Below are 72,089 nucleotides of genomic sequence, written 5' to 3' on the forward strand. Positions count from 1 at the left end.
TGCTGCGGAGGTGGGAGACTGCCTTTTGATCACTGGTGTGATCGCTCTGCTGCGGAGAGGGGAGACTGCCTTTTGATCACTGGTGGGATCGCTCTGCTGCGGAGGGGGGATACTGCCTTTTGATCACTGGTGGGATCGCTCTGCTGCTGAGAGGGGAGACGGCCTTTTGATCACTGGTGGGATTGCTCTGCTGCGGAGAGGGGAGACTGCCTTTTGATCACTGTGGGATCACTGCTACAGGGAGGGGAGACTGCCTTGTGATCACTGGTGGAATCACTCTGTAATGGTGAGGGGAGACGGCCTTTTAATCCCTGGTGGGTCACTGTGCTATGGAGAGGGGAGACTGCATTTTGATCACTGGTGGGATCGCTCTGCTACAGAGAGGGGAGACTGCCTTTTGATCACTGGTGGGATCGCTCTGCTACCGCGAGCGGAGACTGCCTTCTGATCAATGGTGGGATCACTCAGCTATGGAGTGTGGAGACTGCTTTTTGAAAACCAGTAGGATTACTCTGCTATGGAAAGGGGAGACTGCTTTCTGATCACTGGTGGGATCACTCTGCTGTGGAGAGGGGAGACTGCCTTTTGATCACTGGTGGGATAACTCTGCTACCGAGAGGGTAGATTTTCCTTTTGATCACTGGTGGGATCACTGCTACCGAGAGGGGAGACTGCCTTTTGATCACTGGTGGGATCACTCTGCTACCGAGAGGGTAGATTTCCTTTTGATCACTGGTGGGATCACTGCTACCGAGAGGGGAGACTGCCTTTTGATCACTGGTGGGATCACTCTGCTACCGAGAGGGGAGACTGCCTTTTGATCACAGGTAGGAGCACTCTGTAATGGTGAGGGGAGACAGCCTTTTGATTACTGGTGGGATCGCTCTGCTAAAGAGAGGGGAGATGGCCTTTTGATCACTGGTGGGATCGCTCTGCTACAGAGGGGAGACTTCCTTTTGATCTCTGGTGGGATCACTGTGATACAGAGATGGGAGACTGCCTTCTGATCAATAGTGGGATCACTCTGCTGCGGAGAGGGGAGACTGCCTTCTGATCACTGGTGGGATCACTCTGCTACAGAGAGGGGAGACTGCCTTTTGATCACTGGTGGGATCGCTCTGCTGCGGAGAGGGGAGACGGCCTTTTGATCACTGGTGGGATCACTCTGCTACCGGAGAGGGGAGACTGCCTTCTGATCACTGGTGGGAGCACTCTGTAATGGTGAGGGGAGACAGCCTTTTGATCACTGGTGGGATCACTCTGCTACCGAGAGGGTAGATTTTCCTTTTGATCACTGGTGGGATCACTGCTACAGAGAGGGGAGACTGCCTTTTGATCACTGGTGGGATCACTCTGCTACCGAGAGGGGAGACGGCCTTTTGATCACTGTGGGATCACTCTGCTACAGAGAGGGGAGACTGCCTTTTGATCACAGGTGGGAGCACTCTGTAATGGTGAGGGGAGACAGCCTTTTGATTACTGTGGGATCACTGCTACCGAGAGGGGAGACTGCCTTTTGATCACTGGTGGGATCACTCTGCTACCGAGAGGGGAGACGGCCTTTTGATCACTGTGGGATCACTCTGCTACAGAGATGGGAGACTGCCTTTTGATCACTGGTGGGATCACTCTGCTACAGAGAGGGGAGACTGCCTTTTGATCACTGTGGGATCAATCTGCAACCGAGAGGGGAGACTGCCTTCTGATCACTGGTGGGATCAATCTGCTACAGAGAGGGGAGACTGCCTTCTGATCATTGGTAGGATCACTCTGCTACAGAGAGGGGAGACTGCCTTTTGATCACTGGTGGGATCACTCTGCTACAGAGAGGGGAGACTGCCTTTAGATCACTGGTGGGATCACTCTGCTACAGAGAGGGGAGACTGCCTTTTGATCACTGGTGGGATCACTCTGCTACCGGAGAGGGGAGACTGCCTTTTGATCACTGTGGGATCACTCTGCTACCGAGAGGGGAGACTGCCTTTTGATCACTGGTGGGATCACTCTGCTACCGAGAGGGGAGACGGCCTTTTGATCACTGTGGGATCACTCTGCTACAGAGAGGGGAGACTGCCTTTTGATCACTGGTGGGATCACTCTGCTACAGAGAGGGGAGACTGCCTTTTGATCACTGTGGGATCACTGCTACCGAGAGGGGAGACTGCCTTTTGATCACTGGTGGGATCACTCTGCTACCGAGAGGGGAGACTGCCTTTTGATCACTGTGGGATCACTGCTACAGAGAGGGGAGACTGCCTTTTGATTACTGGTGGGATCACCCTGCTACAGAGAGGGGAGACTGCCTTTTGATCACTGTGGGATCACTGCTACCGAGAGGAGAGACTGCCTTTTGATTACTGGTGGGATCACTCTGCTACAGACAACGAAGACAACCTTTTGACAGTGGGTGGGATCACTCTGCTCTGGTGAGGGGAGACTGCCTTTTGATCACTGGTGGGATCGCTCTGCTGCGGAGGGGGGAGACTGCCTTTTGATCACTGGTGGGATCGCTCTGCTGCGGAGGGGGGAGACTGCCTTTTGATCACTGGTGGGATCGCTCTGCTGCTGAGAGGGGAGACGGCCTTTTGATCACTGGTGGGATTGCTCTGCTGCGGAGAGGGGAGACTGCCTTTTGATCACTGTGGGATCCCTGCTACAGAGAGGGGAGACTGCCTTGTGATCACTGGTGGAATCACTCTGTAATGGTGAGGGGAGACGGCCTTTTAATCCCTGGTGGGTCACTGTGCTATGGAGAGGGGAGACTGCATTTTGATCACTGGTGGGATCGCTCTGCTACAGAGAGGGGAGACTGCCTTTTGATCACTGGTGGGATCGCTCTGCTACAGAGAGGGGAGACTGCCTTTTGATAACTGGTGGGATCGCTCTGCTACAGAGAGGGGAGACTGCCTTTTGATCACTGGGGGGATCGCTCTGCTACCGCGAGCGGAGACTGCCTTCTGATCAATGGTGGGATCACTCAGCTATGGAGTGTGGAGACTGCTTTTTGAAAACCAGTAGGATTACTCTGCTATGTTAAGGGGAGACTGCTTTCTGATCACTGGTGGGATCACTCTGCTGTGGAGAGGGGAGACTGCCTTTTGATCACTGGTGGGATCACTCTGCTACCGAGAGGGTAGATTTTCCTTTTGATCACTGGTGGGATCACTGCTACCGAGAGGGGAGACTGCCTTTTGATCACTGGTGGGATCACTCTGCTACAGAGAGGGGAGACTGCCTTTTGATCACTGGTGGGATCACACTGCTGCGGAGAGGGGAGACTGCCTTCTGATCACTGGTGGGATCGCTCTGCTACGGAGAGGGGAGACTGCCTTTTGATCACTGGTGGGATCGCTCTGCTGCGGAGAGGGGAGACGGCCTTTTGATCACTGGTGGGATCACTCTGCTACCGAAGAGGGGAGACTGCCTTCTGATCACTGGTGGGAGCACTCTGTAATGGTGAGGGGAGACAGCCTTTTGATTACTGGTGGGATCGCTCTGCTACAGAGAGGGGAGACTGCCTTTTGATCACTGTGGGATCACTCTGCAACCGAGAGGGGAGACTGCCTTCTGATCACTGGTGGGATCACTCTGCTACAGAGAGGGGAGACTGCCTTCTGATCACTGGTGGGATCACTCTGCTACCGAGAGGGGAGACTGCCTTTTGATCACTGGTGGGATCACTCTGCTACCGAGAGGGGAGACTGCCTTTTGATCACTGGTGGGATCACTCTGCTACCGAGAGGGGAGACTGTCTTTTGATCACTTGTGGGATCACTCTGCTACAGAGAGGGGAGACTGCCTTTTGATAACTGGTGGGATCGCTCTGCTACAGAGAGGGGAGACTGCCTTTTGATCACTGGGGGGATCGCTCTGCTGCGGAGAGGGGAGACTGCCTTCTGATCACTGGTGGGATCACTCTGCTACGGAGAGGGGAGACTGCCTTTTGATCACTGGTGGGATCGCTCTGCTGCGGAGAGGGGAGACGGCCTTTTGATCACTGGTGGGATCACTCTGCTACCGAAGAGGGGAGACTGCGTTCTGATCACTGGTGGGAGCACTCTGTAATGGTGAGGGGAGACAGCCTTTTGATTACTGGTGGGATCGCTCTGCTACAGAGAGGGGAGACTGCCTTTTGATCACTGTGGGATCACTCTGCAACCGAGAGGGGAGACTGCCTTCTGATCACTGGTGGGATCACTCTGCTACAGAGAGGGGAGACTGCCTTTTGATCACTGGTGGGATCACTCTGCTACCGAGAGGGGAGACTGCCTTTTGATCACTGGTGGGATCGCTCTGCTACAGAGAGGGGAGACTGCCTTTTGATCACTGGTGGGATCGCTCTGCTACAGAGAGGGGAGACTGCCTTTTGATAACTGGTGGGATCGCTCTGCTACAGAGAGGGGAGACTGCCTTCTGATCACTGGTGGGAGCACTCTGTAATGGTGAGGGGAGACAGCCTTTTGATTACTGGTGGGATCGCTCTGCTGCTGAGAGGGGAGACGGCCTTTTGATCACTGGTGGGATTGCTCTGCTGCGGAGAGGGGAGACTGCCTTTTGATCACTGTGGGATCCCTGCTACAGAGAGGGGAGACTGCCTTGTGATCACTGGTGGAATCACTCTGTAATGGTGAGGGGAGACGGCCTTTTAATCCCTGGTGGGTCACTGTGCTATGGAGAGGGGAGACTGCATTTTGATCACTGGTGGGATCGCTCTGCTACAGAGAGGGGAGACTGCCTTTTGATCACTGGTGGGATCGCTCTGCTACAGAGAGGGGAGACTGCCTTTTGATCACTGGTGGGATCGCTCTGCTACCGCGAGCGGAGACTGCCTTCTGATCAATGGTGGGATCACTCAGCTATGGAGTGTGGAGACTGCTTTTTGAAAACCAGTAGGATTACTCTGCTATGTTAAGGGGAGACTGCTTTCTGATCACTGGTGGGATCACTCTGCTGTGGAGAGGGGAGACTGCCTTTTGATCACTGGTGGGATCACTCTGCTACCGAGAGGGTAGATTTTCCTTTTGATCACTGGTGGGATCACTGCTACCGAGAGGGGAGACTGCCTTTTGATCACTGGTGGGATCACTCTGCTACCGAGAGGGTAGATTTCCTTTTGATCACTGGTGGGATCACTGCTACCGAGAGGGGAGACTGCCTTTTGATCACTGGTGGGATCACTCTGCTACCGAGAGGGGAGACTGCCTTTTGATCACAGGTAGGAGCACTCTGTAATGGTGAGGGGAGACAGCCTTTTGATTACTGGTGGGATCGCTCTGCTAAAGAGAGGGGAGATGGCCTTTTGATCACTGGTGGGATCGCTCTGCTACAGAGGGGAGACTTCCTTTTGATCTCTGGTGGGATCACTGTGATACAGAGATGGGAGACTGCCTTCTGATCACTGGTGGGATCACTCTGCTACAGAGAGGGGAGACTGCCTTTTGATCACTGGTGGGATCGCTCTGCTGCGGAGAGGGGAGACGGCCTTTTGATCACTGGTGGGATCACTCTGCTACCGGAGAGGGGAGACTGCCTTCTGATCACTGGTGGGAGCACTCTGTAATGGTGAGGGGAGACAGCCTTTTGATTACTGGTGGGATCGCTCTGCTACAGAGAGGGGAGACTGCCTTTTGATCACTGTGGGATCACTCTGCTACAGAGAGGGGAGACTGCCTTCTGATCACTGGTGGGATCACTCTGCTACAGAGAGGGGAGACTGCCTTCTGATCACTGGTGGGATCACTGTGCTACCGAGAGGGGAGACTGCCTTTTGAGCACTGGTGGGATCGCTCTGCTACAGAGAGGGGAGACTGTCTTTTGATCACTGGTGGGATCACTCTGCTACCGAGAGGGGAGACTGCCTTCTGATCAATGGTGGGATCACTCAGCTATGGAGTGTGGAGACTGCTTTTTGAAAACCAGTAGGATTACTCTGCTATGGAAAGGGGAGACTGCTTTCTGATCACTGGTGGGATCACTCTGCTGTGGAGAGGGGAGACTGCCTTTTGATCACTGGTGGGATCACTCTGCTACCGAGAGGGTAGATTTTCCTTTTGATCACTGGTGGGATCACTGCTACCGAGAGGGGAGACTGCCTTTTGATCACTGGTGGGATCACTCTGCTACCGAGAGGGTAGATTTCCTTTTGATCACTGGTGGGATCACTGCTACCGAGAGGGGAGACTGCCTTTTGATCACTGGTGGGATCACTCTGCTACCGAGAGGGTAGACTGCCTTTTGATCACAGGTGGGAGCACTCTGTAACGGAGAGGGGAGACTGCCTTCTGATCACTGGTGGGATCACTCTGCTACGGAGAGGGGAGACTGCCTTTTGATCACTGGTGGGATCGCTCTGCTGCGGAGAGGGGAGACGGCCTTTTGATCACTGGTGGGATCACTCTGCTACCGGAGAGGGGAGACTGCCTTCTGATCACTGGTGGGAGCACTCTGTAATGGTGAGGGGAGACAGCCTTTAGATTACTGGTGGGATCGCTCTGCTACAGAGAGGGGAGACTGCCTTTTGATCACTGTGGGATCACTCTGCAACCGAGAGGGGAGACTGCCTTCTGATCACTGGTGGGATCACTCTGCTACAGAGAGGGGAGACTGCCTTCTGATCACTGGTGGGATCACTGTGCTACCGAGAGGGGAGACTGCCTTCTGATCACTGGTGGGATCACTCTGCTACCGAGAGGGGAGACTGTCTTTTGATCACTGGTGGGATCACTCTGCTACCGAGAGGGGAGACTGTCTTTTGATCACTGGTGGGATCACTCTGCTACAGAGAGGGGAGACTGCCTTTTGATCACTGGTGGGATCACTCTGCTACCGAGAGGGGAGACTGCCTTTTGATCACTGGTGGGATCACTCTGCTACAGAGAGGGGAGACTGCCTTTTGATCACTGGTGGGATCACTCTGCTACAGAGAGGGGAGACTGCCTTTTGATCACTGGTGGGATCACTCTGCTACAGAGAGGGGAGACTGCCTTTTGATCACTGGTGGGATCACTCTGCTACCGGAGAGGGGAGACTGCCTTTTGATCACTGTGGGATCACTCTGCTACCGAGAGGGTAGATTTTCCTTTTGATCACTGGTGGGATCACTGCTAACGAGAGGGGAGACTGCCTTTTGATCACTGGTGGGATCACTCTGCTACCGAGAGGGTAGATTTCCTTTTGATCACTGGTGGGATCACTCTGCTACCGAGAGGGGAGACTGCCTTTTGATCACAGGTGGGAGCACTCTGTAATGGTGAGGGGAGACAGCCTTTTGATCACTGGTGGGATCACTCTGCTACGGAGAGGGGAGACGGCCTTTTGATCACTGGTGGGATCGCTCTGCTGCGGAGAGGGGAGACGGCCTTTTGATCACTGGTGGGATCACTCTGCTACCGGAGAGGGGAGACTGCCTTCTGATCACCGGTGGGAGCACTCTGTAATGGTGAGGGGAGACAGCCTTTTGATTACTGGTGGGATCGCTCTGCTACAGAGAGGGGAGACTGCCTTTTGATCACTGTGGGATCACTCTGCAACCGAGAGGGGAGACTGCCTTCTGATCACTGGTGGGATCACTCTGCTACAGAGAGGGGAGACTGCCTTCTGATCACTGGTGGGATCACTGTGCTACCGAGAGGGGAGACTGCCTTTTGATCACTGGTGGGATCACTCTGCTACCGAGAGGGGAGACTGCCTTTTGATCACTGGTGGGATCACTCTGCTACCGAGAGGGGAGACTGTCTTTTGATCACTGGTGGGATCACTCTGCTACAGAGAGGGGAGACTGCCTTTTGATCACTGGTGGGATCACTCTGCTACCGAGAGGGGAGACTGCCTTTTGATCACTGGTGGGATCACTCTGCTACAGAGAGGGGAGACTGCCTTTTGATCACTGGTGGGATCACTCTGCTACAGAGAGGGGAGACTGCCTTCTGATCACTGGTGGGATCACTGTGCTACCGAGAGGGGAGACTGCCTTTTGATCACTGGTGGGATCACTCTGCTACCGAGAGGGGAGACTGCCTTTTGATCACTGGTGGGATCACTCTGCTACCGAGAGGGGAGACTGTCTTTTGATCACTGGTGGGATCACTCTGCTACCGAGAGGGGAGACTGCCTTTTGATCACTGGTGGGATCACTCTGCTACCGAGAGGGTAGATTTCCTTTTGATCACTGGTGGGATCACTGCTACCGAGAGGGGAGACTGCCTTTTGATCACTGGTGGGATCACTCTGCTACCGAGAGGGGAGACTGCCTTTTGATCACAGGTGGGAGCACTCTGTAATGGTGAGGGGAGACAGCCTTTTGATTACTGGTGGGATCGCTCTGCTAAAGAGGGGAGACTTCCTTTTGATCTCTGGTGGGATCACTGTGATACAGAGATGGGAGACTGCCTTCTGATCAATAGTGGGATCACTCTGCTACAGAGAGGGGAGACTGCCTTTTGATCACTGGTGGGATCACTCTGCTGCGGAGAGGGGAGACTGCCTTCTGATCACTGGTGGGATCAGTCTGCTACAGAGAGGGGAGACTGCCTTTTGATCACTGGTGGGATCGCTCTGCTGCGGAGAGGGGAGACGGCCTTTTGATCACTGGTGGGATCACTCTGCTACCGGAGAGGGGAGACTGCCTTCTGATCACTGGTGGGAGCACTCTGTAATGGTGAGGGGAGACAGCCTTTTGATTACTGGTGGGATCGCTCTGCTACAGAGAGGGGAGACTGCCTTTTGATCACTGTGGGATCAATCTGCAACCGAGAGGGGAGACTGCCTTCTGATCACTGGTGGGATCACTCTGCTACAGAGAGGGGAGACTGCCTTCTGATCACTGGTGGGATCACTCTGCTACCGAGAGGGGAGACTGCCTTTTGATCACTGGTGGGATCACTCTGCTACCGAGAGGGGAGACTGCCTTTTGATCACTGGTGGGATCACTCTGCTACCGAGAGGGGAGACTGCCTTTTGATCACTGGTGGGATCACTCTGCTACCGAGAGGGGAGACTGCCTTTTGATCACTGGTGGGATCACTCTGCTACCGAGAGGGGAGACTGCCTTTTGATCACTGGTGGGATCACTCTGCTACCGAGAGGGGAGACTGCCTTTTGATCACTGGTGGGATCACTCTGCTACCGAGAGGGGAGACTGCCTTTTGATCACTGGTGGGATCACTCTGCTACAGAGAGGGGAGACTGCCTTTTGATCACTGGTGGGATCACTCTGCTACAGAGAGGGGAGACTGCCTTTTGATCACTGGTGGGATCACTCTGCTACAGAGAGGGGAGACTGCCTTTTGATCACTGGTGGGATCACTCTGCTACCGGAGAGGGGAGACTGCCTTTTGATCACTGTGGGATCACTCTGCTACCGAGAGGGGAGACTGCCTTTTGATCACTGGTGGGATCACTCTGCTACCGAGAGGGGAGATTGACTTTTGATCACTGTGGGATCACTGCTACCGAGAGGGGAGACTGCCTTTTGATCACTGGTGGGATCACTCTGCTACCGAGAGGGGAGACTGCCTTTTGATCACTGGTGGGATCACTCTGCTACCGAGAGGGTAGATTTCCTTTTGATCACTGGTGGGATCACTGCTACCGAGAGGGGAGACTGCCTTTTGATCACTGGTGGGATCACTCTGCTACCGAGAGGGGAGACTGCCTTTTGATCACTGTGGGATCACTCTGCTACAGAGAGGGGAGACTGCCTTTTGATCACTGGTGGGATCACTCTGCTGCGGAGAGGGGAGACTGCCTTCTGATCACTGGTGGGATCACTGTGATACAGAGATGGGAGACTGCCTTCTGATCAATAGTGGGATCACTCTGCTACAGAGAGGGGAGACTGCCTTTTGATCACTGGTGGGATCACTCTGCTGCGGAGAGGGGAGACTGCCTTCTGATCACTGGTGGGATCACTCTGCTTCAGAGAGGGGAGACTGCCTTTTGATCACTGGTGGGATCGCTCTGCTGCGGAGAGGGGAGACGGCCTTTTGATCACTGGTGGGATCACTCTGCTACCGGAGAGGGGAGACTGCCTTCTGATCACTGGTGGGAGCACTCTGTAATGGTGAGGGGAGACAGCCTTTTGATTACTGGTGGGATCGCTCTGCTACAGAGAGGGGAGACTGCCTTTTGATCACTGTGGGATCAATCTGCAACCGAGAGGGGAGACTGCCTTCTGATCACTGGTGGGATCACTCTGCTACAGAGAGGGGAGACTGCCTTCTGATCACTGGTGGGATCACTGTGCTACCGAGAGGGGAGACTGCCTTTTGATCACTGGTGGGATCACTCTGCTACCGAGAGGGGAGACTGCCTTTTGATCACTGGTGGGATCACTCTGCTACAGAGAGGGGAGACTGCCTTTTGATCACTGGTGGGATCACTCTGCTACAGAGAAGGGAGACTGCCTTTTGATCACTGGTGGGATCACTCTGCTACCGGAGAGGGGAGACTGCCTTTTGATCACTGTGGGATCACTCTGCTACCGAGAGGGGAGACTGCCTTTTGATCACTGGTGGGATCACTCTGCTACCGAGAGGGGAGATTGACTTTTGATCACTGTGGGATCACTGCTACCGAGAGGGGAGACTGCCTTTTGATCACTGGTGGGATCACTCTGCTACCGAGAGGGGAGATTGCCTTTTGATCACTGTGGGATCACTGCTACCGAGAGGGGAGACTGCCTTTTGATCACTGTGGGATCACTGCTACCGAGAGGGGAGACTGCCTTTTGATCACTGGTGGGATCACTCTGCTACCGAGAGGGTAGATTTCCTTTTGATCACTGGTGGGATCACTGCTACCGAGAGGGGAGACTGCCTTTTGATCACTGGTGGGATCACTCTGCTACCGAGAGGGGAGACTGCCTTTTGATCACAGGTGGGATCACTCTGCTACAGAGAGGGGAGACAGCCTTTTGATCACTGGTGGGAGCACTCTGCTACAGACAACGAAGACAACCTTTTGACAGTGGGTGGGATCACTCTGCTCTGGTGAGGGGAGACTGCCTTTTGATCACTGGTGGGATCGCTCTGCTGCGGAGGGGGGAGACTGCCTTTTGATCACTGGTGGGATCACTCTGCTGCGGAGAGGGGAGACTGCCTTTTGATCACTGGTGGGATCGCTCTGCTGCGGAGGGGGGAGACTGCCTTTTGATCACTAGTGGGATCGCTCTGCTGCTGAGAGGGGAGACGGCCTTTTGATCACTGGTGGGATTGCTCTGCTACCGAGAGGGGAGACTGCCTTTTGATCACAGGTAGGAGCACTCTGTAATGGTGAGGGGAGACAGCCTTTTGATTACTGGTGGGATCGCTCTGCTAAAGAGAGGGGAGATGGCCTTTTGATCACTGGTGGGATCGCTGTGCTACAGAGGGGAGACTTCCTTTTGATCTCTGGTGGGATCACTGTGATACAGAGATGGGAGACTGCCTTCTGATCAATAGTGGGATCACTCTGCTGCGGAGAGGGGAGACTGCCTTCTGATCACTGGTGGGATCACTCTGCTGCGGAGAGGGGAGACTGCTTTCTGATCACTGGTGGGATCACTCTGCTACAGAGAGGGGAGACTGCCTTTTGATCACTGGTGGGATCGCTCTGCTGCGGAGAGGGGAGACGGCCTTTTGATCACTGGTGGGATCACTCTGCTACCGGAGAGGGGAGACTGCCTTCTGATCACTGGTGGGAGCACTCTGTAATGGTGAGTGGAGACAGCCTTTTGATTACTGGTGGGATCGCTCTGCTACAGAGAGGGGAGACTGCCTTTTGATCACTGTTGGGATCGCTCTGCTACAGAGAGGGGAGACTGCCTTTTGATCACTGTGGGATCACTCTGCAACCGAGAGGGGAGACTGCCTTCTGATCACTGGTGGGATCACTCTGCTACAGAGAGGGGAGACTGCCTTCTGATCACTGGTGGGATCACTCTGCTACCGAGAGGGGAGACTGCCTTTTGATCACTGGTGGGATCACTCTGCTACCGAGAGGGGAGACTGCCTTTTGATCACTGGTGGGATCGCTCTGCTACAGAGAGGGGAGACTGCCTTTTGATCACTGGTGGGATCGCTCTGCTACCGCGAGCGGAGACTGCCTTCTGATCAATGGTGGGATCACTCAGCTATGGAGTGTGGAGACTGCTTTTTGAAAACCAGTAGGATTACTCTGCTATGGAAAGGGGAGACTGCTTTCTGATCACTGGTGGGATCACTCTGCTGTGGAGAGGGGAGACTGCCTTTTGATCACTGGTGGGATCACTCTGCTACCGAGAGGGTAGATTTCCTTTTGATCACTGGTGGGATCACTGCTACCGAGAGGGGAGACTGCCTTTTGATCACTGGTGGGATCACTCTGCTACCGAGAGGGGAGACTGCCTTTTGATCACAGGTAGGAGCACTCTGTAATGGTGAGGGGAGACAGCCTTTTGATTACTGGTGGGATCGCTCTGCTAAAGAGAGGGGAGATGGCCTTTTGATCACTGGTGGGATCGCTGTGCTACAGAGGGGAGACTTCCTTTTGATCTCTGGTGGGATCACTGTGATACAGAGATGGGAGACTGCCTTCTGATCAATAGTGGGATCACTCTGCTGCGGAGAGGGGAGACTGCCTTCTGATCACTGGTGGGATCACTCTGCTGCGGAGAGGGGAGACTGCTTTCTGATCACTGGTGGGATCACTCTGCTACAGAGAGGGGAGACTGCCTTTTGATCACTGGTGGGATCGCTCTGCTGCGGAGAGGGGAGACGGCCTTTTGATCACTGGTGGGATCACTCTGCTACCGGAGAGGGGAGACTGCCTTCTGATCACTGGTGGGATCACTCTGTAATGGTGAGTGGAGACAGCCTTTTGATTACTGGTGGGATCGCTCTGCTACAGAGAGGGGAGACTGCCTTTTGATCACTGTTGGGATCGCTCTGCTACAGAGAGGGGAGACTGCCTTTTGATCACTGTGGGATCACTCTGCAACCGAGAGGGGAGACTGCCTTCTGATCACTGGTGGGATCACTCTGCTACAGAGAGGGGAGACTGCCTTTTGATCACTGCTGGTAGCACTCTGCTACAGACAATGAAGACTACCTTTTGACAGTGGGTGGGATCACTCTGCTCTGGTGAGGGGAGACGGCCTTTTGATCACTGGTGGGATCACTCTGCTATAGAGAGCAGAGACTGCCTTCTGATCTATAGTGGGATCACTCTGCTACAGAGAGGGGAGACTGCCTTGTGATCACTGGTGGGATCACTCTGCTACCGGAGAGGGAAGATTGCCTTTTGATCACTGGTGGGATCGCTCTGCTACCACAAGGGGAGACTGCCTTTTGATCACTGGTGGGAGCACTCTGCTACAGACAACGAAGACTACCTTTTGACAGTGGGTGGGTTCACTCTGCTCTGGTGAGGGGAGACGGCCTTTTAATCCCTGGTGGGTCACTGTGTTATGGAGAGGGGAGACTGCATTTTGATCACTGGTGGGATCGCTCTGCTACAGAGAGGGGAGACTGCCTTTTGATCACTGGTGGGATCGCTCTGCTACAGAGAGGGGAGACTGCCTTTTGATCACTGGTGGGATCGCTCTGCTACAGAGAGGGGAGACTGCCTTTTGTCCACTGGTGGGATCACTCTGCTACCGCAAGCGGAGACTGCCTTCTGATCAACGGTGGGATCACTCAGCTATGGAGTGTGGAGACTGCTTTTTGAAAACCAGTAGGATTACTCTGCTATGGAAAGGGGAGACTGCCTTCTGATCACTGGTGGGATCACTCTGCTGTGGAGAGGGGAGACTGCCTTTTGATCACTGGTGTGATCACTCTGCTACCGAGAGGGTAGATTTCCTTTTGATCACTGGTGGGATCACTGCTAACGAGAGGGGAGACTGCCTTTTGATCACTGGTGGGATCACTCTGCTACCGAGAGGGTAGATTTCCTTTTGATCACTGGTGGGATCATTGCTACCGAGAGGGGAGACTGCCTTTTGATCATTGGTGGGATTACTCTGCTACCGAGAGGGGAGACTGCCTTTTGATCACTGGTGGGATCACTCTGCTACCACAAGGGGAGACTGCCTTTTGATCACTGCTGGGAGCACTCTGCTACAGACAACGAAGACTGACTTTTGACAGTGGGTGGGATCACTCTGCTCTGGTGAGGGGAGACGGCCTTTTGATCACTGGTGGGATCACTCTGCTACCGGAGAGGGAAGATTACCTTTTGATCACTGGTGTGATCGCTCTGCTACCACAAGGGGAGACTGCCTTTTGATCACTGGTGGGATCACTCTGCTACCGAGAGGGGAGATTGCCTTTTGATCACTGTGGGATCACTGCTACCGAGAGGGGAGACTGCCTTTTGATCAGTGGTGGGATCACTCTGCTACCGAGAGGGTAGATTTCCTTTTGATCACTGGTGGGATCACTGCTACCGAGAGGGGAGACTGCCTTTTGATCACTGGTGGGATCACTCTGCTACCAAGAGGGGAGACTGCCTTTTGATCACAGGTGCGAGCACTCTGTAATGGTGAGGGGAGACAGCCTTTTGATTACTGGTGGGATCGCTCTGCTAAAGAGGGGAGACTTCCTTTTGATCTCTGGTGGGATCACTCTGCTACAGAGAGGGGAGACAGCCTTTTGATCACTGGTGGGAGCACTCTGCTAAAGACAACGAAGACAACCTTTTGACAGTGGGTGGTATCACTCTGCTCTGGTGAGGGGAGACTGCCTTTTGATCACTGGTGGGATCGCTCTGCTGCGGAGGGGGGAGACTGCCTTTTGATCACTGCTGGGATCGCTCTGCTGCGGAGATGGGAGACTGCCTTTTGATCACTGGTGGGATCGCTCCGCTGCGGAGGGGGGAGACTGCGTTTTGATCACTGGTGGGATCGCTCTGCTGCTGAGAGGGGAGATGGCCTTTTGATCACTGGTGGGATTGCTCTGCTGCGGAGAGGGGAGACTGCCTTTTGATCACTGTGGGATCACTGCTACAGAGAGGGGAGACTGCCTTGTGATCACTGGTGGAATCACTCTGTAATGGTGAGGGGAGACGGCCTTTTAATCCCTGGTGGGTCACTGTGCTATGGAGAGGGGAGACTGCATTTTGATCACTGGTGGGATCGCTCTGCTACAGAGAGGGGAGACTGCCTTTTGATCACTGGTGGGATCGCTCTGCTACCGCGAGCGGAGACTGCCTTCTGATCAATGGTGGGATCACTCAGCTATGGAGTGTGGAGACTGCTTTTTGAAAACCAGTAGGATTACTCTGCTATGGAAAGGGGAGACTGCTTTCTGATCACTGGTGGGATCACTCTGCTGTGGAGAGGGGAGACTGCCTTTTGATCACTGGTGGGATCACTCTGCTACCGAGAGGGTAGATTTTCCTTTTGATCACTGGTGGGATCACTGCTACCGAGAGGGGAGACTGCCTTTTGATCACTGGTGGGATCACTCTGCTACCGAGAGGGGAGACTGCCTTTTGATCACAGGTAGGAGCACTCTGTAATGGTGAGGGGAGACAGCCTTTTGATTACTGGTGGGATCGCTCTGCTAAAGAGAGGGGAGATGGCCTTTTGATCACTGGTGGGATCGCTGTGCTACAGAGGGGAGACTTCCTTTTGATCACTGGTGGGATCACTCTGCTACAGAGAGGGGAGACTGCCTTTTGATCACTGGTGGGATCACTCTGCTACCGAGAGGGGAGATTGCCTTTTGATCACTGTGGGATCACTGCTACCGAGAGGGGAGACTGCCTTTTGATCAGTGGTGGGATCACTCTGCTACCGAGAGGGTAGATTTCCTTTTTATCACTGGTGGGATCACTGCTACCGAGAGGGGAGACTGCCTTTTGATCACTGGTGGGATCACTCTGCTACCAAGAGGGGAGACTGCCTTTTGATCACAGGTGGGAGCACTCTGTAATGGTGAGGGGAGACAGCCTTTTGATTACTGGTGGGATCGCTCTGCTAAAGAGGGGAGACTTCCTTTTGATCTCTGGTGGGATCACTCTGCTACAGAGAGGGGAGACAGCCTTTTGATCACTGGTGGGAGCACTCTGCTACAGACAACGAAGACAACCTTTTGACAGTGGGTGGTATCACTCTGCTCTGGTGAGGGGAGACTGCCTTTTGATCACTGGTGGGATCGCTCTGCTGCGGAGGGGGGAGACTGCCTTTTGATCACTGCTGGGATCGCTCTGCTGCGGAGATGGGAGACTGCCTTTTGATCACTGGTGGGATCGCTCCGCTGCGGAGGGGGGAGACTGCGTTTTGATCACTGGTGGGATCGCTCTGCTGCTGAGAGGGGAGACGGCCTTTTGATCACTGGTGGGATTGCTCTGCTGCGGAGAGGGGAGACTGCCTTTTGATCACTGTGGGATCACTGCTACAGAGAGGGGAGACTGCCTTGTGATCACTGGTGGAATCACTCTGTAATGGTGAGGGGAGACGGCCTTTTAATCCCTGGTGGGTCACTGTGCTATGGAGAGGGGAGACTGCATTTTGATGACTGGTGGGATCGCTCTGCTACAGAGAGGGGAGACTGCCTTTTGATCACTGGTGGGATCGCTCTGCTACCGCGAGCAGAGACTGCCTTCTGATCAATGGTGGGATCACTCAGCTATGGAGTGTGGAGACTGCTTTTTGAAAACCAGTAGGATTACTCTGCTATGGAAAGGGGAGACTGCTTTCTGATCACTGGTGGGATCACTCTGCTGTGGAGAGGGGAGACTGCCTTTTGATCACTGGTGGGATCACTCTGCTACCGAGAGGGTAGATTTTCCTTCTGATCAATAGTGGGATCACTCTGCTGCGGAGAGGGGAGACTGCCTTCTGATCACTGGTGGGATCACTCTGCTGCGGAGAGGGGAGACTGCTTTCTGATCACTGGTGGGATCACTCTGCTACAGAGAGGGGAGACTGCCTTTTGATCACTGGTGGGATCGCTCTGCTGCGGAGAGGGGAGACGGCCTTTTGATCACTGGTGGGATCACTCTGCTACCGGAGAGGGGAGACTGCCTTCTGATCACTGGTGGGAGCACTCTGTAATGGTGAGTGGAGACAGCCTTTTGATTACTGGTGGGATCGCTCTGCTACAGAGAGGGGAGACTGCCTTTTGATCACTGTTGGGATCGCTCTGCTACAGAGAGGGGAGACTGCCTTTTGATCACTGTGGGATCACTCTGCAACCGAGAGGGGAGACTGCCTTCTGATCACTGGTGGGATCACTCTGCTACAGAGAGGGGAGACTGCCTTCTGATCACTGGTGGGATCACTGTGCTACCGAGAGGGGAGACTGCCTTTTGATCACTGGTGGGATCACTCTGCTACCGAGAGGGGAGACTGCCTTTTGATCACTGGTGGGATCACTCTGCTACCGAGAGGGGAGACTGCCTTTTGATCACTGGTGGGATCACTCTGCTACCGAGAGGGGAGACTGCCTTTTGATCACTGGTGGGATCACTGTGCTACCGAGAGGGGAGACTGCCTTTTGATCACTGGTGGGATCACTCTGCTACCGAGAGGGGAGACTGCCTTTTGATCACTGGTGGGATCACTCTGCTACCGAGAGGGGAGACTGCCTTTTGATCACTGGTGGGATCACTCTGCTACAGAGAGGGGAGACTGCCTTTTGATCACTGGTGGGATCACTCTGCTACCGAGAGGGGAGATTGCCTTTTGATCACTGTGGGATCACTGCTACCGAGAGGGGAGACTGCCTTTTGTTCACTGTGGGATCACTGCTACCGAGAGGGGAGACTGCCTTTTGATTACTGGTGGGATCACTCTGCTACAGAGAGGGGAGACTGCCTTTTGATCACTGTGGGATCACTGCTACCGAGAGGGGAGACTGCCTTTTGATTACTGGTGGGATCACTCTGCTACAGAGAGGGGAGACTGCCTTGTGATCACTGGTGGGAGCACTCTGTAATGGTGAGGGGAGACGGCCTTTTAATCACTGGTGGGTCACTGTGCTATGGAGAGGGGAGACAGCTTTTTCATCACTGGTGGGATCACTCTGCTACCACAAGGGGAGACTGCCTTTTGATCAATGGTGGGAGCACTCTGCTACAGACAACGAAGACTACCTTTTGACAGTGCGTGGGATCACTCTGCTCTGGTGAGGGGAGACTGCCTTTGACCATTGGTGGGATCACTCTGCTACAGAGAGCAGAGACTGCCTTCTGACCAATAGTGGGATCGCTCTGCTATGGAGAGGGGAGACTGCCTTGTGATCACTCGTGGGATCACTCTGCTGCGGAGAGGGGAGACTGCCTTTTGATCACTGGTGGGATCGCTCTGCTGCGGAGAGGGGAGACTGCCTTTTGATCACTGGTGGGATCGCTCTGCTGCGGAGAGGGGAGACTGCCTTGTGATCACTGGTGGGAGCACTCTGTAATGGTGAGGGGAGACAGCCTTGTGATCACTGGTGGGATCAGTCTGCTGCAGAGAGGGGAGACTGCCTTTTGATAACTGGTGGGATCACTCTGCTACAGAGAGGGGAGACAGCCTTTTGATCACTGGTGGGAGCACTCTGCTACAGACAACGAAGACAACCTTTTGACAGTGGGTGGGATCACTCTGCTCTGGTGAGGGGAGACTGCCTTTTGATCACTGGTGTGATCGCTCTGCTGCGGAGGGGGGAGACTGCCTTTTGATCACTGGTGGGATTGCTCTGCTGCGGAGAGGGGAGACGGCCTTTTGATCACTGGTGGGATTGATCTGCTGCGGAGAGGGGAGACTGCCTTGTGATCACTGGTGGGAGCACTCTGCAAAGGTGAGGGGAGACGGCCTTTTAATCCCTCGTGGGTCACTGTGCTATGGAGAGGGGAGACTACATTTTGATGACTGGTGGGATCGCTCTGCTACAGAGAGGGGAGACTGCCTTTTGATCACTGGTGGGATCGCTCTGCTACCGCGAGCGGAGACTGCCTTCTGATCAATGGTGGGATCACTCAGCTATGGAGTGTGGAGACTGCTTTTTGAAAACCAGTAGGATTACTCTGCTATGGAAAGGGGAGACTGCTTTCTGATCACTGGTGGGATCACTCCGCTGTGGAGAGGGGAGACTGCCTTTTGATCACTGGTGGGATCACTCTGCTACCGAGAGGGTAGATTTTCCTTTTGATCACTGGTGGGATCACTGCTACCGAGAGGGGAGACTGCCTTTTGATCACTGGTGGGATCACTCTGCTACCGAGAGGGTAGATTTCCTTTTTATCACTGGTGGGATCACTGCTACCGAGAGGGGAGACTGCCATTTGATTACTGGTGGGATCACTCTGCTACAGAGAGGGGAGACTGCCTTGTGATCACTGGTGGGAGCACTCTGTAATGGTGAGGGGAGACGGCCTTTTAATCACTGGTGGGTCACTGTGCTATGGAGAGGGGAGACAGCTTTTTCATCACTGGTGGGATCACTCTGCTACCACAAGGGGAGACTGCCTTTTGATCAATGGTGGGAGCACTCTGCTACAGACAACGAAGACTACCTTTTGACAGTGCGTGGGATCACTCTGCTCTGGTGAGGGGAGACTGCCTTTGACCATTGGTGGGATCACTCTGCTACAGAGAGCAGAGACTGCCTTCTGACCAATAGTGGGATCGCTCTGCTATGGAGAGGGGAGACTGCCTTGTGATCACTCGTGGGATCACTCTGCTGCGGAGAGGGGAGACTGCCTTGTGATCACTCGTGGGATCACTCTGCTGCGGAGAGGGGAGACTGCCTTTTGATCACTGGTGGGATCGCTCTGCTGCGGAGAGGGGAGACTGCCTTTTGATCACTGGTGGGATCGCTCTGCTGCGGAGAGGGGAGACTGCCTTTTGATCACTGGTGGGATCGCTCTGCTGCGGAGAGGGGAGACTGCCTTGTGATCACTGGTGGGAGCACTCTGCTGCAGAGAGGGGAGACTGCCTTTTGATCACTGGTGGGATCACTCTGCTACAGAGAGGGGAGACAGCCTTTTGATCACTGGTGGGAGCACTCTGCTACAGACAACGAAGACAACCTTTTGACAGTGGGTGGGATCACTCTGCTCTGGTGAGGGGAGACTGCCTTTTGATCACTGGTGGGATTGCTCTGCTGCGGAGAGGGGAGACGGCCTTTTGATCACTGGTGGGATCGCTCTGCTACCGCGAGCAGAGACTGCCTTCTGATCAATGGTGGGATCACTCAGCTATGGAGTGTGGAGACTGCTTTTTGAAAACCAGTAGGATTACTCTGCTATGGAAAGGGGAGACTGCCTTCTGATCACTGGTGGGATCACTCTGCTGTGCAGAGGGGAGACTGCCTTTTGATCACTGGTGTGATCACACTGCTACCGAGAGGGTAGATTTCCTTTTGATCACTGGTGGGATCACTGCTAACGAGAGGGGAGACTGCCTTTTGATCACTGGTGGGATCACTCTGCTACAGAGAGGGTAGATTTCCTTTTGATCACTGGTGGGATCATTGCTACCGAGAGGGGAGACGGCCTTTTGATCACTGGTGGGATTACTCTGCTGCCGAGAGGGGAGACTGCCTTTTGATCACTGGTGTGATCACTCTGCTACCGAGAGCGGAGACTGCCTTTTAATCCCTCGTGGGTCACTGTGCTATGGAGAGGGGAGACTACATTTTGATCACTGGTGGGATCGCTCTGCTACAGAGAGGGGAGACTGCCTTTTGATCACTGGTGGGATCGCTCTGCTACCGCGAGCGGAGACTGCCTTCTGATCAATGGTGGGATCACTCAGCTATGGAGTGTGGAGACTGCTTTTTGAAAACCAGTAGGATTACTCTGCTATGGAAAGGGGAGACTGCCTTCTGATCACTGGTGGGATCACACTGCTACCGAGAGGGTAGATTTCCTTTTGATGACTGGTGGGATCACTGCTAACGAGAGGGGAGACTGCCTTTTGATCACTGGTGGGATCACTCTGCTACCGAGAGGGTAGATTTCCTTTTGATCACTGGTGGGATCACTCTGCTACCGAGAGGGGAGACGGCCTTTTGATCACTGGTGGGATTACTCTGCTGCCGAGAGGGGAGACTGCCTTTTGATCACTGGTGTGATCACTCTGCTACCGAGAGCGGAGACTGCCTTTTGATCACTGTGGGATCACTGCTACCGAGAGGGGAGACTGCCTTTTGATCACTGGTGGGATCGCTCTGCTACCGCGAGCGGAGACTGCCTTCTGATCAATGGTGGGATCACTCAGCTATGGAGTGTGGAGACTGCTTTTTGAAAACCAGTAGGATTACTCTGCTATGGAAAGGGGAGACTGCTTTCTGATCACTGGTGGGATCACTCCGCTGTGGAGAGGGGAGACTGCCTTTTGATCACTGGTGGGATCACTCTGCTACCGAGAGGGTAGATTTTCCTTTTGATCACTGGTGGGATCACTGCTACCGAGAGGGGAGACTGCCTTTTGATCACTGGTGGGATCACTCTGCTACCGAGAGGGTAGATTTCCTTTTTATCACTGGTGGGATCACTGCTACCGAGAGGGGAGACTGCCATTTGATTACTGGTGGGATCACTCTGCTACAGAGAGGGGAGACTGCCTTGTGATCACTGGTGGGAGCACTCTGTAATGGTGAGGGGAGACGGCCTTTTAATCACTGGTGGGTCACTGTGCTATGGAGAGGGGAGACAGCTTTTTCATCACTGGTGGGATCACTCTGCTACCACAAGGGGAGACTGCCTTTTGATCAATGGTGGGAGCACTCTGCTACAGACAACGAAGACTACCTTTTGACAGTGCGTGGGATCACTCTGCTCTGGTGAGGGGAGACTGCCTTTGACCATTGGTGGGATCACTCTGCTACAGAGAGCAGAGACTGCCTTCTGACCAATAGTGGGATCGCTCTGCTATGGAGAGGGACTGCCTTGTGATCACTCGTGGGATCACTCTGCTGCGGAGAGGGGAGACTGCCTTTTGATCACTGGTGGGATCGCTCTGCTGCGGAGAGGGGAGACTGCCTTTTGATCACTGGTGTGATCGCTCTGCTGCGGAGAGGGGAGACTGCCTTTTGATCACTGGTGGGATCGCTCTGCTGCGGAGAGGGGAGACTGCCTTGTGATCACTGGTGGGAGCACTCTGCTGCAGAGAGGGGAGACTGCCTTTTGATCACTGGTGGGATCACTCTGCTACAGAGAGGGGAGACAGCCTTTTGATCACTGGTGGGAGCACTCTGCTACAGACAACGAAGACAACCTTTTGACAGTGGGTGGGATCACTCTGCTCTGGTGAGGGGAGACTGCCTTTTGATCACTGGTGGGATCGCTCTGCTGCGGAGGGGGGAGACTGCCTTTTGATCACTGGTGGGATTGCTCTGCTGCGGAGAGGGGAGACGGCCTTTTGATCACTGGTGGGATCGCTCTGCTACCGCGAGCAGAGACTGCCTTCTGATCAATGGTGGGATCACTCAGCTATGGAGTGTGGAGACTGCTTTTTGAAAACCAGTAGGATTACTCTGCTATGGAAAGGGGAGACTGCCTTCTGATCACTGGTGGGATCACTCTGCTGTGCAGAGGGGAGACTGCCTTTTGATCACTGGTGTGATCACACTGCTACCGAGAGGGTAGATTTCCTTTTGATCACTGGTGGGATCACTGCTAACGAGAGGGGAGACTGCCTTTTGATCACTGGTGGGATCACTCTGCTACAGAGAGGGTAGATTTCCTTTTGATCACTGGTGGGATCATTGCTACCGAGAGGGGAGACGGCCTTTTGATCACTGGTGGGATTACTCTGCTGCCGAGAGGGGAGACTGCCTTTTGATCACTGGTGTGATCACTCTGCTACCGAGAGCGGAGACTGCCTTTTAATCCCTCGTGGGTCACTGTGCTATGGAGAGGGGAGACTACATTTTGATCACTGGTGGGATCGCTCTGCTACAGAGAGGGGAGACTGCCTTTTGATCACTGGTGGGATCGCTCTGCTACCGCGAGCGGAGACTGCCTTCTGATCAATGGTGGGATCACTCAGCTATGGAGTGTGGAGACTGCTTTTTGAAAACCAGTAGGATTACTCTGCTATGGAAAGGGGAGACTGCCTTCTGATCACTGGTGGGATCACACTGCTACCGAGAGGGTAGATTTCCTTTTGATGACTGGTGGGATCACTGCTAACGAGAGGGGAGACTGCCTTTTGATCACTGGTGGGATCACTCTGCTACCGAGTGGGTAGATTTCCTTTTGATCACTGGTGGGATCACTCTGCTACTGAGAGGGGAGACGGCCTTTTGATCACTGGTGGGATTACTCTGCTGCCGAGAGGGGAGACTGCCTTTTGATCACTGGTGTGATCACTCTGCTACCGAGAGCGGAGACTGCCTTTTGATCACTGTGGGATCACTGCTACCGAGAGGGGAGACTGCCTTTTGATCACTGGTGTGATCACTCTGCTACCGAGAGGGGAGACTGCCTTTTGATCACTGTGGGATCACTGCTACCGAGAGGGGAGACTGCCTTTTGATCACTGGTGGGATCACTCTGCTACCGAGAGGGGAGACTGCCTTTTGATCACTGGTGGGATCACTCTGCTACCGAGAGGGGAGACTGCCTTTTGATCACTGGTGGGATCACTCTGCTACCGAGAGGGGAGACTGCCTTTTGATCACTGGTGGGATCACTCTGCTACCGAGAGGGGAGACTGCCTTTTGATCACTGGTGGGATCACTCTGCTGTGGAGAGGGGAGACTGCCTTTTGATCACTGGTGGGATTACTCTGCTACCGAGAGGGGAGACTGCCTTTTGATCACTGGTGTGATCACTCTGCTACCGAGAGGGGAGACTGCCTTTTGATCACTGGTGGGATCACTCTGCTGCGGAGAGGGGAGACTGTGTTTTGATCACTGGTGGGATCGCTTTGCTGCAGAGAGGGGAGACAGCCTTTTGATCACTGGTGGGATCACTCTGCTGCGGAGAGGGGAGACTGCGTTTTGATCACTGGTGGGATCGCTTTGCTACAGAGAGGGGAGACAGCCATTTGATCACTGGTGGGATCACTCTGCTACCACAAGGGGAGACTGCCTTTTGATCACTGCTGGTAGCACTCTGCTACAGACAATGAAGACTACCTTTTGACAGTGGGTGGGATCACTCTGCTCTGGTGAGGGGAGACGGCCTTTTGATCACTGGTGGGATCACTCTGCTATAGAGAGCAGAGACTGCCTTCTGATCTATAGTGGGATCACTCTGCTACAGAGAGGGGAGACTGCCTTGTGATCACTGGTGGGATCACTCTGCTACAGAGAGGGGAGACGGCCTTTTGATCACTGGTGGGATCACTCTGCTACCGGAGAGGGAAGATTGCCTTTTGATCACTGGTGGGATCGCTCTGCTACCACAAGGGGAGACTGCCTTTTGATCACTGGTGGGAGCACTCTGCTACAGACAACGAAGACTACCTTTTGACAGTGGGTGGGTTCACTCTGCTCTGGTGAGGGGAGACTACCTTTTGATCACTGGTGGGATCACTCTGCTACGGAGAGGGGAGACGGCCTTTTGATCACCTGTGGGATCACTCTGCTACGGAGAGGGGAGACTGCCTTTTGATCACTGCTGAGATCACTCTGCTACCGGAGAGGGGAGACGGCATTTTGATCACTGGTGTGATCACTCTGCTGCGGAGAGGGGAGACTCCCTTCTGATCACTGGTGGGATCGCTTTGCTGCAGAGAGGTGAGACTGCCTTTTGATCACTGGTGGGATCGCTCTGCTACCGCAAGGGGAGACTGCCTTTTGATCACTGGTGGGAGCACTCTGCTACAGACAACGAAGACTACCTTTTGACAGTGGGTGGGATCTCTCTGCTCTGGTGAGGGGAGACTACCTTTTGATCACTGGTGGGATCACTCTGCTACGGAGAGGGGAGACTGCCTTGTGATCACTGGTGGGAGCACTCTGCTACAGAGAGGGGAGACGGCCTTTTGATCACTGGTGGGATCACTCTGCTACCGGAGAGGGGAGACTGCCTTCTGATCACTGGTGGGATCACTCTGCTACAGAGAGGGGAGTCGGCCTTTTGATCACTGGTGGGAGCACTCTGCTACAGACAACGAAGAGAACCTTTTGACAGTGGGTGGGATCACTCTGCTCTGGTGAGGGGAGACTGCCTTTTGATCACTGGTGGGATCGCTCTGCTGCGGAGAGGGGAGACTGCCTTTTGATCACTGCTGGGATCGCTCTGCTGCGGAGGGGGGAGACTGCCTTTTGATCACTGGTGGGATCGCTCTGCTGCGGAGGGGGGAGACTGCCTTTTGATCACTGGTGGGATTGCTGTGCTGCGGAGAGGGGAGACTGCCTTTTGATCACTGTGGGATCACTGCTACAGAGAGGGGAGACTGCCTTGTGATCACTGGTGGGAGCACTCTGTAATGGTGAGGGGAGACGGCCTTTTAATCCCTGGTGGGTCACTGTGTTATGGAGAGGGGAGACTGCATTTTGATCACTGGTGGGATCGCTCTGCTACAGAGAGGGGAGACTGCCTTTTGATCACTGGTGGGATCGCTCTGCTACAGAGAGGGGAGACTGCCTTTTGATCACTGGTGGGATCGCTCTGCTACAGAGAGGGGAGACTGCCTTTTGTCCACTGGTGGGATCACTCTGCTACCGCGAGCGGAGACTGCCTTCTGATCAATGGTGGGATCACTCAGCTATGGAGTGTGGAGACTGCTTTTTGAAAACCAGTAGGATTACTCTGCTATGGAAAGGGGAGACTGCCTTCTGATCACTGGTGGGATCACTCTGCTGTGGAGAGGGGAGACTGCCTTTTGATCACTAGTGTGATCACTCTGCTACCGAGAGGGTAGATTTCCTTTTGATCACTGGTGGGATCACTGCTAACGAGAGGGGGACTGCCTTTTGATCACTGGTGGGATCACTCTGCTACCGAGAGGGTAGATTTCCTTTTGATCACTGGTGGGATCATTGCTACCGAGAGGGGAGACTGCCTTTTGATCATTGGTGGGATTACTCTGCTACCGAGAGGGGAGACTGCCTTTTGATCACTGGTGGGATCACTCTGCTACAGAGAGGGGAGACTGCCTTTTGATCACTGGTGGGATCACTCTGCTCTGGTGAGGGGAGACTACCTTTTGATCACTGGTGGGATCACTCTGCTACGGAGAGGGGAGACTGCCTTGTGATCACTGGTGGGAGCACTCTGCTACAGAGAGGGGAGACGGCCTTTTGATCACTGGTGGGATCACTCTGCTACCGGAGAGGGGAGACTGCCTTCTGATCACTGGTGGGATCGCTCTGCTACCGCAAGGGGAGACTGCCTTTTGATCACTGGTGGGAGCACTCTGCTACAGACAACGAAGACTACCTTTTGACAGTGGGTGGGATCTCTCTGCTCTGGTGAGGGGAGACTACCTTTTGATCACTGGTGGGATCACTCTGCTACGGAGAGGGGAGACTGCCTTGTGATCACTGGTGGGAGCACTCTGCTACAGAGAGGGGAGACGGCCTTTTGATCACTGGTGGGATCACTCTGCTACCGGAGAGGGGAGACTGCCTTCTGATCACTGGTGGGATCACTCTGCTACAGAGAGGGGAGTCGGCCTTTTGATCACTGGTGGGAGCACTCTGCTACAGACAACGAAGAGAACCTTTTGACAGTGGGTGGGATCACTCTGCTCTGGTGAGGGGAGACTGCCTTTTGATCACTGGTGGGATCGCTCTGCTGCGGAGAGGGGAGACTGCCTTTTGATCACTGCTGGGATCGCTCTGCTGCGGAGGGGGGAGACTGCCTTTTGATCACTGGTGGGATCGCTCTGCTGCGGAGGGGGGAGACTGCCTTTTGATCACTGGTGGGATTGCTGTGCTGCGGAGAGGGGAGACTGCCTTTTGATCACTGTGGGATCACTGCTACAGAGAGGGGAGACTGCCTTGTGATCACTGGTGGGAGCACTCTGTAATGGTGAGGGGAGACGGCCTTTTAATCCCTGGTGGGTCACTGTGTTATGGAGAGGGGAGACTGCATTTTGATCACTGGTGGGATCGCTCTGCTACAGAGAGGGGAGACTGCCTTTTGATCACTGGTGGGATCGCTCTGCTACAGAGAGGGGAGACTGCCTTTTGATCACTGGTGGGATCGCTCTGCTACAGAGAGGGGAGACTGCCTTTTGTCCACTGGTGGGATCACTCTGCTACCGCGAGCGGAGACTGCCTTCTGATCAATGGTGGGATCACTCAGCTATGGAGTGTGGAGACTGCTTTTTGAAAACCAGTAGGATTACTCTGCTATGGAAAGGGGAGACTGCCTTCTGATCACTGGTGGGATCACTCTGCTGTGGAGAGGGGAGACTGCCTTTTGATCACTAGTGTGATCACTCTGCTACCGAGAGGGTAGATTTCCTTTTGATCACTGGTGGGATCACTGCTAACGAGAGGGGGACTGCCTTTTGATCACTGGTGGGATCACTCTGCTACCGAGAGGGGAGACTGCCTTTTGATCACTGGTGGGATCACTCTGCTACAGAGAGGGGAGACTGCCTTTTGATCACTGGTGGGATCACTCTGCTACCGAGAGGGGAGACTGCCTTTTGATCACTGGTGGGATCACTCTGCTGCGGAGAGGGGAGACTGCGTTTTGATCACTGGTGGGATCGCTTTGCTACAGAGAAGGGAGCCAGCCTTTTGATCACTGGTGTGATCACTCTGCTACCGAGAGGGGAGACTGCCTTTTGATCACTGTGGGATCACTGCTACCGAGAGGGGAGACTGCATTTTGATCACTGGTGTGATCACTCTGCTACCGAGAGGGGAGACTGCCTTTTGATCACTGTGGGATCACTGCTGCAGAGAGGTGAGACTGCCTTTTGATCACTGGTGGGATCGCTCTGCTACCGCAAGGGGAGACTGCCTTTTGATCACTGGTGGGAGCACTCTGCTACAGACAACGAAGACTACCTTTTGACAGTGGGTGGGATCTCTCTGCTCTGGTGAGGGGAGACTACCTTTTGATCACTGGTGGGATCACTCTGCTACGGAGAGGGGAGACTGCCTTGTGATCACTGGTGGGAGCACTCTGCTACAGAGAGGGGAGACGGCCTTTTGATCACTGGTGGGATCACTCTGCTACCGGAGAGGGGAGACTGCCTTCTGATCACTGGTGGGATCACTCTGCTACAGAGAGGGGAGTCGGCCTTTTGATCACTGGTGGGAGCACTCTGCTACAGACAACGAAGAGAACCTTTTGACAGTGGGTGGGATCACTCTGCTCTGGTGAGGGGAGACTGCCTTTTGATCACTGGTGGGATCGCTCTGCTGCGGAGGGGGGAGACTGCCTTTTGATCACTGGTGGGATCGCTCTGCTGCGGAGGGGGGAGACTGCCTTTTGATCACTGGTGGGATTGCTGTGCTGCGGAGAGGGGAGACTGCCTTTTGATCACTGTGGGATCACTGCTACAGAGAGGGGAGACTGCCTTGTGATCACTGGTGGGAGCACTCTGTAATGGTGAGGGGAGACGGCCTTTTAATCCCTGGTGGGTCACTGTGTTATGGAGAGGGGAGACTGCATTTTGATCACTGGTGGGATCGCTCTGCTACAGAGAGGGGAGACTGCCTTTTGATCACTGGTGGGATCGCTCTGCTACAGAGAGGGGAGACTGCCTTTTGATCACTGGTGGGATCGCTCTGCTACAGAGAGGGGAGACTGCCTTTTGTCCACTGGTGGGATCACTCTGCTACCGCGAGCGGAGACTGCCTTCTGATCAATGGTGGGATCACTCAGCTATGGAGTGTGGAGACTGCTTTTTGAAAACCAGTAGGATTACTCTGCTATGGAAAGGGGAGACTGCCTTCTGATCACTGGTGGGATCACTCTGCTGTGGAGAGGGGAGACTGCCTTTTGATCACTAGTGTGATCACTCTGCTACCGAGAGGGTAGATTTCCTTTTGATCACTGGTGGGATCACTGCTAACGAGAGGGGGACTGCCTTTTGATCACTGGTGGGATCACTCTGCTACCGAGAGGGTAGATTTCCTTTTGATCACTGGTGGGATCATTGCTACCGAGAGGGGAGACTGCCTTTTGATCATTGGTGGGATTACTCTGCTACCGAGAGGGGAGACTGCCTTTTGATCACTGGTGGGATCACTCTGCTACAGAGAGGGGAGACTGCCTTTTGATCACTGGTGGGATCACTCTGCTACCGAGAGGGGAGACTGCCTTTTGATCACTGGTGGGATCACTCTGCTGCGGAGAGGGGAGACTGCGTTTTGATCACTGGTGGGATCGCTTTGCTACAGAGAAGGGAGCCAGCCTTTTGATCACTGGTGTGATCACTCTGCTACCGAGAGGGGAGACTGCCTTTTGATCACTGTGGGATCACTGCTACCGAGAGGGGAGACTGCATTTTGATCACTGGTGTGATCACTCTGCTACCGAGAGGGGAGACTGCCTTTTGATCACTGTGGGATCACTGCTACCGAGAGGGGAGACTGCCTTTTGATCACTGGTGGGATCACTCTGCTACTGAGAGGGGAGACTGCCTTTTGATCACTGGTGGGATCACTCTGCTACAGAGAGGGGAGACTGCCTTTTGATCACTGGTGGGATCACTCTGCTACAGAGAGGGGAGACTGCCTTTTGATCACTGGTGGGATCACTCTGCTACAGAGAGGGGAGACTGCCTTTTGATCACTGGTGGGATCGCTTTGCTGCAGAGAGGGGAGACAGCCTTTTGATCACTGGTGGGATCACTCTGCTGCGGAGAGGGGAGACTGCGTTTTGATCACTGGTGGGATCGCTTTGCTACAGAGAGGGGAGACAGCCTTTTGATCACTGGTGGGATCACTCTGCTACCACAAGGGGAGACTGCCTTTTGATCACTGCTGGGAGCACTCTGCTACAGACAAGGAAGACTAACTTTTGACAGTGGGTGGGATCACTCTGCTCTGGTGAGGGGAGACGGCCTTTTGATCACTGGTGGGATCACTCTGCTACAGAGAGCAGAGACTGCCTTCTGATCTATAGTGGGATCACTCTGCTACAGAGGGGAGACTGCCTTGTGATCACTGGTGGGATCACTCTGCTACAGAGAGGGGAGACGGCCTTTTGATCACTGGTGGGATCACTCTGCTACCGGAGAGGGAAGATTACCTTTTGATCACTGGTGGGAGCACTCTGCTACAGACAACGAAGACTACCTTTTGACAGTGGGTGGGTTCACTCTGTTCTGGTGAGGGGAGACTGCCTTTTGATCACTGGTGGGATCACTCTGCTACCGAGAGGGGAGACGGCCTTTTGATCACTGGTGGGATCACTCTGCTACCGAGAGGGGAGACTGCCTTTTGATCACTGGTGTGATCACTCTGCTACCGAGAGGGGAGACTGCCTTTTGATCACTGTGGGATCACTGCTACCGAGAGGGGAGACTGCCTTTTGATCACTGGTGGGATCACTCTGCTGCGGAGAGGGGAGACTGCCTTTTGATCACTGGTGTGATCACTCTGCAATAGAGAGGGGAGACTGCCTTTTGATCACTGGTGTGATCACTCTGCTGCGGAGAGGGGAGACTGCGTTTTGATCACTGGTGGGATCGCTTTGCTACAGAGAGGGGAGACAGCCTTTTGATCACTGGTGTGATCACTCTGCTACCGAGAGGGGAGACTGCCTTTTGATCACTGGTGGGATCACTCTGCTACCGAGAGGGGAGACTGCCTTTTGATCACTGGTGGGATCACTCTGCTACAGAGAGGGGAGACTGCCTTTTGATCACTGGTGAGATCACTCTGCTACAGAGAGGGGAGACTGCCTTTTGATCACTGGTGGGATCACTCTGTTGCGGAGAGGGGAGACTGCGTTTTGATCACTGGTGGGATCACTCTGCTACCACAAGGGGAGACTGCCTTTTGATCACTGCTGGGAGCACTCTGCTACAGACAACGAAGACTGACTTTTGACAGTGGGTGGGATCACTCTGCTCTGGTGAGGGGAGACGGCCTTTTGATCACTGGTGGGATCACTCTGCTACAGAGAGGGGAGACGGCCTTTTGATCACTGGTGGGATCACTCTGCTACCGGAGAGGGAAGATTACCTTTTGATCACTGGTGTGATCGCTCTGCTACCACAAGGGGAGACTGACTTTTGATCACTGGTGGGAGCACTCTGCTACAGACAACGAAGACTACCTTTTGACAGTGTGTGGGTTCACTCTGCTCTGGTGAGGGGAGACTACCTTTTGATCACTGGTGGGATCACTCTGCTACGGAGAGGGGAGACTGCCTTGTGATCACTGGTTGGATCACTCTGCTACTGCAGAGCGGAGACGGCATTTTGATCACTGGTGTGATCACTCTGCTACGGAGAGGGGAGACTGCCTTTTGATCACTGGTGGGATCACTCTGCTACAGAGAGGTGAGACAACCTTTTGATCAATGGTGGGATCGCTCTGCTACCAGAAGGGGAGACTGCCTTTTGATCACTGGTGGGTTCACTCTGCTACCACAAGGGGAGACTGCCTTTTGATCAATGGTGGGAGCACTCTGCTACAGACAACGAAGACTACCTTTTGACAGTGGGTGGGATCACTCTGCTCTGGTGAGGGGAGACTGCCTTTTGATCACTGGTGGGATCGCTCTGCTGCGGAGAGGGAGACTACCTTTTGATCACTGGTGGGATTGCTCTGCTGCGGAGAGGGGAGACGGCCTTTTGATCACTGGTGGGAGCACTCTGTAATGGTGAGGGGAGGCAGCCTTTTGAGTACTGGTGGGATCGCTCTGCTACAGAGAGGGGAGACTGCCTTGTGATCACTGGTGGGATCACTCTGCTACCGGAGAGGGGAGACGGCATTTTAATCACTGGTGGGATCGCTCTGCTACAGAGAGGGGAGACTGCCTTTTGATCACTGGTGGGATCACTCTGCTACCGAGAGGGTAGATTTCCTTTTGATCACTGGTGGGATCACTGCTACCGAGAGGGGAGACTGCCTTTTGATCACTGGTGTGATCACTCTGCTACCGAGAGGGGAGACTGCCTTTTGATCACTGTGGGATCACTGCTACCGAGAGGGGAGACTGCCTTTTGATCACTGGTGGGATCACTCTGCTGCGGAGAGGGGAGACTGCCTTTTGATCACTGGTGGGATCACTCTGCTACCACAAGGGGAGACTGCCTTTTGATCACTGGTGGGAGCACTCTGCTACAGAGAATGAAGACTACCTTTTGACAGTGGGTGGGATCACTCTGCTCTGGTGAGGGGAGACGGCCTTTTGATCACTGGTGGGATCACTCTGCTACAGAGAGGGGAGACTGCCTTTTGATCAATAGTGGGATCGCTCTGCTATGGAGAGGGGAGACTGCCTTTTGATCACTTGTGGGATCGCTCTGCTACAGAGAGGGGAGACTGCCTTGTGATCACTGGTGGGATCACTCTGCTACAGAGAGGGGAGACGGCCTTTTGATCACTGGTGGGATCACTCTGCTACAGAGAGGGGAGACTGCCTTGTGATCACTGGTGGGATCGCTCTGCTACAGAGAGGGGAGACTGCCTTGTGATCACTGTTGGGATCACTCTGCTACAGAGAGGTGAGACAACCTTTTGATCAATGGTGGGATCGCTCTGCTACCACAAGGGGAGACTGCCTTTTGATCACTGGTGGGTTCACTCTGCTACCACAAGGGGAGACTGCCTTTTGATCAATGGTGGGAGCACTCTGCTACAGACAACGAAGACTACCTTTTGACAGTGGGTGGGATCACTCTGCTCTGGTGAGGGGAGACTGCCTTTTGATCACTGGTGGGATCGCTCTGCTGCGGAGAGGGAGACTACCTTTTGATCACTGGTGGGATTGCTCTGCTGCGGAGAGGGGAGACGGCATTTTAATCACTGGTGGGATCACTCTGCTACAGAGAGGGGAGACTGCCTTTTGATCACTGGTGGGATCACTCTGCTACCGAGAGGGTAGATTTCCTTTTGATCACTGGTGGGATCACTGCTACCGAGAGGGGAGACTGCCTTTTTATCACTGGTGTGATCACTCTGCTACCGAGAGGGGAGACTGCCTTTTGATCACTGGTGGGATCACTCTGCTACCACAAGGGGAGACTGCCTTTTCATCACTGGTGGGAGCACTCTGCTACAGACAATGAAGACTACCTTTTGACAGTGGGTGGGATCACTCTGCTCTGGTGAGGGGAGACGTCCTTTTGATCACTGGTGGGATCACTCTGCTACAGAGAGGGGAGACTGCCTTCTGATCAATAGTGGGATCGCTCTGCTATGGAGAGGGGAGACTGCCTTGTGATCACTGGTGGGATCACTCTGCTACCGGAGAGGGGAGACGGCATTTTGATCACTGGTGGGATCGCTTTGCTACAGAGAGGTGAGACTGCCTTTTGATCACTGGTGGGATCGCTCTGCTACCACAAGGGGAGACTGCCTTCTGATCACTGGTGGGAGCACTCTGCTACAGACAACGAAGACAACCTTTTGACAGTGGGTGGGATCACTCTGCTCTGGTGAGGGGAGACTGCCTTTTGATCAGTGTGGGATCACTCTGCTCTGGTGAGGGGAGACTGCCTTTTGATCACTGTGGGATCACTGCTACCGAGAGGGGAGACTGCCTTTTGATCACTGGTGGGATCACTCTGCTGCGGAGAGGGGAGACTGCCTTTTGATCACTGGTGGGATCACTCTGCTGCGGAGAGGGGAGACTGCCTTTTGATCACTGGTGGGATCACTCTGCTACCGAGAGGGGAGACTGCCTTTTGATCACTGGTGGGATCACTCTGCTACCGGAGAGGGGAGACGGCATTTTGATCACTGGTGGGATCGCTTTGCTACAGAGAGTTGAGACTGCCTTTTGATCACTGGTGGGATCGCTCTGCTACCACAAGGGGAGACTGCCTTCTGATCACTGGTGGGAGCACTCTGCTACAGACAACTAAGACAACCTTTTGACAGTGGGTGGGATCACTCTGCTCTGGTGAAGGGAGACTGCCTTTTGATCAGTGTGGGATCACTCTGCTCTGGTGAGGGGAGACTGCCTTTTGATCACTGCTTGGAGCACTCTGCTACAGACAAGGAAGACTAACTTTTGACAGTGGGTGGGATCACTCTGCTCTGGTGAGGGGAGACGGCCTTTTGATCACTGGTGGGATCACTCTGCTACAGAGAGCAGAGACTGCCTTCTGATCTATAGTGGGATCACTCTGCTACAGAGGGGAGACTGCCTTGTGATCACTGGTGGGATCACTCTGCTACAGAGAGGGGAGACGGCCTTTTGATCACTGGTGGGATCACTCTGCTACCGGAGAGGGAAGATTACCTTTTGATCACTGGTGGGAGCACTCTGCTACAGACAACGAAGACTACCTTTTGACAGTGGGTGGGTTCACTCTGTTCTGGTGAGGGGAGACTGCCTTTTGATCACTGGTGGGATCACTCTGCTACCGAGAGGGGAGACGGCCTTTTGATCACTGGTGGGATCACTCTGCTACCGAGAGGGGAGACTGCCTTTTGATCACTGGTGTGATCACTCTGCTACCGAGAGGGGAGACTGCCTTTTGATCACTGTGGGATCACTGCTACCGAGAGGGGAGACTGCCTTTTGATCACTGGTGGGATCACTCTGCTGCGGAGAGGGGAGACTGCCTTTTGATCACTGGTGTGATCACTCTGCAATAGAGAGGGGAGACTGCCTTTTGATCACTGGTGTGATCACTCTGCTGCGGAGAGGGGAGACTGCGTTTTGATCACTGGTGGGATCGCTTTGCTACAGAGAGGGGAGACAGCCTTTTGATCACTGGTGTGATCACTCTGCTACCGAGAGGGGAGACTGCCTTTTGATCACTGGTGGGATCACTCTGCTACCGAGAGGGGAGACTGCCTTTTGATCACTGGTGGGATCACTCTGCTACAGAGAGGGGAGACTGCCTTTTGATCACTGGTGAGATCACTCTGCTACAGAGAGGGGAGACTGCCTTTTGATCACTGGTGGGATCACTCTGTTGCGGAGAGGGGAGACTGCGTTTTGATCACTGGTGGGATCACTCTGCTACCACAAGGGGAGACTGCCTTTTGATCACTGCTGGGAGCACTCTGCTACAGACAACGAAGACTGACTTTTGACAGTGGGTGGGATCACTCTGCTCTGGTGAGGGGAGACGGCCTTTTGATCACTGGTGGGATCACTCTGCTACAGAGAGGGGAGACGGCCTTTTGATCACTGGTGGGATCACTCTGCTACCGGAGAGGGAAGATTACCTTTTGATCACTGGTGTGATCGCTCTGCTACCACAAGGGGAGACTGACTTTTGATCACTGGTGGGAGCACTCTGCTACAGACAACGAAGACTACCTTTTGACAGTGTGTGGGTTCACTCTGCTCTGGTGAGGGGAGACTACCTTTTGATCACTGGTGGGATCACTCTGCTACGGAGAGGGGAGACTGCCTTGTGATCACTGGTTGGATCACTCTGCTACTGCAGAGCGGAGACGGCATTTTGATCACTGGTGTGATCACTCTGCTACGGAGAGGGGAGACTGCCTTTTGATCACTGGTGGGATCACTCTGCTACAGAGAGGTGAGACAACCTTTTGATCAATGGTGGGATCGCTCTGCTACCAGAAGGGGAGACTGCCTTTTGATCACTGGTGGGTTCACTCTGCTACCACAAGGGGAGACTGCCTTTTGATCAATGGTGGGAGCACTCTGCTACAGACAACGAAGACTACCTTTTGACAGTGGGTGGGATCACTCTGCTCTGGTGAGGGGAGACTGCCTTTTGATCACTGGTGGGATCGCTCTGCTGCGGAGAGGGAGACTACCTTTTGATCACTGGTGGGATTGCTCTGCTGCGGAGAGGGGAGACGGCCTTTTGATCACTGGTGGGAGCACTCTGTAATGGTGAGGGGAGGCAGCCTTTTGAGTACTGGTGGGATCGCTCTGCTACAGAGAGGGGAGACTGCCTTGTGATCACTGGTGGGATCACTCTGCTACCGGAGAGGGGAGACGGCATTTTAATCACTGGTGGGATCGCTCTGCTACAGAGAGGGGAGACTGCCTTTTGATCACTGGTGGGATCACTCTGCTACCGAGAGGGTAGATTTCCTTTTGATCACTGGTGGGATCACTGCTACCGAGAGGGGAGACTGCCTTTTGATCACTGGTGTGATCACTCTGCTACCGAGAGGGGAGACTGCCTTTTGATCACTGTGGGATCACTGCTACCGAGAGGGGAGACTGCCTTTTGATCACTGGTGGGATCACTCTGCTGCGGAGAGGGGAGACTGCCTTTTGATCACTGGTGGGATCACTCTGCTACCACAAGGGGAGACTGCCTTTTGATCACTGGTGGGAGCACTCTGCTACAGAGAATGAAGACTACCTTTTGACAGTGGGTGGGATCACTCTGCTCTGGTGAGGGGAGACGGCCTTTTGATCACTGGTGGGATCACTCTGCTACAGAGAGGGGAGACTGCCTTTTGATCAATAGTGGGATCGCTCTGCTATGGAGAGGGGAGACTGCCTTTTGATCACTTGTGGGATCGCTCTGCTACAGAGAGGGGAGACTGCCTTGTGATCACTGGTGGGATCACTCTGCTACAGAGAGGGGAGACGGCCTTTTGATCACTGGTGGGATCACTCTGCTACAGAGAGGGGAGACTGCCTTGTGATCACTGGTGGGATCGCTCTGCTACAGAGAGGGGAGACTGCCTTGTGATCACTGTTGGGATCACTCTGCTACAGAGAGGTGAGACAACCTTTTGATCAATGGTGGGATCGCTCTGCTACCACAAGGGGAGACTGCCTTTTGATCACTGGTGGGTTCACTCTGCTACCACAAGGGGAGACTGCCTTTTGATCAATGGTGGGAGCACTCTGCTACAGACAACGAAGACTACCTTTTGACAGTGGGTGGGATCACTCTGCTCTGGTGAGGGGAGACTGCCTTTTGATCACTGGTGGGATCGCTCTGCTGCGGAGAGGGAGACTACCTTTTGATCACTGGTGGGATTGCTCTGCTGCGGAGAGGGGAGACGGCATTTTAATCACTGGTGGGATCACTCTGCTACAGAGAGGGGAGACTGCCTTTTGATCACTGGTGGGATCACTCTGCTACCGAGAGGGTAGATTTCCTTTTGATCACTGGTGGGATCACTGCTACCGAGAGGGGAGACTGCCTTTTTATCACTGGTGTGATCACTCTGCTACCGAGAGGGGAGACTGCCTTTTGATCACTGGTGGGATCACTCTGCTACCACAAGGGGAGACTGCCTTTTCATCACTGGTGGGAGCACTCTGCTACAGACAATGAAGACTACCTTTTGACAGTGGGTGGGATCACTCTGCTCTGGTGAGGGGAGACGTCCTTTTGATCACTGGTGGGATCACTCTGCTACAGAGAGGGGAGACTGCCTTCTGATCAATAGTGGGATCGCTCTGCTATGGAGAGGGGAGACTGCCTTGTGATCACTGGTGGGATCACTCTGCTACCGGAGAGGGGAGACGGCATTTTGATCACTGGTGGGATCGCTTTGCTACAGAGAGGTGAGACTGCCTTTTGATCACTGGTGGGATCGCTCTGCTACCACAAGGGGAGACTGCCTTCTGATCACTGGTGGGAGCACTCTGCTACAGACAACGAAGACAACCTTTTGACAGTGGGTGGGATCACTCTGCTCTGGTGAGGGGAGACTGCCTTTTGATCAGTGTGGGATCACTCTGCTCTGGTGAGGGGAGACTGCCTTTTGATCACTGTGGGATCACTGCTACCGAGAGGGGAGACTGCCTTTTGATCACTGGTGGGATCACTCTGCTGCGGAGAGGGGAGACTGCCTTTTGATCACTGGTGGGATCACTCTGCTGCGGAGAGGGGAGACTGCCTTTTGATCACTGGTGGGATCACTCTGCTACCGAGAGGGGAGACTGCCTTTTGATCACTGGTGGGATCACTCTGCTACCGGAGAGGGGAGACGGCATTTTGATCACTGGTGGGATCGCTTTGCTACAGAGAGTTGAGACTGCCTTTTGATCACTGGTGGGATCGCTCTGCTACCACAAGGGGAGACTGCCTTCTGATCACTGGTGGGAGCACTCTGCTACAGACAACTAAGACAACCTTTTGACAGTGGGTGGGATCACTCTGCTCTGGTGAAGGGAGACTGCCTTTTGATCAGTGTGGGATCACTCTGCTCTGGTGAGGGGAGACTGCCTTTTGATCACTGTGGGATCACTGCTACCGAGAGGGGAGACTGCCTTTTGATCACTGGTGGGATCACTCTGCTGCGGAGAGGGGAGACTGCCTTCTGATCAATAGTGGGATCACTCTGCTATCGAGGGGGGAGACTGCCTTTTGATCACTGGTGGGATCGCTCTGCTGCGGAGAGGGGAGACTGCCTTTTGATCACTGGTGGGATCGCTCTGTTGCGGAGGGGGGAGACTACCTTTTGATCACTGGTGGGATTGCTCTGCTGCGGAGAGGGGAGACTGCCTTCTGATCACTGGTGGGATCGCTTTGCTACAGAGAGGGGAGACTGCCTTGTGATCACTGGTGGGGTCACTCTGTAATGGTGAGGGGAGACAGCCTTTTGATCACTGGTGGGATTACTCTGCTACAGAGAGGGGAGACTGCCTTTTGATCACTGATGTGATCACTCTGCTGTAGAGAGGGGAGACGGCCTTTTGATCACTGGTAGGATCGCTGTGATACAGAGAGGGGTGACGGCCTTTTAATCACTGGTGGGTCACTGTGCTATGGAGAGGGGAGACTGCATTTTGATCACTGGTGGGATCGTTCTGCCACGGAGAGGGGAGACTGCCTTTTGATCACTGGTGTGATCACTCTGCTATGGTCGGGGAGACTGCCTTTTGATCACTGGCGGGATTGCTCTGCTACAGAGAGAGGAGACTGCCTTTTAATCACTGGTGGGTCACTGTGCTATGGAGAGGGGAGACTGCCTTTTGATCACTGGTGGGAGCACACTGCTACAGAGAACGAAGACTACGTTTTGACAGTGGGTGGGAGCACTCTGCTATGGTCGGGGAGACTGCCTTTTGATCACTGGTGGGAGCACTCTGCTATGGTCGGGGAGACTGCCTTTTGATCACTAGTGGAATCCCTCTGCTATGGAGAGGGGAGACTGCCTTTTGATCTCTGGTGGGAGCACTCTGCTATGGTCGGGGAGACTGCCTTTTGATCACTAGTGGAATCACTCTGCTATGGAGAGGGGAGACTGCCTTTTGATCACTGGTGGGAGCACTCTGCTGCCAGAGGGTGGAGACTGCCTTTTGATCAATGCTGTGATCTCTCTGCTATGGAGAGGGGAGCCAGCTTTTTGATCACTAGTGGGATCGCTCTGCCACAGAGAAGGAAGATTGCCTTTTGATTACTGGTGGGATCACGCTGCTACAGAGAGGGAAAGGCCTGCCGCTGTACCTGGGAAATGTTACCCAGGTTCTCTGAATTTTGGATATGGACTTCGACTATCGACTTCTGTCGATCTTATTGATTTTTATATTCTGGCTTTTGCCCGACGTTTCTCGTTTTTTTTGTGTTTGCAAGGGGGATTGGGGGTGAGGTGTTGATGTGCCTGTTATGTTTGTTTGTTTTTGTTTTGTATGGCAAGAGGGATTTGGGAGTTGATGAATGCACTGTTATTCTTTTCTTTCTTGGTTTTGTGGCTAGCTGGAGAAGAACTACAGTTCTTTGATAATGAATGAACCTTTGAACTTTGGGGAAAAGGCTGTGTTCTTTCACCCTGTTTCTATCCTTCATGATTTTACACAGCTCTGGAAAATCAGCCCTCACCCTATCATGCTCCAGGGAAAAAAATTGTGTTCAACCTCTCTTTGTAACCAAATTCCCCAAGTCCCTGCAACATCCTTGTAAATCTCGTCTGGGTTCTTTTCAGCTTCATGGCATCATTGGTATGTGATATGGTTTCTGATCATGTTGGATGATTGGTGAATTTTGATCAAGACCTGGTCATAGCATTTAAACTGCATTGGAGAGGGTCCAAAGGAGGTTTTCAAGAATGACTCCAGGAATGAAAGTATGAGGAATGCCTGATAACTCTGGGCCTGTACTTGCTGGAGTTTAGGAGTGGGGGGGGGGGGGGTGTGATCTTATATTGAAAGACCAAGATAGAGAGGATGCGGAGAAAATGTTACCGACAGAGGTCTTCAATCATCGTTGGATACAATGGACAACCAACAATGCCCTCTAGGTATGGACTGCCCAATCCTGGGAAAAGACTTACTCTCTTATTCTGAGGAGATATGTCATTGACACCTATTGAACTTTGAAAGGCCTAGGTAAAGTGAAGGTGGAGAGAATATTTCTTATATTTGTGGAGTCTAGGACCAGAGAGCATAGTGTCAGAATACAAGAACTTTCCTTTGAAACAGGGATGAGAAAGAATTTATTTAGCCAGAGGGTGGCGAATCTGTGGAATTCATTAACACTGATGGCTGTGAAGGCCAAGTCATTTAGTATATTTAAATCAGAGGTTTGTAGTTTCCTGATTAGTAAGGGCATCAAAGGTTACAAGGAAAAAGCAGGAGAATGGAGTTGAGAGGGAAATCAATGGTCATGGAATGGCAGAGCAGTCTTAATGTGCCAATCAGGCTAATTCTGATACTATGTCTTATGGGGAGAATGCTATTGCCCATTTTGGACGTTACCATCCACTGGAAACAACAGAGATCTCACCTGAACGACTGGCTTCTCGAAGATTCATCACCTTGTGGTGGAGCAGCTTGTGAGTTCCTGAGGTCCTGAGAGCAATGCTCTCTGGAGTTTAGCTCCTGGTAGGGTCACCATGGTGGCAAGGCCAAGGAGTAGGTTCCAGACAAAGAGCGATCCAATCATGTCCCCAGTGATGGAGGTGGCAGAAGGTAATAACACGTCACAATGGCGGTGAAAGGTCCAAAGTTCAAAGTAAAATTCATTATCGAAGTACATTTATGTCATGGGTTCCTTTACTTGCGGGATACTCAGAAAATCCAGGAAACATAGAATCAATGAAAAATCACACTCAACAGTACGGAGAGTGACCAATGTGTGTAAAAAAACCAACAAATTGTGCAGATATAAAAAGAAAGAAAAAAATAAATAATAACAATAAGACCACCACAAATTATATTATAACCGATCAGTTAATACAGATAGGACAATCCATAATAAGTGTCCAAATATAATAATACAGGATAAATAAGCAAGAGGAACTTATTTAATAGGTATAGCCATTGCAAATACACCCAACTTAAAATAATTAATAAGTGAAAAACACCAGAAATATGTTGAATTAAATGAAAAGACTTTGGACCATGAACAGGATAAGTATTGTCCCACTAGTAATATCTACAACTGGTGTCATTCCAAAGTCACTATAATAGCATTAAACAGTTAGGCCTACACTGTATTATTTATGTAAATCTTCAGGAAGACACAATATTAAAAAAAGCGGCCAGTGAGTAAGTGGGCCAGTGAAGGAGTGGAGATCTGAGGCTTTGACTCGAGAGATTCTGGCAGTTTTGGCAGTTGGACTCTGCAATCAAGTCAATCAAGATTTTAATAGCTCAGCAGAAAGCCATTGATTAAACAATCAAGATTTGAATAGCTCAGACTCAGCAGCAAGCAGCTGATTGGGCAATTGAGGTCAGGTGACCAAGCAGTTTGAAAAGCTCAAATAAATAGAGGCGTAGCTCAAGCGGAGCAGCCTGTGGAAAGCGGCCAGTGAAGGAGGAGATTCGAGGCTTTGACTCGATAGTAGAGGAGAACTGTCATCATTGGAGACTCTAGTCAGGGGAGCAGACAGGAGATTTTGTGGACGTGAGAAGGATGCCCACATGGTTTGTTGCCTCCCAGGTACCAGGGTCTGGGATGTCTCTGACTGGGTGCATGACATCCTGGTACGAGAGGGAAAGCAACCAGAAGTCGTGATACATGTTGGGACCAACGACATAGGCAGGAAGAGGGATGAGGTCCTGAAGTGTGAGTTTCGGGAACTAGGCAGACGGCTGAAGAACAGGACCTCAAGGGTGGCGTTCTCAGGATTGCTGCCAGTACTACATGATAGTGATGGTAAGAATTGGAGGAGATGGCAGTTGAATGCATGGCTGGGGAGTTGGTACAGGGGGTAGGGTTTTAGATTTTTGGATCATTGGGATCTCTTCTGGGGAAAGTGGGACCTGTACAGATTGGATGGGTTGCACCTGAACTCGAGGGGGAGCAATATCCTTGCAGGTAGGTTTGCTAGCATGGTTGGGGAGGGCTTAAACTAATTTGCAAGGGGGATGAGACCCAGAGTGATAAAGCAGTGAAAGAAGTGCATGGAGTAAAGCCAGATCTAACATATAAAGAGGCTTTGAGGAAAGAGAAGCAGAATAAAGGGTGTAAAGGTAGTAAGGTAGAAGGGCTGACGTGTGTGAACTTCAATGCAAGAAGCATCAGGAACAAAGGTGATAAACTGAGAGCTTGGATACATACATGGAATTATGATGTAGTGGCCATTACGGAGACTTGGCTGGCACCAGGGCAGGAATAGATTCTCAATATTCCTGGATTTCAGTGCTTTAAAGGGATAGAGAGGGGGAAAAAATGGGAGGAGGGGTGGCATTACTGGTCAGGGATACCATTACAGCTACAGAAAGAGTGGGTAATGTAGCAGGATCCTCTTTTGAGTCAGTATGAATGGAAGTCAGGAACAGGAAGGGAGCAGTTACTCTACTGGGGGTATTCTATAAGCCCCCTGGTAGCAGCAGAGATATTGAGGAACAGATTGGGAGGTAGATTTTGGAAAGGTGCAAAAATAACAGGGTTGTTATCATGGGTGACTTTAACTTCCCTAATATTGATTGGCACTTGTTTAGTTCCAAGGGTTTAGATGGGGCAGAGTTTAAGTGTGTCCAGGATGGATTCTTGTCACAGTATGTTGACAGGCCGACTAGGGGGAATGCCATACTAGATCTAGTATTAGGTAACGAACCGGGTCAGGTCACAGATCTGTCAATGGGTGAGCATCTGGGGGACAGTGATCACCGCTCCCTGACCTTTAGCATTATCATGGGAAAGGATAGAATCAGAGGAAAGGAAAATTTTTAATTGGGGAAGGGCAAATTATGAGGCTATAAGGCTAGAACTTGCGGGTGTGAATTGGGTTGATGTTTTTGCAGGGAAATGTACTATGGATATGTGGTCAATGTTTAGGGATCTGTTGCAGGATGTTAGGGATAAACTTGTCCTGGTGAGGAAGATAAAGAATGGTAGGGTGAAGGAACCATGGGCGACAAGTGAGGTGGAAAATCAGGTCAGGTGGAAGAAGGCAGCATACATGAAGTTTAGGAAGCAAGGATCAGATGGGTCTATTGAGGAATATAAGGTAGCGAGAGGGGAGCTTAAGAAGGGGCTGAGGAAAGCAAGGGGGCATGAGAAGGCCTTGGCGAGTAGGGTAAAGGAAAACCCCAAGGCATTCTTCAATTATGTGAAGAACAAAAGGACGACAGGAGTGAAGGTAGGACCAATTAGAAATAAAAGTGTGAAGATGTGCCTGGAGGCTGTGGAAGTGAGCGAGGTCCTCAATGAATACTTCTCTTCGGTATTCACCACTGAGAGGGAACTTGATGGTGAGGACAATATGAGTGAGGTTGATGTTCTGGAGCATGTTGATATTAAGGGAGAGGAGGTGTTGGAGTTGTTAATACATTAGGATGGATAAGTCCCCGTGGCCTGATGGAATATTCCCCAGGCTGCTCCATGAGGCGAGGGAAGAGATTGTTGAGCCTCTGGCTAGGATCTTTATGTCCTTGTTGTCCACGGGATTGGTACCGGAGGATTGGAGGGAGGCGAATGTTGTCCCCTTGTTCAAAAGGTAGTAGGGATAGTCCGGGTAGTTATAGACCAGTGAGCCTTACATCTGTGGTGGGAAAGCTGTTGGAAAAGATTATTAGAGACAATCTATGGGCATTTAGAGAATCATGGTCTGATCAGGGACAGTCAACATGGCTTTGTGAAGGGCAGATCATGTCTAACAAGCCTGATAGAGTTCTTTGAGGAGGTGACTAGGCATTTAGATGAGGGTAGTGCAGTCGATGTGATCCACATGGATTTTAGTAAGGCATTTGACAAGGTTCCACATGATAGGCTTATTCAGAAAGTCAGAAGGCATGGGATCCAGGGAAGTTTGGCCAGGTGGATTCAGAATTGGCTTGCCTGCAGAAGGCAGAGGGTCATGGTGGAGGGAGTACATTCAGATTGGAGAGTTGCGACTAGTGGTGTCCCACAAGGATTGGTTCTGGGACCTCCACTTTTCGTGATTTTTATTAACAAAATGGATGTGGGGGTAGAAGGGTGGGTTGGCAAGTTTACAGGTGACACAAAGGTTGGTGGTGTTGTGGATAGTGTAGAGGATTATTGAAGATTGCAGAGAGACATTGATAGGATGCAGAAGTGGGCTGAGAAGTGGCAGATGGAGTTCAACCCAGAGAAATGTGAGATGGTACACTTTGGAAGGACAAACTCCAAGGCAGAGTACAAAGTAAATGGCAGGTTACTTGGTAGTGTGGAGGAGCAGAGGGATCTAGGGGTATATGTCCACAGATCCCTGAAAGTTGCCTCACAGGTAGATAGGGTAGTTAAGAAAGCTTATGGGGTGTTAGCTTTCATAAGTCGAGGGATAGAGTTTAAGAATTGCAAGGTAATGATGCAGCTCTATAAAACTCTGGTTAGGCCACACTTGGAGTACTGTGTCCAGTTCTGGTTGCCTCACTATAGTAAGGATGTGGAAGCATTGGAAAGGGTACAGAGGAGATTTACCAGGATGCTGCCTGGTTTAGAGTATGGATTATGTTCAGAGATTAAGGGAGCTAGGGCTTTATTCTTTGGAGAGAAAGAGGATAAGAGGAGACATGATAGGTGTACAGGATATTGAGGAATAGATAGTGGACAGCCAGCACCTCTTCCCCAGGGCACCACTGCTCAGTACAAGAGGACATGGCTTTAAGGTAAGGGGAGGGAAGTTCAAGGGGGATATTAGAGGAAGGTTTTTCACTCAGAGTGGTTGGTGCGTGGAATGCACTGCCTGAGTCAGTGGTGGAGGCAGATACACTAGTGAAGTTTAAGAGACTACTAGACAGGTATATGGAGGAATTTAAGGTGGGGGTTATATGGGAAGCAGGGTTTGAGGGTCAGCACAACATCATGGGCTGAAGGGCCTGTACTGTGCTGTGCCATTCTATGTTATGGTCTATATTAAACACCACTAGAATAGTCCAAGAGTTCCTAATAATTGAAAAACCAGTGTGCTTGACTATGCTCGTACCTCAGGTTTACCAGGTTGAGCTGAGAAAAAAGAATATTAAATGAATAAGCAATAAATATGGAGAACATGAGATGAAGAGTCCTTGAAACTGAATCCAGTTCAGTGGGAACACTTCAGATGTTGTGTGAGTGAAGATAACTGAAGTTGCCCTTTTGGTTTAAGACCCTAATTGTTGAGTGGTAACAACTGTTCCTGAACCTGGTAGGCTCTATACCTCCTTCCTGATGGCAGCAATGAGAAGAGAGCATGGTCTGGTTGGTGGGAGTGCTTGATGATGGGTCTTGCTTTCCTGTAACAATGCTCCATGTAGATGTGCTCAGTGGCGGGGAGGGCTTTACGTGATGGACTGAGCCATATCCATTACTCTTTATAGGATTTTCTGTACAAGGGCATTGGTGTTTCCATACAAGGCCAAGATACAGTTAGTCAGCGTACTCTCCATTGCCCATCTGTAGAAGTTTATCAAAGTTTTAGTTGACATGCTGAATCTTTGTAAACTTCTAAACAACTAGGCATACTGCCATGCTTTCTTGAGAATGGCATTTACATGCTGGACGGAGGACAGATTTCCGAAATAATAACAAAGGAATTTAAAGTTGCTGACCCTTCCCTCAGTCATTTTGCACTCCATGCCACTGGACCCGGAGCCTGATCTGTCAAGCACTGTGTGGTAGCTCAGCATGCATCAGCCTCCCCACATTAACCAAAGACATGCACAGGCTATCTCCATTAAGGGGATCCACCCTATCATCCAGTAATGTGGATTCTGGATCAGCTTCTACAGCCATGTGAGGGTGTATCAATCGACAACCCCTTAGGATAACATCACACTCGACTCAAGTGATGCACTAAAGAACGACTGCACCTTCTGCAGTGTAGCACTCCTTCAGAACTGCTGGAAATCACATAAAACACTGGAGGAACTCAGCAGGTCAGACAACATCTACGTAGGGAAGTGAACAGTGGATATTTTGGGCTCAAACCTTTCTTCAGTATTTTTCCTGTCACCTACTCTGTCCTAATAACAATTCTGAGAGAAAAGTACTCAGCAAAAGATTAAGGTTTGTTAAGGGTATGGAGTCATAAAGTGCTGTAGCACAGAAACTGACCCCTCAGCCCATCTAGTTGATGCCAAACTTATTCTGCCTAGTTCCAGCGACCAGCACCCAGACTCCATATCCCTCCATATCCTCCATATCCCTCCCATCCAGTAGTTATACAAACTTCTCTTATGTTGTAATCAAACCCACATCCAGCTCTTCCACTGGCAGTTCGTTCCACCCTAAGTGAAAAAGTTCCCGATTAGGTTCCCCTAAATAACCTAACTTTCACTTGAAACCTATGACCTCTTGTTCTTGTCAAGAGGTGGGGACAAGGGTGCTGGGAGAGGACCCACATGCAGGACACAAACACTTCTTTCTCAGGTACAATAAAATTGCGTTTACTGCTAGTTACACAAAAGATCGGAAAATCGAGGACAAAAGAACACGAACCTCAGACTAGGGACTAGAACCGCCACAGACCTGGAACTTAGAAACAGGGAACTGGGATCGCCGCGGTCATGGCTTGGACAGCGGGAATATGGACAGCCGCGGACCTTAGACTTGGACTGGGGGGGAGCACGGACAACGGACAGGAACATCTGGTCAGGACTCCGCCTTCCACTCAGGAACCGAGCCGGGACTTCTTCAGCGGGTAGACATGGACAACAGAAAGGAACATCTAGTCAGGACTCCGCCTTCCACTCACCCCTGGGAGATTGACCTCGCCCCGACCTACTCTGGCGACAGAAGGCGAACTGCTGGTTCTCCGATGGAGGCTGGACCACTCTGGCTTGTAGTAGCGGCGGCAACTTGTAAAGACTTCTCTAATGCTCTCACCCTGAACTGCTAAAGCGAGGCACTTATAAGTTGCTGGTTCGGGTCGAGGGTAGATTACCTTGATTGCTGAGTTCGAGGGACGCGTGAAACGCAATTAGACGGAAACAAGAAGTCAATGGTCCAGATCGCACCCTAACTAAATTTAAAAGGGAACCGATCCGGACCATGGCAGTTCTAGTCTCACCCAACCATAGTGGGAAAAACCTGCTTGCCTCTACTCTCTCTATACCTCTCATAATTGTGTAAACCTCTATAAATCTCCCCTCAATCTCCTATGCTCTAGGAAATAAAGTCCTAATCTATTCAACCTTTTCCTATAGCTCAGGACCTCAATTCCAGGCAACATCCTTGTAAATTTTCTCCGTACACTTTCAACCTTTCCAGTAGCTAGGTGACTGAAACTGCACAAGTTAGGCTTCACCAACATCTTACACAACTTCAACATAACATCCCAAGCTCTGTACTCAATACTATGATCTATGAAGGCAAATTTGCCGATAGCTTTCTTTATGAATCTATCTACCTGTGATGCCACTTCCAATGAATTATGGACTTAAAACCCAGAACCCTTTGTTCTACCACACTCCTTAGTGCCCTACCACTTATTGTCTAAGTCCTACACTGGTTTGACCTCCCAAAGTGCAACACCTCACACTTAGCTTTAAATTCCATCTGCTATATTTCCAGTGCAAGCTTTGATAGTCTTCCTTGCTGTCAACTACATCCCCAATCTTGGTGTCAACTGTAAATTTGCTGATGTGGTTTCCCACATTATCATCTGGATCATTGATATAGAGGACAAACAACAATGGACCCAGCACTGGTCCCTGTGGCACACCACTGGTCACAGACCTCCAGTCAGAGTCAATCATCTGCTACCACTCTCTGCCTTCTCCTACAAAACCAATGTTTAATCCAATTTACTACCTCATCCTGAACGCCAAGTGACAGAACCTCCTCGACCAACCTCCTATACAGGACCTTGTCAATGGCCTTGCTAAAGACCATGTACACTACATCTACTGCTTTGATCCATAATTTCAAGGAATTATGGATCTGTATTTCTAGATGCCTTTGTTGTACTGCACTTCTCAGCCCTACCTTGTCTTCCCAGAGTGCAATGCTTCACACTTGGCTGCATTAAATCCTTGTTATCTTTGCCACAACACTCATTATTTCATTGGCTTCAACATGATGTGGAATGTGCTACGGGGCGTTTTGGAAGCACTCAACATGTTTCTCTTTGCCTTCTTGTTACATGATGGGTTAACTGAAGTCTGCTTACTGATGCATTCGAGGTAACATGGGAGTCAGTTTCACCGCCTCAGGGAACCCATGGAGGAATTTTCCTGAGACCAGCCGCTCTGCGCCTGGAGTTAAGATTGTGGATTGCTGGGAAACAAATCTATAAGTGGGAGGATGAGTGACAATTTTCTTTCATTGCTTTGAGCATACAAAAACCCATCATCTTTAAAGGTCGACTCAGTGAAGCAGGGTTGGGCAGGCCGACAGAGAGCCCCTTCCACACAACTACCTGTTATAAAGGACACACTGTACTCTTAATTTTTCAAAACTTTTTTTTCCCTTACTTCTCTTTCAGGCAATCAGGTTCCGCTTGTTTCTTTTTTGTGTGGTCAGAATTTAATTGAAGCTTTAATGAAAGTAAGACCACAGGGAGCCTCGGGAGAAAAATACTACAAATGGGCCTGGTCATGCATAATATCTTTGTCAGCTTTTGATCTTTAACCTTTGTTGTGGGCATTCTTTTCTTCCTTTCTGGTTTTTCACCAACTCACTCAATATTTATGATTATGTGAATCCTTATAACTAGGCTGAATTACACTGTTCATAAGGAGTAATATTAACATAAAAGTGTTAGAGTACATGGTTGGATGAATACCATTTGTTACAGAAAGAAGGTTCAGCTTTACTTCTCACACATACAGCGAAACACATCGTTTGCATCGACAGCCACCACAGGTTGAGGATGTGCTGGGGGCAGCCTGCAAATACCACCATGCTTCTGTCACCAACATACAACTTACTAACCCTAACCTGTATGTACAGGACTTGGAATGTGGCAGGAAACTGGTGCATCAAGAAGAAACCCATGACGTCACGGGGAAAACTCCTTACTGACAGTGGTGGGAATTGAACCCAGATTGCTGATGCTGCGAAGCGTTACACTAACAGCTACATTATCGTACTTTTGGATTATGTTGCAAACATAAATATACATTCTGAGCTAATGCACTGGAGTTTTCTTTTAGAAATAGAGGCATATTAGATCATGAGAGGAATAGACAGGGTGAAAGCACATTCCCAGGTGCTTCCAGTAACTAATAACGTGGCCACTGAGTGTTCGTTTGTGGTCATCTGCTGCTATTGACCATTCAATTCAAGGTTGACACACAAAATGCTGCAGGAACTCAGCAAGTCAGGCAGCATCTATGGAGAGGAATAAACAGTCGATGTTTCAGACTGACACCCTTCTTCAGGGCTGCAAAGGCAAGGGAAGGACACTAGAATAAAAAGGTGGGGAGAAGGGGAAGGAGGATAGCTGGAAGGTAATAGGTGAAGCCAGGAGGGTGGGAATGGTAAAGGGTTGGACAGGATGGAATCTGATAGAAGAGGAGAGTGGACCATAGGAGAAAGGGAAGGAGATGATAGTCAGCTGAGAAGTTGTAAAAATCAGAGTGTGGAACAGAAGAAGAGGGGAGGGGGAGGGAATTTGTTTTGCCGAAAGGAGAAATCGATGTTCATGCCATCATGTTGGAGGCTAACCAGATGGAATACGAGGTGTTGCCCTTCCACCCCCGTTGTGACAGAAGAGGAGGCCATGGACCCACTTGTTAGATCGGGAATGAGAAATGAAATTAAAAATGTTTTGGCCACCGGGAAGGTTTGAGGTGTTTTGCATTCAGAGATGCTCTTCTGGACACCACTGTTGTAACATGTTGTTATCCGAGTTTCTGTTGCCTTCCTGTCAGCTTGAACCAGTCTGGCCATTCTCCTCCGACCTCTTTGATTAACAAAGTGTTTTTGCCCACAGAACTGCTGCTCACTGGATGTTTTCTGTTTCTTGCACCATTCTCTGTAAACTCTAGAGACTGTTGTGTGTGAAACTCCCAGGGGATCAGCAGTTTTTGGGATACTCAAACCACCCCATCTGGCACCAACAATCATTTCTTGATCAGTCACTTAGATCATTTTTCTTCCCCATTCTGATGTTTGGTCTGAACAACAACTGAACCTTTTGACCAGGTCTGCATACTTTTATGCGTTGAGTTACTGCCACATAATTAGTTGGTTAGGTATTTGCAATAATGAATAGGTGTACCTAATAAAGTGGCCACTGAGTGTAATCTTTTTTCCCCAGGAAGAGGATCCTAAAAACAAGAGGGCCCAGGTTTAAGATCTGAGGCAAGAGATTTAAAAGGGACACCAGAGGCAGCTTCTTTGCACAAAGGGTGGTGTGTACTGTATTTGCAATGAGCTGCCAGAAATAGTTGTTGAAGTGGGTTCATTAACAACATTTAAAAGCCAGCTAGGTAAGTACATAGATAAGAGAGTTTTGGAGGGCCCTGGGCTAAAATGGCCAGAGCAGATGGGACCAGCTCACTGGACAATACAACTGGAGTAGATGAGTTAGGCCAAAGGGCCTATCTCTCCACTCTATGACTCTAAGTAAGAGCCAGTGGCAAAAATATACCCATTACATTTTATATGTAGCTGCATCCCTGGCCAGTACAGGTACTGGCTCATGTAGCAATAGACTAGACCATTCAGCCCATCAACCCTTTTCTAAATTCTGATTGCCTCATTATAGGATGATGCAGAAGATGTTTAATGAAGACAGGCTGAGTGAGCTAGAACTTCTTTCCTTGGAGCGAAGGAGGTTGACTGGTGACTTGATAGAGGCATATAAGATGATATGAGGAACAGCCAGGGCCTTTTCCTAGGGTAGAAATTCAGATTCAGATTCAGTTTATTGTTATTTAGAAACCACAAATGCAATGCAGTTAAAAAAATGAGACAACGTTCCTCCAGAATGATATCACAAAAGGATATGACAAAACAGACTACACATTCCCTGGAAAAGAGCTCCAAATCCACCAGACAAACAAGACCAAAAACTAAAGCTACAAGACCTGCACAAAACAACATAGTTACAACAGTGCAAACAATAGCATAATTGATAAAAAACAGACCATGGGCACAGTAAAAATAGTCCAAAGGTGTTAAAGGACTATAAGTTCAAAAGAAATCACCACACAGTTTCCACAAGTCCCCAGGGTCCCAACAGACTAGCCATCCCACGCCAGCGGCACAAGGGAATACCCCCGCTATGGACTTCCAAGGCACTGCCTGACTCAGCCTCGCAGACGCAGCACACAATGAAAGCTCCGTCGAACCCAGCCTCGCAGACGCAGCACACAATGAAAGCTCCGTCGAACCCAGCCTCGCAGACGCAGCACACAATGAAAGCTCCGTCGAACCCAGCCTCGCAGACGCAGCACACAATGAAAGCTCCGTCGAACCCAGCCTCACAGACGCAGCACACACCGAAAGCGACCTGACCGCAGCTGACTCTGAGTCCATCGAACCTCTGAGCCGACGACCATCCCCTCCGGCACAGCTTCTCTGAGCACCATCCTCTGCCGAGCGGATTAAGACGGTCCCACCAACGGATATCGGCAACGCGACCCCGAGGACTGGGGGCCTGTTCTTCCCAGCAGAGTCCCGGACCTCACAGTGGCAGCAGCAATGAAGAAGGTCTTCCTGGAGATTTCCCGATGTTTCTCCGTGCTCCCACATCCGTTTTCAATCGATTATGACTGCGCACAGCACCCCACATCACAAATAACAGCTCCGGAGCGGCTGCTGCAAGTTACATCGCACAACCATCTTGGAAATTATGCTAATATATTGGAATATTATATTGGAAAATTTCCAATATAAGGGGGCATAATTTAAGGTGATTGGAGGAAAGTACGGAGGGAGAATGCCAGAGATAAGTTCTTTATCCAGAGAGTGGTGGGTGAGTAGAATGGGCGACCAGGGGTGGCGCTAGAGGCAGATACATTAGAGACATTTGAGAGACTCTTAGATAAGCACATGGATGAATGGAAAATGGAGGAAGGAATTGGATTGATTGTGGAGTGGTCGGCACAACATTGTAGGCCAAAGGTGCTGTAACATTTTGTGTTTGGTATCCTCCACTTCCATAAGACTATAAGACAGGAGTAGAATTAGGCCATTTGGCCCATCGGGTCTGCTATGTCATTCAACCATGGCTGATCCCCTTTTCCCCTCCTCAGCCCCATGTAAACATACTTTTCAGTTGTTGTAAACTCGGTAGACCAGTGGTCTTTTCTTTCATTGTTGAGTCATAAAGTCAAACATCGATGAAAGTTCTCCGTTCTGGCTGACCTTCCATCTCAAGTGCACGATCCAGCTCACCTCCGTATTTATTGACTCCTTTAGTACTCAGAAACCTTTTGAACCCTTTATTGAATGAAAACTACTCAGCTTCCATAGTCCTCTGGAGTATATCACAGAAAATCTCCCCCCTACGCTCAGCTTTCGCAGCCAGCGTGATCAAGGGCTCTCCCCACCCCGGAAATTTTGCTCTGTGGTTGTAAGACTATTATATCGTCCCCTAGTATGGTAAATTGGAATCTTGACTTCACAGTCTACCTCATTATCACCTTATTTATTTACCTGCATTGCACTTCCCTCTACCTGTTGCACTTTATTCTGCATTGTTATTGTTTTTCCTCAAAGCACCGTGTTAAAAATTAATCTGAATGAACAATATGCAAGACAAGCTTTTCACTGAGTCTTGATAGAAACTGTCCTTGATCCTGGTGGTACGTACTTCCAGGTTTTTGTACCTTTTGCTCAATAGGAGAGGAGAGAAGAAGGAAAGTCTAGTGTGGGTGGGGTCCTTGATCATGCTGGCTGTTTTACTGAGGTAGCAAGAAGTGTAGGTGGAAGTGTGACAGAGCGCATGGAAGGGAGGCTAGTTTTTATGATCAGCTGAGCTGAATCCACAAGTCCAGACATTAAACTGGTAATTAAGTGCCCAACTAAACTAATCCCCTCTGCCTACACAATATCCATATCCTTCCAGTCCCTGCATATTCATGTGCCTCCTAAATGCCTCCATCATATTTGCCATCATGCATTGCATTCCAGACATCTACCACTTTGTGCAAAATAAAACTTATCCTGCAATCTCCTTGGAATTTACCTCCTCTCACTTTAAATGCATGCCCTCTAGTATTAGATATTTTTACCCTGAGAGAAATTTGTCTGTTTTATCTATGCATCTCATATTCTTATGAACTCCTGTCAGCCTGGAGAAGATTTACAGAAGTGTTGCTGGCACTGGAGAATTGTCGATGTGAAGAAAGAGGTTGTTTTCTTTCGAGTAGAGCAGGCAGAAGGCATAACAACGTCGGGAGAGTAAAGAGGAAAGTTCTACTTTGCTTAGCAGGAGGGTCAGAATCAGAATCAGGTTTATTATCACCGGCATGTGACGTGAAATTTATTAACACAGCAGCAGCAGTTCAATGCAATACCTAATCTAGCAGAGAGAAAAAAAGAATAAAATAAAATAAATGTAATGAAATTAGTAAGCAGTCAAGAGAGAAACATACAAAAAATCCTGGAGGAACTCAGCAGAGGAATCTTTTTTATCCAAATACAATGTTAACATTCATTTTGAGAGGACTAGAATCTGAAAGCAAAGATGTAATACTGATGTTTTATAAGGCATTGGTCAGATTGGTATTGGCTTCTTACATGAGAAAGGCATTAGAGAGGGTCCAGAGATGATCACGAGAATCATCCTGTGAATGAAAGAGTTAATGTAGAAGGAGCATTTGATTGCTCTGGGCCTGTACTCACTGGAGTTTAGAAGAGTGAGAGGGGATATAATTGAAAACTGTTAAATATCGAAAGGCTTAGATACAGTGGATGTGGAGAGGATGTTTCCTGCAGTGGGCAATGTTCCCTTTAATTTTTAGTAGTCAGTGTGCGCAAAGGTCTTATGTTCTGCAAATTCTTTTCCTGTGACAAAAGTATGTGTGCACTCAGTGCACACATGGCACAGTTTATGTAGGTTTACAAAATATTTGACATAAAACTGCACAGAATAACAAAATAACATACATATTTAAGTCACTCAGTTATTTTTTTCTCTCCTGTCTTTGGCATTTCAATAAGTATAATTATTAATTACTCCATTATTTTAGGTAACGAATCTTTTGTGCGCACATTAATTTCCTTTGTGCGCTGGTTGAAAAACGTGTGTGCACGCACACGCACGCACAGCTTAGAGAGAACATAGGTAGTGGGTGAGTCTAAGACCAGAGGGCACAGGCTCAGAATACAAGAATGTCCTTTTAGAACAGAGATAAGGAGATATTTCTTTAACCAGAAAATTTCTTTCCACAGGCAGGTGTGAAGGCCAAGTCATTGGGTATCTTTAAAGTGTTGGTTTTAAGGTTCTTGAAGGGCCATTAATGGTTATGGAGCAAAGGCAGGAGAATGGTGTTAAGAGGGATAATAAATCAGCCATGATGGAATGGTGGTGCAGACTTGTGCTGAATAGCCTAATTCTGCTCCAATGTCTTACGGTCTTATGGTTGTGAGAGTTAGGACCTCACTGCCTTACCTGAAGTATTGTGATCTGTTTGTCTATGCATTGAGGGTGGGATTAGTCTCTCCCCGGGGAAAAGTTGGTCTCACCCTACTGAATGTTTCTGGAATGTTCTGTCTTTGTTTCAGATGTTCAGCAGGATGAATCCTTTTGCTCCCCCTCCCTACATGTTGCCTGACCCCTTGAGTTCCCACAACAGATGTGTTTGTTGCTTTTAATGTGGTAAGAAGACAGTCTCCACCCCCCCCCCCCAATGAAATTATGCCCTGACGTTTGATTGTAGTGACATTATTCAGTGACATGAGGACAAGAGCTGTGAGAATGGGAAATGGCTTCTTTTTCTCAGGCCATAAGACTACTGAACTCCCTGCACCATCACGCATGAAACACGAGGAGAGCTACACTGTTTACATTTTAACTTGTTTCATAAATGCACCTTATTATTTATTAATTTCCTTTGTGTGTTGTGTGTGTCAGTTATATGTACTGTGTTGTGCACCTTGGTCCAGATGAAGGTTGCTTCATTTGGCGATATTCGTGTATATATTTGAATGACAGTAAAGCTGAACTTGAACGGCTTATGAGGTTAGATTGAGCGAGCTAGGACATTTCTGTTTGGAGCCAATGAGGATGAGAGGTATGTGGCTGGGTGGGTGGAAGAGAGGGAAATGGCTTGCTTTGCTGTGGCTGTTTTGTTATGTTCAGTGTTGTTCTGTTTAAGATGGCTGTACTGAGGATGAGTGACAACTTACTGGTGGTTCCCAAAGCAAAAATACAACTAAATACTTTATTAATATTTTTTCTGTAAAATGGTGGTAAATGATCACCACAAACAGTGAGTGAAGGCAAGGCTGGCTTGAGGGTTGAGCTGTGCTGGTGCAAAGTCGTAGCGAGGTCATGAAATGTTCGAGTGGAAGGGATCGGAATGAGTTCGAGACGGAATGATATGGAGAAAAAGTGGAGCGGAGGAGTTTCGGAGCCTGTCCACCTAAACTGAGAGCAAGGTCTGATCAATCTACGTGCTGGGCTGATTTGGAAAAGTCAGGTATAGGGCTAGAATGTGGTGGTGGGTCCAGGCCCAGAGCATATTGAAGTGACATGGCCTGGGTCTCAGAGTGAGGAATGACCTCATGTTTGGACAATTTAAACATCGGGACTGGAGCAAAGGTTAGGTCAGTTCTGCGTTTGCTCTGCTCTTCGCTGCACTGAGGCTGAGGTCGTGGGCCAGCTCCAGTGCTCCAGGCTCCATGCCTGAAAGCTCCATGACGTCTTACTCTGCTGTAAAGCATTCAATATAGAAGATAGAACAGTACAGTAATGAACTGAGCCTGCTCTGCCTGCTCCAGTGCTCCAGGCTTCACAAGGTCTTACTCCACTGTGTGGTGAACTGAGCCTCAGGCCTTGGGCCTGCTCCAACGGCTCTGGGCTTCATGTCTATGGACTCACTTTCATTCTGAATGCTGTGCTTGCTTTTATTGTTTGGACGACTTGTGTTTTTTTTCTCTTTCTGCACATTGGGCATTTGTTGCTCAATGAAGTGCTTTGGACATACATGGGTTCTTGTTGGGTTTCTTGATTTGTGACTGCCTGAAAGGAGATAAATCTCAAGGTTGTATAATGTAAATACACTTTGAACTTTGCTGAGCATTGTGAGCATGTTATGTTGGTGCTGAAATTTGTGGTGCACTTGGCGCTGTCCCCAGCACAGCCTTAGGTTGAGTGGGTTGTTAACACTAATAACACATTTCGCTGTATGTTTTGATATACAAGTGACAGATAAACCTCATACTGAATTGGATAGAACACAGAAAATGATAGAGCCATTGATAGAGTGGACAGCCAGTAACTTTTTCCCAGGGAAGCAATGGCTAATACAAGAGGGACTAATTTTAAGGTGTTTGGAGGAAAGTATAGGGGATCATCAGAAGTGGGTTTACTTTTTACACAGGGAGTGGTGGGTGTTGTAATGGTGGTGGTAGATACGTAAGAGACGTTTAAGAGACTCTTAAATAGACACATAGATGAAAGAAAAATGAGGGGTTATGTTAAAGAGAAGCATTACATTTATCTTGGAGTTGGTTAAAAGGTTGGCACAACATCATGGGACAAAGGGCCTATACAGTGTTGTACTATATAGGCTATGTTCTATATTGAATTTTTGCAAGATTTTTGTTCTCCTTCTTCTGAATAATTATATGAATCATTAAATTTGCAGATTATTTTATTGTGTGGTTTCAAGCTGAGAAAGATTGTGTCTGCTGCTAACAGAAAACAAGTGGAGGAAATCAGAAAATGTTATAACTAATTTTACACAGTGCAATTCTAATCAAAGCAGTGCTTAGGACAGAAAATAATTTTCTCCAAATAAAGTTATTATAGGGCACCATGTCCTTATTTTGCCAGCTCCCTCGTCTTTAGTTCTCCGGATTATTTCTTTTTAAATATTAAAATAAATATTAGAAAATATTAATATTCTAATATTAAACGTTGTCCCTGAAACTCAAGTCGCCATCAGTCATCCACCACAGTCTGGGCTGGACACCAGGCGGTGCTGTCGAGCTCTGCGCAGAGGTTAACAGAGAGTGTTTGTAGACTCGCGGGAACACTTTAAACATTTTCCCAACCGTACTCTCTTTGTAAACTCACGCCGACCTCTGTAATTGCTACTTATAAATCGCAATGATACCAATCTAGAGAGGCTGCAGCAAAGCCACCAGAAGTGTTTTGGGAGTGATAGACTGGAGAATTTAAGGTGTCATCAATCAATGTGCGCCAGGAGTTATCAGCTGGTTTTAATGCACCATGCAAAATGGTTCTCAGCTTTAGTACCCCCCTCAATATTACCAGAGATGCCCTAAAGTGGAAGCTAGATAAATCTAAACAGTACATTCTGGAGTTTAGAAGAAGGTGATGAACATCATTGAAATCTATTGAATATTGAAAGGCCTTGATAGAGTGGATGTGGGGAGGATGTTTCCTATAGTGGGGGAGTCTAGGACCAGAGGGCACAGCCTCAGATACAAGAACATCCCTTTAGAACAGAGATGAGGAGGAATTTCTTTAGCTAGAGGGTGGTGAATCTATGGAATTCATTGCTATAGACAGCTGTGGAGGCTACGTCATTGAGTATACCTCAATCAAAGGTTGATAGGTTTTTGATTAGTAATTGTGTCAAGGCTTTGGGGAAGAAGGAAGGAAAATGGGGTTGAGAGACATAATTAATCAGCCATGATGGAATGGCAGAGCAGACTTGATGGGCCAAATGGCCTATTTCTGCTGCTATGCTTTATGGTCTTCTGTGGTGGGGTCTAGTCAATGATGCAGAAGGGAATGTGGAAAGTAGGACCGAAGGTCAGGTTTGGTATGAAAAGGCCACACAATGACAGTGGCTTATTCCATTGTGTCCCTCCACTTTTGGCTTTCTGTCTTTGAGATTGAAGATTGAAATCACATGTACATCGGAGCATACAGTGCAATGCGTAGCTTGCATTCACAATCAACACACCTAAGGATGTGTTGGGGCAGCCTTTGCGTGTGACCACACGTTTCGATGGCAACTCAGCACATCTGTAATGTTCAGCAGAACCACACGGAGCAAATCAGAACTCAACAAAAACAGAAGAAGCCCCATACCTCCCTCCCCCCTGCACAGGTACACAGTCCTCCAATCCCAGGATAGGCCTTCTTCAGCCTCCAGCAGTCTCAGGTTTGCAGAGTATGGGCCTCCGACTTCCCCAGCAGACTCGGGCTCCGATCACTGGGCCTTGGCACCTGGATTTCTGATTCCACCCGGGGCCTGGATCCTTGCATTGACTCCAGAAGCCACTGATCAACGAACATTAGGCCTTGAACCCTGGATTCGCTGATGTTGAGACTCTGAACACTAGGCTTTGAACTCTGGTCATCAATTTGTAAACCTAGGGGGTGATTGGACCTTGTTTGTTCTGCCTGCATGGAATTCTGACTCTGGACCCCTCTGACATTTCACTGACCTGGGTGGGTGATGGGGGTCATGGGCATGTGGAGGCACCAGCCTTTATCTGTGCTGGTCTGCCAACCTGTCATCTGATAAGATATGTCCCATTTCCACATCACTGGCCTTGAAAGGTAGGATTGCACCTGGACTTGACCCCCACATCCCTGTCCTTAAACCCTAACATGACCCCTAACTCCCCGCACTGTTCACAAACATCCCATAATTGAACATTTAAGCTTCTGTTTCAGTTAATTTCTAAAGTTTCACCAGCTTGAACTACAGGGTTAATGGCAGGTTTCTCAGCAGTCTGAAGGAGCAGAGAGGTCTTGGGATTGACGTGAATAGATCCCTCAAAGTTGCTGTACCAGGGTGGTTAAGAAGGTGTATGGTCCCTGGCCTTCATTAGTCATGGAATTTACTTCAAATGCTGTGAGTTAAGTTGTAACTCAGCAGCACTCTGATTAGACCACACCTGGAGTGTTGTGTTCAGTTCTGGCCGCCTCATTATAGGAAGGATGTGGAAACTTAAGAGAGGGTGCAGGGAAATTTACCAGGATACTGCTAGGATTAGAAAGCATGTTTATTGAGGATAGGTTGAGCAAGCTAGGACTTTTCTCTTTGGAATGAAGAAGGCTGAGAAGTGACTTGAAGAGATAAGAGGCATAGATCAAGTAGAGGGACAGAGACATTTTCCAAGGGCAGAAGCGACTAATATGAGGGGATATAACTTTAAGGTGATTAGAGGAAATGAAAGGGAGTGGGGGATGTCAAACTCTCTGTTTTTATACAGAGAGTGATGAGTTCAGTGAATATTCTGCTGGGGAGGTGGTAGACGAAGATACATTAGAGACATTTAAGAAACTCTTAGATAGGCACATGGATGAAAGGGAAATGAAGGGTTAGAATAATCTTGGAGTAGGTTAGAAGGGCAATACAACATCATGTGGTGTAATGTTCTATGTTCTACTTATGTACAGTATAATCCTTATAATCCAAACCCTTCCAAACTGGTGACATCTTCATGGATCTTTGCTGCTCCTTTACAGGCTTAGAGACATTTTCCTATTGCTAGGTGACCACTGACTGAGCCTCCACAGACATCTTGGGTTGAGAATTTCTGAGATTCTTCCTCCGAATAAAGAAATTTCTCCTCTCAGTCTTGTTGACATGTAATTGGTTTATTATTGTCACATAAGACATAGTAGAATGAGGCCTTTCAGCCCATTGAGTCTGCTCTGCATTTGATCACAGCTAATCCATTTCCCTCTCTACCTTATTCTCCTACCTTCTCCCTGTAACCTTTCAAACCCCGACTAATCAAGCATCTATCAACCTTGCCTTAAATACACCCAATAACCTGGCCTCCACAGCCACCTGTGGCAATGAATTCCACAGATTCACTATTCTCTGGCAAAAGCAATTCCTCCGTATCTCCATTGTAATTGGTTGTAGCTCTATTCTGAGTTTGTGCCCTCTGGCCCTCGACTCCTCTACTATGGGAAGCATCCTCTCCACATCCACTCTATCAAACCCTTTCAATATTTAATAGGTTTCAATGAGAACCCCTGCCCCCACCCATCCTTCTAAATTCCAGCAAGTAAAGGCGCAGAGAATCAAACGCTCCCCATATGACAAGCCTTTCGTCCCTGGAATCATTTTTGTGAACCTCATGAACCCTCTCCAATGTTAGCACATCCTTTCTTAGATAAGGGACCATGCGATCTGACCAAGGCCTTATAAAGCCTCAGCATTATATCCTTGATGTTATATTCTAATCCTCTCAAAATGAATGCTAACATTGCATTTGCCTTCCTGACCATCGACTCAACCTGCAAGTTAACCTTTACAGAATCCTATACGAGGACTCCCAAACCTCTCTGCATCTTAGATTTTTGAATTTTCTCCCCATTTAGATAATAGTCAATGTTTTAATTTCTTCTATCAAAGAGCATGACCATACACATCCTGCCACTGTGTTCCATCTGCCACTTCTTTGCCCATTCTCTTAATCTGTCTAAGTCCTTCTACAATATCCCTGTTCCCTCAATGCTACCTGCCCTTCAACCTATCTTTTTATTGTCTGCAAGCTTGACCACAAAACCATAAATTCAATCCTCTAAATCATTGACATACCACGTAAAACGAAGCAGTCCTAGGAATGACTCCTGTGGAATATCACCAGTCACTGGTGGCCAATCAGAAAAGGCTCCCTTCATTTCCCTCTTTGCCTCCTGCCACTCAGCCAATGGTCTATCTATGCTAATACCTTTCCTGTAATACAATAGGCTCTATTCTTGTTCAACAACCTTATGTGCAGCACCTTGTAAAAAGCCTTCTGAAAATCCAAGTACACAACATCCACCAATTGTCCCTTGTATCTGCTGCTTCTTATTTCCTCAAAGAATTCCAAAAGATTTGTCAGGTAAGATTTTCTCTTGAGGATGCTATGCTGACTTTGGCCTGTTTTATCATATGCCTGCATGTACCCTGAATCCACACCCTTAACAATGGTTTCAAACATCTTCCCAATGACTGAGGTCAGGCTAACTGGTCTATAGTTTCCTTTCTTCTGGCTCCTCCCTTTCTGAAGAGTGGAGAGACATTTGCAATTTTCCAGTGTTCCAGAATCATTCCAGAATCTAGTGATTCTTGAAAGATCATTACTAATGCCTCCACAACCTCTTCAGCTAGCTCTTTCAGAACCCTGGGGTGTAGTCCACCTGGTCCAGGTGACCTATCTACATTCAGACCTTTCAGCTTCCCAAGCACCTTCTACCTATTGATAGCAACTGCACTCACTTCTGCCTCCTGAGACTCACGAACTTTCAGAATACCGCTAGTCAAGTAAAGTCAAGTCAAGTTTATTGTCAACACACACAAAATGCTGGAGAAACCCAGCAGGCCAGGCAGCATCTATGAAAAAAAGTACAGTTGATGTTTTGGGCCAAGACCCTTCTGCAGGACTGGAGAAAAAATGCTGAGGAGTAGGTTTAAAAAGTTGGGGGAAGGGAGAAAGAAACACAAGGTGATAGGTGAATCCAGGAGGGAGAGGGATGAAGTAAAGAGCTGGGAAGTTGATTGGTGAAAGCAATACAGGGCTGGAGAAGAGGGAATCTAACAGGAGAAGACAGAAAGCCATGGAAAAAAGTAAAGGGGAGAAGAGCAGCAGAAGGGGGCAATGGGTGGGCAAAGAGATAAGGTGAGAGAGGGAAAAGGAGTTGGGGAATTGTGAGAGGGTGGGGCATTACCAGAAGTTAGAGAAATTGATGTTCATACCATTAGGTTGGAGGCCCAAACAGAATATGAGATGTTCCTCCAATCAAAGTGTGGCCTTATCACAACAGTGGAGGAGGCCATGGATGAACATATTGGAATAGGAATGGCAGGTAGAATTAAAATGGGTGGCCAGTGGGAGATCCTGCTTTCTCTTGGCAAAGCGGTCTTCCGTTCTCTTCAATATACATGAGGCCCCGCTGGGAGCACCAGACCCAGTAGATAACCCCAACAGACTCACAGGTGAAGTGTTGCCTCACCTGGAAGGACTGTTTAGGGCCCTGGATGATAGTGAGGGAGGAGGTGTAGCACTTGTTCCGCTTGCAAGGATAAGTGCCAGGAGGGAGATCAGTGGGAGGAACGACTGGACAATTGAGTTGCGTAGGGAGTGATCACTGCAGAAAGTGGGGGGAGGGAAAGATGTGCTTGGTGATGGGATCCTGTTGGAGATGGCGGAAGTTGTGGAGAATTATGTGCTGAACATGGAGGCTAGTGGGGTGGTAGGTGAGGGGAAGAGGAGCCCTATCCCTGGTAAGGTGGTGGGAGGCTGAGGTGAGAGCAGACGTGGAATTGTCATTTAACTATACAGTATACAGTACATGTATACTGTCAAACGAGACAATGCTTTTCCTGATCAGGGCATCAAGCACAGTAGTACATATAACATACATGTAATAAACAATAACTTGGGAATTTAAGAATTAAATCTACAAATGATTTCTGCATAGATAAACAAAGTAAAATGCATGAATTAAATATTATCTGATGACACTTTGACCACAACGTGGAAGAGGGAAGAAGCTGTTTCACAACTTGACCGTACTTGTTTGTATGCATCGGAGTCTCCTGCCTGTTGGTAGAAAGTCAAAAAGGATGCTGGATGGATGGGTGGGAGCTTTGATAATACTAAAGGGCCCTTTGTACCTGACTCTGTCCCTGATGAATGGGAGGGAAACCCTTATGTTCCTCTTGGCTCTTCTCAGAAGTGGCAGATGGAATACCATGACAGGAAGTGTATGGTCATGCACTTTGGTAGAAGAAATAAAAGCACAGACTATTTTCTAAACTGAGAGAGAATTCAAAAATCTGAGGTACAAATAGTGGTGAGGAAGGCAAATGAGATGTTAGCATTCATTTCAAGAGGACTAGAATATAAAAGCCAAGATGCAGTATTGAGACTTTAAAGGCACTTGGATTATTGTGAGCAAATTTGGACCCCTTATCTAAGAAAGGATGTGCTGATATTGGAGAGGGTTCAAAGCAGGTTCACAAAAATGATTCCCGATTGAAAGGCTTGTCATATGAAGAGTGTTTGATGTCTCTGGGCCTGTACTGACTGGAATTCAGACGAATGAGGATTGACCTTGTTGTAACCTAGCAAATGATGAAAGGCCTTGATGGAGAGCTACTCAATCACTTACCTTATTCCATATACTGCATGTATTTAAATATAACACCTTCAGACCTGTCTTTGATGTTGTCCCCCTGTAACATTGCAACTCATGCCACTGACTGCAATGTTGCCCTGTCATCTGCCTGTCCTTCCTGACAGTCTCACTACATAATGCCTCTGCTTCTCCACCAACTGCCCGATCCTTAACCCTAACACTCAGTTTCTCATCCCCCTTCTGAATTAGTTTAAACCCTCCTCAAAAGTTGTAGCAAACCTGCCTGCAAGTATATTGGTCCCCCTTGGGTTCAGGTGTAACCTCTTCTTTTGTGCAAGTCATACCTTCCCCAGAAGAGATCCCATTGATCCAGAGATGTGAAAACCTGCCCTCAGCCTCGCCAATTCTTACCCTCATCGGCACATGGCACAGGCAGCATTCCAGGGATTTCTACCTAACTCTCTATATTCTCTCTTCAGCACCTCCTCTCTTTTTCTACCGATGTCATTGGTAGCAATAGGTACAGATGTCGCTCGCTTTACGAATGTTCACTTTACGCCACTTCGCTTTTACAAAAGACCTACATTAGTAACCTGTTCTTGCATTACAAAGAGCATTTTCACTTTTATGAAAGTTTTTCCTATATAAATTAATGGTTCTTCACTTTACGCCATTTCGGCTTAAGAAAGGTTTCATAGGAACGTTGTACCTTTGTAAAGGTGGGGGGACACACCTGTACCCAGAATACTGGCTGCCTACCCTCCTCCTTTGGAATGCCGTGGACCTGATCCAAGATGTCCCTGACCCTGGCACCTGCGGGCAACATACCATCTGGGTGTCTCTATTGCATCCACAGAAACTTGTGCCTACTCCTCTAATTATGGAATCCACCATTGCTACTGCACTCCTCTTCTCCCTCCTTCTCTTCTGAGCCACAGAGCCAGGCTCAGTGCCAGAGACCTGGTCACTGCAGCTCCCCCTGGTAGGTCATTCCCTTCCCAAAGTGGTATACTTACTATTGAGGGGATTGGCCACAGATGTGCTCTGCCTTGGCTGCCCATTTCCCTTCCCTCTCCTGACAGCCACTCAGGTACGTGCCTCCTGCCTCCCTGTAGCTCCTCTCTATCACCTCCTGAGTTTCCCATGTGAGCTGAAGGTCATGGAGCTGCAGGTCCAGTTCCTTCAAGTGTTCTCTGAGGAGCTGCAGCTTGGTGGTTATCTGGGGGCTGTAGGTCTCACATCTCACACAAAGGGCACAGCACAGCTCCGGAGTCATTCACACTACTCTATGTCCTAACAGATGAAGAATGAAGAAGAAGAAACTTATCAGATACGTTGCTCACCCAACCCTGTTCTTGCCAAAGCCTGACAAGCCGAAGACCTCCCCACTCGAACACTGGTCCACTCACATGATGTCTGCTCCACTTGTCCCTACCTTATTTTTATAAGCCCTTGCTATTTGATTGGCCTGCTGGAAAATGCCAAGAGTCTGTGAACGGTCCTTTTTAAATCTCACTCATGGAGCTGTGAGTTGCCTCCTCTTTTGCTGCCAACTTGATTGCGCTGCCAGAAAAACGTACCAAGCTACAGTGAAAAATTTTGTTTTGAATGCCATCCAGATGAGTTTATCCCATACACAAGTATGCCGAGGTATTCCAAAAGAATGTGCCGTTCCGACAGGTAGTAAGGGTCAAGGGCCACAATGAGGAAAATTGAGATATCTGGAATTCTTCTTTATTTTGTACATACTTTCTTTATCATATTAGGTCTTATAACAGTGTGATAAGATCTGCCCTTGAGCCTGGTGGTACAGTGCCTATAAAAGGTATTCACACCCCCCCACCGGGAAGTTCTCATGTTGTAATGTTTTACAACATTGAATCACATTGGATTTACTTTAGTTTTTTTTTTTGACATTGATCAACATAAAAATATTCTTTTATGTCAAGGTGAAAACAAATCTCTACAAAGTGATCTACTGTAAATTAATTACAAATATGAAACACAAAATAATTGATTTCATAAGTATTCACCCCCTTTAATATGACACACCAACTAATCACTGGTGCAGCCAATTGGTTTTAGAAGTCACATAGTTAGTTAAATGAAGATCTTTTTTTGGAGACCTGTGTGCAGTCAAGGTGTTTCAATTGGTTGTAGTAAAAATACACTTGTATCTGGAAGGACCAACTGCTGGTGAGTCAGTATCCTGGCAAAAACGACACCATGAAGACAAAAGAACAGTCCAAGCAACTCCGCAAAAAGATTATTGAGAAATACAAGTCAGGAGATGGATACGAGAAAATTTCCAAGTCACTGAATATCCCTTGGAGTACAGTGAAGTCAATCATCAAGAAATGGAAAGAATATGGCACAGCTGTAAATCTACCCAGAGCGGGCTGACCTCAAAAACTGAGTGAAGATGCAAGAAGGGGACTAGAGATGGAGGCCACCAAGAGACCCATGACCACTCTGGAGGAATCACAATCTGACAGAGCTTGAGCAGTTTTATAAAGAAGATTGGGAGTGACAAAGTCCGTGGAGATGTTGGCCCATGGTCTGTCCAGAAAAGGCAGAGGGTGGAGAAGCCCTTGAGGTCAGATACAGGGGGTCCTTGTTCTGGGCGCACACCTACCATGCCTGCACGTACTGCCAAATCTTTTCCATCATTCTGGGCCACCAATAGCTTCTTTGGATAAACTCAAGGGTCTTAAAATCCCTGGGTGAGCAGTTATTCTTGACAAATGTTCCTATTGGAGTACCTAGGACTGGAGGGAACTTGGGATGGACAGCCAACCCGGAGGACCATCCTTAGGAATCTCTCTTTGCACTTGGACCTTGTGAACAAGAGTGTTGATTCCTCAATGAATTGGCGCTACCACCCTGGCTTGGGGCAAAATGGTGGGAGGCTGCTCCTCTCATTCCAGTTTTTCAAACTGATGGGACAAAGCATTTGGCTTCTGGTTATTTGACTCCAGTCAATTGGTCAGGATGAAATTAAACATGTTAAAGAACAAAGACCTGGAATTCAGGCTTTTGACCTCCTGAGTATATTGCAGTCTCTTGTGGTCTGTCCAAACATTAAAAAGGTTCTTGATCCCCTCTAGCCAGTGACTCCATTCCTTCAAAGCTAACTTAAGCACAAAAAGCTCCTGATTCCTGAAGCCATAGTCCTTCTCTGCCTGAAATAGCCACCTGAAGAGGAATGCACACAGGTGCAGTTTACTGTCCAAAGATGACCGTTGAGACAAGATAGCCCCACTCTGATGTCTGAGGCATCCACCTCCATGACGAATGCAAGGTCCAGGTTAAGAGAAACCTAGAGGGGAGCTGAAGTGAACCTCTGTTTAAGCTCTGCGAAAGAAGCTTCTGCTTCAGCATTCCAGGCAAAAGGGCCTATATATTTCTTCATTAGTGCTGTCATCAGAGATGTCTCTGAGCTGAAGTTCCTGATGATCTTCGGTAGAAGTTTGCAAACCCCAGGAATTGTTGGACTTGTTTGACATTGGATAGTGATGGCTGGTCTCTGACTGCCTGTGTGGGGTCCATCTTGAGATTGTCATTAGAGATGATCAAAACCACAAATGGAACGGTAGTTATGTGAAATTTGGATTTCTCCAGCTTTACATAAAGTCATGATCTAGAAGCCGCTGTAAGGTATCTCTGACGTGATCGACGTGCTCCACCATGGACTAGGACAAGATTAGAATATCATCCAAGTAGATGAAACATATGCATGGAGAGTATCCCAGAGCACGTCATTTATAAAGGCCTGACAAACTGCTAGAGCATTTGCAAGGCCAAAGGTCATATCCAGGTACTCGTGGTGCCCTGTCAGTGTACTGAATGCAGTCTTTCACTCATCGTCTTCCCTTCTATGGACTCTGTAGGATTAGCTTTCTGAAAACTCTCGCTCCTTGGAACAACTTGAAGGCTGTATTCTTGAGTGAAAGGGGTGATCATTATGTGGTTTAATCCCCTATAATCAATGCACGGCCGCAGGCTTCCATCTTTCTTTTGTACGAAGAAGAAGCTTGTGCCGGTGGGTGATGTGGAGGGCTGAATGAAACCTGTGGCAAGAGCCTCCTTTACATACTCCTCCATTGGCTCAAAGGGTGAGAGTGCGTACAGGGGGGACAAGTACCAGGCACAGTCGGTGTGGTGGCAGTGTCGAGGCCTCTCCCTTGCTGAAGAACTCCTCCAAGTCCTTGTAGATAGAAGGGATTCGGACCGGTTTGGGTGCCACTCCCTCTTCCGGATCTTCCTTTGAGGATAACTCCTGAGGCTTCTTTGGTGACAGACCTCAGAGTCCCCTCCCTGGGTTCACAAAGTTAATTCATAGAAACAGTGGCCAAATCAGAGTCCAAATCTCCATCTGCATCCTCAGGCGAAGGCCGTGAGGCGTTACAGTTGGTCTTGCTTCCCCCCCTTCCCCCGGAATAGGCTTCAAGGATTGGCGTATAGGAACCTTTCCTTTCCTGGAGACCTGGCGTCTGGATTCCTCCCAATCCCAGCAAGTCCCTGCGTTCCCAATGTGCGGTGGCCCAGGCGCTGGAGCTCAAACACTACGAGCATTGGATGAGGAGGTTGTGGCAAGTGCCCGGGTCACCGTTGAATCTCTCCGGGATTAGAAGATGTACTGCTCCACAGAGCTCCTGAGCGACTCTGGCTTCCACCTTGTGAAAGTGGACAAATGGCTACCTGGAGATCGTGACTTTCGGAGCTCAGCCTGGAAATCTTGCTGTGATTGTCCGCAGCAGATGAAAGACTTGGGCCATACTGACTCTATTGTGCTGTGATGAGAGTCCTTGACAAGGAAGTTTGGACCCAAATGCTGGAGTATCCAAAGTAAGGTGTTTTGGCGACCCGCTTCCCAGCGCACTCGAACCGGCTCACAAAGTGGCGCGCATTGAGGCCGGTCCAAGCCTGCTTCACCAGCAAGGGGAAAAGCCCACGTGCAGGACGGGACTGTGAATATGCACCCACTACAGCATTCCCGCCCAGGAAGGGCGGGATCAGGAAGGCTTTAAAGCGAGGCCGTGAAGTTTGAATAAATCTCTTTTGCAACTGCAGCTCAACTGTCAACTGTCGTTATTTCAGCGCTGCGTGTAGCACACCACTACAATTGGTGACCCCGACGGCCCAAACGATATTTGGACCAGAAATGAACGACGCTGCATCTGCTCATGCAGTTTCGTTGAAACTGCCAAGCTTCTGGATGCTGCGACCTCACCTATGGTTCCAGCAAGCAGAGGCCCAGTTCCACGTTCGGCAGATAACCTCGGATTCCACACGTTACTACGTGGTGAGCTCCCTCGACCAGGAGACAGCCGCCAAAGTTGAGGAGTTCATACAGTTGCCCCCGGAGGACGGCAAATACACAGAATTCAAAGCCCTGCTCATAAGGACTTTCGGACTCTCACGGCACGAGCGAGCTGCCCGCTTACTGCACCTGGATGGTTTGGGAGTCAGCTTTGATGAACGAGATGCTGTCCCTGGCTGGAGGTCACAAGCCCTGCCTCATGTTTGAGCAGGCATTCCTGGAGCAGCTGCCCGAGGACATATGCCTGCTGCTGTCCGACACGGATTTCAGCGACCCCCGGAAGGTGGCAGATGTGCTGTGGAAAGCCAAGAAGCAGAGTGGGGCGTCCGTCGCACAGATCACCAGACCACGCTCCCAGCAGCAGACCAGACCAGGCCCGGCCTCAGAGCCCTCTAACCCCAGAGGCAGGGGTGAGGAGACCAACGAACAATGGTGCTCCTACCACCAGCGGTGGGGCACAGAAGCCCGCCGCATAGCCCGCCCTGCAAGTTCCTGGAAAACACCAGGGCCAGCTGCCGCTGATGGCTATGGTGGCTGGCCATCGGGATAGCCTCCTGTATGTCTGGGACAAGCAGTCGGGACGCTGCTTTTTGGTTGACACCGGAGCCGAGATCAACGTCTTACCTCCGACGAGTTATGACGCCTGCAACAGAGAACCGGGTCCCACCCTGAGGGCCGCGAATGGCAGCACAGTAAGAACCTACGGCATCCGTACAGTGCGGCTACAGTTCGGCTCCAGCCAGTTCACGTGGGACTGCACACTGGCTGCGGTAGCCCAACTGCTCCTGGGGACGGATTTTTTGCGGTCTCACAGCCTACTGGTCGACTGCCCAGGAAGAGACTGGTCCACGCCGAGACCTTTCAAACGTTCTCCCTGGTTGAAGCCCAGTTGCTGGCCCACACCTAGGCTCCATCACGCTGTCCGACAACAACTTCACCTGAGTCCTGGCGGATTTCCCATCGGTTCTCGCGCCGCAGTTCACGGCAGCCATGCCCAGACACAGCTTACAGCACCACATCCCGACACAAGGACCACCCCTCCATGCCTGTGCTCAAAGGCTTCTCCCAGACAAGCTCCGACTGGCGAAGGAAGAGTTCAAGAGGATGGAGGAATTGGGGATCATACGACGGTCCAACAGCTCATGGGCCTCCCCCCGCACATGGCACCCAAAGCAACAGGGGGCTGGAGACCATGCGGTGACTACCGCAGGCTGAACGAGGCCACAACCCCAGACCGCTACCCTGTGCCGCACACTCAGGACTTTGCAGCAAACCTGCACGATGCACTGATCTTCTCCAAGATAGACCTCAAATCTATCAAATACCATCAAATCGCGATGCATCCGGACGACATCCCCAAAATGGCAATCATCACCCCTTTCGGCCTTTTCGAGTTCCTCTGCATGCCGTTCGGCCTCAAGAATGCTGCACAGACGTTTCAGCGGTTAATGGACGCGGTGGGTCGTGACCTGGACTTCGCTTTCATCTATTTGGACAACATCTTCATAGCCAGCAGTAGTCGTCAGGAGCATCTGTCCCACCTCCGTCAACTCTACGCCCGATTGAGTGAATACGGCCTAACAATCAACCCGGCCAAATGCCAGTTCGGGCTCAACACCATCGACTTCCTGGGCCACAGGATTACTAAAGACGGGGCAACTCCTCTGCCCGCCAAGGTAGACGTGGTCCGCCATTTCCCCCGACCCAACATAATCAAAGGCCTTCAGGAATTCATGGGTGTGGTGAATTTCTGCCACCACTTCCTCCCTTCAGCAGCCCAAATCATGCGCCCCCTGGTCACCCTGATGTCGGGTAAGGGCAAGGACATTACCTGGGATTGAGGTCCGAGCACAAAACAAATACTGGATGATATCACCAGTAGGGCTCATGACTCAGCACCCAACTTCGGTTCAGGTGTTCGTGGTGCCCAAACCCTGAATGCCAATTAGCGGGACCATGCAGAACCCTTAAAGGGGCCACACCAGCCATTCATACTTTGGAGAGTTAGAGCGTCTCATAACAGGCCCGCGGGAATGGTTTCATCAGCAAAGTCGAATATGAGCTGTGTTTAGCCCCACAGTCATAAGTGTAAAGTGAATAGACCAGGGGCCAAGCACATGGCCGCATGGTGCATCTGTGCTGATGGAGATTGTGGACGAGATGTTGTTGCTAATCCGAACTGACTGGGGTCTACAAGTAAGGAAATTCAGGATCTAATGGCACAAGAACGTAATGAGGCCAAGTTCTTGGAGCTTATTGATTAGTTTTGAGGGGGTGATGGTATTGAATGCTGAGCTGTAGTTGATAAAGAGCATCCTGGTACATGCACCTTTGCTGTCCAGATGCTCTATGACTGAATGTAGAGTCAATGAGATGGAATCTGCTGTAGACCTGTTGCTCTGCTGGTCAAATTGGAGCAGATTCATGTTGCCTCTCAGGCAGGAAGTCTGAGCATCACCAAGCTCTCAAAATATTTCATCACTCTGGATGAGTGATAGTCATAGAGGCAGGTAACCATGCTCTACTCGGACACTGGTATAATTGAAGCCTGCCTGAAGCAGGTGGGTAACCCAGACTGTTGAAGTGAGAGGTTAAGGATCACAGTGAACACTCCAGCCAGTTGGTCAGCACAAGAATTTAATATGTGGCCAGGTACATGGCTAGTCCAGATGCTTCCTGTGGATTCACCCTCCTGAAGGCAGCCCACATATCGGCTTCAGAGATGTGGCCATAGGATCATTGGAGGATGTTGGAGTTCGCGTTGGTTCCTCCCTGTTCTGGCAATCAAAACAAGCAGAGAAGGCATTGAACTCATCTGGATGCGAAGCCCTGCTGTTTCCCATGTCGCTTGATTTGACTTCATAAGAGGTGATAGTATTCAAGCTCTGCCACAGCTGTTGAGCAATTTCTTAGATTCCAGTTTATTCCAGAATAGCCACTTCTCCTGTGAGATGGCTTTCCGGAGATCATACCCGCATCCCTTGTAACTTTTTTGGTCTCCGGACTTGAATTGCTCTGATCTGGACCTCAGAAGATTTCAGATCTCATGTTTTGTCCAGAACTTCAGATTGGGGAAGTCTCGGAAAGATTTAGTGAGGACACACTCACCTATAGCTGTTTTAATTAAGTCCAATACAACCATGGTGTATTCATTCAGATCTCTACTTGACTGCTTGGCACAAGTAAAAAAACACAATAAATATAAATAGGTAAGAGAGCTGATTGTATAGATTGATTATATGTCTATAAAATGATACTAGGCACAGGAGTGCTCCATTGAGTCTGCTCTACCATTCAATCGTGGCTGATTTATTTTTCCAATCAATCCCATTCTCCTGCCTTCTCCC

This window comes from Hypanus sabinus, chromosome 4 (assembly GCF_030144855.1).
Source record: "Hypanus sabinus isolate sHypSab1 chromosome 4, sHypSab1.hap1, whole genome shotgun sequence".
Classification (NCBI taxonomy): domain Eukaryota; kingdom Metazoa; phylum Chordata; class Chondrichthyes; order Myliobatiformes; family Dasyatidae; genus Hypanus; species Hypanus sabinus.